Genomic DNA, 72,089 nt, shown 5'->3' with positions numbered 1-72,089 from the left:
CCTTGAGAGGATTGGCGAGGTTACTTATCGTTTAGCCTTACCGCCGCAATTGTCCGGAGTTCATGACGTGTTTCATGTGAGTATGCTTCGGAAGTATGAGCCGGATCCATCGCATGTGTTAGATTGGACCGACTTAGAGGTAGATGAGGATGCCTCGTATGAGGAGAGACCGATTCGGGTCTTGGATAGGCGGGATCAGGTCCTGCATGGCAAGACCATCCATTTGGTAAAGGTTTTGTGGAAATATCACGAAATGGAGGAAGCCACTTGGGAACGTGAGTTGGAGGTCCGCGAGAAATGTCCGGACTTGTTTATTGATGAGTAACCTTGTATTTAGATTTTGTAATGTTGTTGGACTTAAGAGCTTTATATATGTCTTAAGTTGTAAAACATTGGTAATGTTTTGGTTTAATGGAAGTATGTTGTAGAACTTACCTTGATATGGGAGTTGATTATGATATTGCATATGTTGGCTATATTGTAGAATTAGAGTTGTCTCATGTATATTGATTTTGATATGAATTGTGAACCTTGTATGTGGGAAATGGTTGGAAATGGAAGAAAATTGCATGTTGATAATGCATTTGCAATATATGTTGTGTTTTGCCTCTTGAAAAGAGATGGGATTGACCAGTAATGGGTCGGGTTGTTTAATATTATATTGTAATATTGTTGAAAATGGAGAAAACCTATTTTTGAGAAACTCGTGTTTAATTTCGGGGACGAAATTCTTTAAGGAGGGGAGGTTATAGCGATCCCGGTTGTCCCTTTACTGTTCTATTGTATTTCGGACTCGGTTCCGTGATGTTGGTGGTGGTACACCTTGTTGTCATCCTTTAATTCCACTTGATTGAGTTTTATGATGTATGGGGCAGAGTTGTTACAGGTTGGTTAGGCCTTGGTTTCAATTCTTTGTTGCCCAGTTTTTAGGAGGTCCGCTCGAGTGGGTCTTCTTGCGCTCGAGCGGAGATTACGTGCTCCCAGTTTTTCGTGTCCCTGCAAAACTTCTGCAGGTGTGGTTTTTACACTCGAGCGAGTTTGTTTACGCTCGAGTGGTGGCGCTCGAGCGGGTACTTTGGCGCTCGAGCGGGTAGTACCTTTTCGGTGTAAGTTCTGAGAGGGGGAAATCTACGCTTGAGCGGACTGGTTTTCACGCTCGAGCGGATGTGCTTTATTCTTGTGTCTTGGCGCTCGAGCGGGGCTTTTTGCGCTCGAGCGGACCTAGTTTTTGTTCTTGATGCTCGAGCGTTGTGTTTTCCGTTCGAGCGAGAATGTCGTATATCAGTTGGCTGTGGGACAGTTTTAAATCACTTTTCTCATTCTTTCTTTCTCTTACTTTTCCAAAAAAACACCATTGTTGAGCTTCTCACTCTAGAGCTCTACCTTCTCTCTAGGTATTGATCTAGTAGGAGTGATTTCCTCACCTTTGGCCTTTACAAAAAAGTTGTTGATCGTCGAGGACTATCTTTTGATCCGAAAAGTTCGTGGTTTGGAGCATTTTCGTTTCCGTCATCTTCTTGGTTGCGTGTCATTCTTTGAGGTAGGGATAACCTACTCCTCACTATGGGTTTTGTCTTTAAATTTTAGCATTTTGAGATGTTGGGGTTGGTTTGGTAATTTTGTGAAAGTTTGGGACTTTTGTGTAAATTTACAAAAGTTGAGGTTTTAGCTATATAAAAACCTAGATTCATGTTTGGTATGGAAAAGTGAAATTAATGTTAAAACATTAATGAAAATGGAACCTAAGGATTGTGATGTTAATTATAGAAAATGCCCTAATTACATTGGTTAATTAATTCGCATAATTAATTATGAGGAATGAGAAATTGATTTGGAAATGTATGGAATTAAAGGGTATAGTTGGATTATTTATCACTCACCTGGTTGAAATGTTGATTATATATCCATTGTTGCATTTATTTTCTGTATAGAAATAACTGTTTTGGGCTATCGGTAGAGGATAGTTTTGATTGTTGTAGATAATGTATGATGATTAGGCAAACTGAAACTAATCACTGGAATATGTCATTGAGTATGACGGCTGAAAGAATACATTAAATTTATGTATTGTGTGATGATGTGTATAATTATTGTTTATATGCATTGTGTCGTGTTGGAGGAGATAAGGGATGTACTCCACGGTTTAGGGGAAGATAGGGGATGGACCTGTAAACCGGATGTTGTTGGGAGAAGATAGGGGATGGACTCCATAGATAGAGCTCATATGTTTATCTAGTAATGTGTTGACATAGCTCATATGCTTGTCTTTGGAAGTGTGATAGTGCTCTTATGCATATCTATGGAAGTGATGATATTGCTTGTATGCATATCTGTTGATGTGTTGATATAGCTAGTACGCTTATCTAATATGAATTGGGAAGAAGTTTAATATGAGTTACTGTCTCATATAAGTTGTTTGGCCAGGTTCTGAGCCATGATTATAAATTGAGAATTGAAAAGAATTGGAAAATGGATTGTAACATGGACTTGTATGTCATGAAACCGTAAAGTGTGATAAGGGAAAGTATCAGTGTTGGCCATCTATCAACTGCTAATCTTTTAGTCATTGTTCATATTTAGTTTAGTGTATTTCTACTGGGCTGTGGCTCACCCTATATGGGAATATCATTTTCAGGTACAGGTAGCATGCCACCTCCAAGGACGTAGCCTGGGAGGCTAGAGGCGGGCAGACTTTTGTTGTTTAGTTTCTTTGATGTATTACATGTATATTCAAGCCAAGGGCTTAATGTGTAAATGAGTTAGCACTCTTTTGATGTAACCAAGTGTTAACTTGGAAAGCTGTAAGCCTTTAGGGCATTTGCTTTTGTCGTTAACATGTAATACTTTTTTTGGTAATGGAACTCTAATGAATAGAAGAATGTGGAGCTTTTATATATCAATGCATGTCTATATTGATGGGTTTAATATTATTATTTTGAGGACGTTACACGTACTAAGGTATTGGTACCGAGATTGCCACGAGCTCCTCGAGTACGTACCGAGCTACAGTTACTTAGCTCTCCATAAGAGCAAGGTTACCGACTTTCTTTGAGCTCCTTCTTCTCCGCTAGACCCAACTCTACCAGACGTGCCCCTAATCCGATTGATCGAGGAGCAATAGATGGAAAAAAGGAGTCAGATTATGAACTTTATCACCGCCACCTCCACCTCCTCCTCCACTGAGCTACTGAGCATCCCACCGCCTACACCCATTGCTGGTCAAAGTTCTGGGATTGTGATAGCGCTGGCTTTAACTGTTGCACCGAACGCTGAGTCACGCCGGGCTGGCAAAAGGGCCCGCTTGGCCGATTCGTTAGTTGAGCTTGCTGGCGAGCTCAACAGTGAGCATGCGGCTACCGAAGTGGAACCTATTCCTACCTGGTAATCGAAGCTCAAGTCTTAGGGAAGTCTCATCCCAGCTAATGCTTCCGTGAAGGCGGATAAGGAACATCTATTAGCTTTCAATCTTTCAAAGTCCCTACTTTTACCAGAAGACATGGTAGGGACCGAGCACGTTCCAGACACCCAGATGGTTAAGTCTGCAGTGAAATCAATGACTAGGGTAAGAGTGTCAAAATTTTTCTAAGTGTTTGCTTGGTTTATTTCTTGTTTGGGCTAAGCTTCCTTTGTTCTATCGCAGGCCATCCAAAAGACACATCTCGTAATGGACCGCATTACCAACTGACGGTAAAAAGTGATTGAGTTGAACGCTACTGGCAAGAACGTCTCATCTGAGTTGGGTCAGGCTAAGAATTCGCTCGAAATCATGAACATCGATAACGCGAGGCTCCTCGGACAACTCAGCAAGGCCGAGCAAGAGAGAGACTCCTTGAGGGCTGAGCTAGAAGAGGTGAAAAATGCGAGGCAGGAAGACGTGGACGAGGTGAATAACCTCGGCTTCAAGGAGGCCGATGAGAGCTACACTACGCAAGTTGAAGCCATCAAGGATATCTTCTTCAAGTTTGGTTGGAAGGCGACTTGTGAGCGATTTGCTCAAGGATCTGAAACCGAGGTGTTCACCTCCCTTCGCTCTACCTTCCTGCTAGTCTATATGGTGCCATATGCTAACGACGTTTTCAACTCATTGCAAGTGGAGACTGAGGGAGATATCGGGGAAAAAGCCGAGCAAGAAGTCGAGAAAGGAGGCGGTCAGAATGCAACCGGTCAAAAGGAGCGCAGTGAAGTAACCGCTGTGGTTGATTTGGAGGAAATCGGCGCCAGAGTCGGAGACGCCTTTGTTGATCTCTCCCCCCTCCCCTAGTTTATCCTTGAATTTTCTCTTGTTATTCTTTTGAACTTTTTGTAACCGGGCTACTAGCCCCAACTTCTATACTTGTAATCTCCAATCAATAAATTTTTTTTACAACTTTTGTGACTTGCGATTACATTATGTTCCTTCTTTACGACTGTGTAATATTCTTGAACACAACATCTATTCATTTAACCGGGTAAAGCATCTTGACCATAAGTTAAAAGTTGAACTAAACATGAACTCTTTTAGCTTGGAAAAACACCTTTGCTAAAATTTGGAAATGAACAAGTCATCAACTACTTCAACCGGATAAGACACCTCAGTTAAAACTTGGAGTTGATCAAACCATCAATTCCTTTAGCCGGGCAAAACACATCGGCTAAAAATTTGGAGTTGAACAATTCATCGACTCTTTTTGCAGGGCAAAGCACCTCGACTAAACACGTGGAATTGAACAAACCATCAATTCCTTTAGCCGAGCAAAACACCTCGGCTAAGGAATAAGAGTTGAACAATTCATCAACTTTAATGACCGAACAAAATCTCCTCGACTAAGAGACAAGAGTTGAACAATTCATCAACTCTTTCAGTTGGATAACGTCACCTCGGCTTGGAGTTAAATGCCCTTTATGCACTGCAATCTAGTTATATAACAAATTTTATAAGTATAGTAATTCATTTTCATCATATGAAAAATGGTATACAGATTCCACAAATTCTTGAGACAATTGAAAGAATTACATTGGAAAATGAAGGGTTATGTCTGCCCTCCATAAAAAATTATATTAAAGATTACAGCTAAAAATAATGCAACTTCAAATTGGCCGCGTTCCACGGCTGGGGTATTGCTTTGTTGTCCAAGTCCTCTACATAGTATGCCCCTTTGCCTGCCAGACCGGTTATCTTGTAAGGTCCTTCCCAATTTACCTCTAGCTTTCCTTCGCCCGGCACTAGAGTATTGCCCATCACCATCCTCAGAACTCAATCCCCAACCTTGAATTGTCTGGGGTGAACTGCTTTGTTATACTTCTTGGACAGTTCTTATTGGTATGCTGCAATATGGATTAGTGCCTTTTCTCAGTGTTTTTCTGCAAGGTTCAACTTTAGGGCGACGGCTTCAGCGTTTAAGTCTGGCTCAAAATTTTCGTTGCGGATGGTAGGCATGCCAATCTCTAGTGAGATGACTTCCTCCATTCCATGTGCCAAAGCGAAAGGTGTCTCCCTGGTTGAGCGTCTTGGGTAGTTTGGTAGGCCCAGAGGACATTTGGAAGCTCTTCAGTCAATTTTCCTTTGGCATTTTCCAGCATTTTCTTCAATTCATCCAGAATGGTCTTGTTTGACGTCTCCGCTTGACCATTCGATTGAGGGTAGGCCGATGTCGAGTTGTAGAACTCTACTTTCAGCTCATCGCAGAATCCTCTGTACAACTTTCCGTCAAATTGGGTGCTATTGTCGGAGATCAAAGCCTTGGGGACTCCAAACTGCATCATCACATTCTACCAGACAAATTTCTTCACATCCTTTTCTTTGATTGTTGCAAGGGACTGAGCTTTGACCTATTTGGTGAAGTAGTCTGCCAATAAAGAATTTACGATTGCCTGGCGCGGTTGGGAGTGGTCCCACTATGTCAAGTCATCACATTGCGAACGACCAATGACTTATGAGAGAAAGAAGCTCTCTGGCTAGCCGATGAATTTGGTGGGTGAATTTTTGGCACTTCTCGCATTTTCTCACATATTTCTGTGTATCTGCCTGTATGCAGGGCCACCAATATCCTTGTGAAATAGCACGGTAGGCTAGAGATCTTCTGTTGATATGACTCTCACACATCTTTTCATGGATCTCAAAAAGAAAAGCGTCGACTCTATTTGGATGAACGCATTTGAGATATGGACCGGTGAATGACTTCTTATACAAAGCGCTAGATGGAAAGAGCCAAAACCTCTCAGACTTTACCCGAACCTTGTTTGCCTCTTTCTTATTAGTCGGCAGGATTCTTTCTTTCAGGAAAAGGATGATGGGGTCCATCTAAGAAGGACCTAGCTCGGTACAGAGAACTTTCGTCTACACTGAGTCTTCTATGTTGGGTCTTGGGAGGAATTTAATTAGGAGAGGGCTAGGTGTTAATTTGTTTGCCATGGAAGCCAAACCGACCAACTCATCTGCCCAACTATTGTCTTCTCGGCAGATTTGTTGAACTCGTATGGCTTGGAATTTTTTGATCTGCTATCTCATTAGAGTTTGGTATTTGGCCATTCGGTCATCTTTGGCTTCGTATTCCCCAGACACTTGGTTTACGACGAGTTGGGAGTCGATGTAAACCATTAGCTTGGATGCTTGCAGTTGGAGTGCACTTTTTAGTCCGGCTAGTAGGGCTTCATATTCAGCCTCATTGTTCGATACGGGAAACCCCAATGCGATGGAATGTTTGATAGTTAGTCCGTCTGGTGAGATCAACTAAACCTAGCCCGGCTCCATGTCTATTGAAGTGCTGTCGACAAAAAGTTTCTACATTTCACCGATAAAACGCTTCTAACATTCTGCGGGGTTTTGGGCCTTTTGAAGGATCAAGTATTCTTGGTTGCTCGGCTGCTTGGTTATTTCCGCGTCAAGCGCGCCGTTGTTGCATACAACTTGCATGGTTTCATCTCTCCTGGCAATGTGAAGTTGGATCCAACAAGTTGTCATGTTATTCCCAAATCCAGCAGCGCATTGCCAATTTGAGATTGCTCTCCAAGTGATGGATTTGTGCCTTGGTGTGCAATTTCCATATTACCTTCTGTATTTGATTCGTTTGGAGGGTTGGCTTGGATCGGAGTGGGAGTTGGCTGTGCAATTTCCGCGATGCCCATCTTCCTCAGCCCGATTACGTCGGTAAGGTCCACCGGGCAAACTGAGTGAGTTCCCGGTGAAAATTCTGCAACGAAGTCGGCCAAAGCTTGGGCCTTAATGGCGGTCCTTGGTTGAAACTTGATGTCAAACTACCCCAACTCGACCCCACTTCAAGATTTGACCGGAAAAGCCTACTCGCTCGAACAAGGCTTTCAAAGGAAACTCTGTCAGCACTACGATCGTATGTGCAGAAAAGTAATGTGCCAACTTTCTAGAGGCCATTATTAGCGCTAAAGTGAGCTTCACCAACGGCAAGTATCTCGATTCTATTGAGAGTAAGGTCTTGCTCACATAGAAGATCGGTAGATGTTGTATGTCTTCTGCTTGGACAAGCATCGCGCTGACAGCATGTTGAGAAACGGCCAGGAAAAGATAAAGCTTTTTACTTTGCTTTGGTGTGACAAGGAGCAGAGCAGAAGATATATACGTCTTTAGTTCGGCCAATGCCCTCTCACATTCTTCATCCCATGAGAACTTTGATTTCAAGGCTCGAAAGAAAGGGCGGCAACGATCTGATGACTGACTTATAAATCGGTTAAGCACGGCTGCCATCCCGGCAAGATGTTGTACGTCCTTCGCTGAGTTTGGCTGCTTCAAATCTTGTATGCCTTTAATTTAAGAAAGATCCACCTCAATCCCATGGTTAGTGACCAAAAAACCCAAGAACTTTCCCAACCCCACACCGTAGGCGCACTTTGAAACGTTCAAACGTAATTTGTGTTGCTTGGGAATAGAGAACATCTCTGCCAAGTTGACCAAGAGGTCAGTCTCGCATTTTCTCTTCACGACCATGTCATCGATGTAGGCTTCCATCGTTCGGCCGACCAAAGGAGCAAATATCATCGTGACTATCCTCTGAAAGGTTGCTCCAGCATTCTTTAACCTGAAAGGCATAACTTTATAATAGAAAAATCCTCTTGGGGTCATGAAAGAAGTGATTTCTTGGTCGAACTCATGCATGGCAATCTGGTGGTAGCCACGGTAGGTGTCCAGGAAACTGAGCCGGTTATGCCCGGCTACTAGGTCCACTAGTTGGTTAATTCTGCACAAAGGGAAGCTGTCTTTAGGGCAAGCTCGGTTGACCATTTTGTAATCGACACAAACTTGCCATTTTCCATTCTTCTTTGGCACAACGACCGTGTTGGAAATTCACCATGGGTAGTGTACTTCGCGGATAGCCCTCGTTTCAAGCAGGTTTTTCACCTCCTTCGCTACTACCTCAGCGTGATGAAGAACTGATCTTCGTGTTCTTTGAATGATCGGCTGGGCATCCGGAAAGATGTTCAGTTGGTAGCAAATGAAGTTCGGATTGACGCTAGACATATCGTAAGGCGTCCATGCGAACACTTCGATGTTTGCAACCAAAAAATTCACCATGTCTAACTGTTCTTGGGCGGTCAGGCTGGATCCCAACAGAAAGAATTTTTCGGGATCACTCTCCTTGATCCTCACATCTACCAAGTCTTCGACAGTCTTCTCTTCGGCCCTGGTACCCATATCGTCCAGGACACTTTGATCTTCCAGTCCTTCGATCATCTGCACGAAGCCTTTGACAACCCGACTTTCGTTCACGGCCACGAAACACTATTTGGCCATTACTTGATCGCCTTAAACTTCTTTGATTATCTTAACGGCGGAGGAGAACCTCATGACCTGGTAGTAGGTCGATGCCACCGCCTACATGACATGAAGCCATCATTTACCTAAGATCAAGTTATACGTGGAAGGTACCTTCAACACCCAGAATTCCACTTGCTTGACAACGGACCCTGCTTTAACCGGTAGGATGATCTTGCCTACTGGCCACTCTAGATGTGAGTTGAAGCCAACCAATGGTGAGGTTGCCAGGGCCAAGTCCTTGTCGTTGAGCTTGAGTTGTTTGAAGGCATTGTAATACATTATTTCGACTGAGCTTCCTTGGTCGATCAAGATGCGCCTAATGTCGAAGTCTTTCTTGTATAGCGTGACCACTAGCGTATCGTTATGCGGTGTTTGAATGCACTTAAGATCCTTGCTCGAAAAGTTGAGCCCATCTTTTATCTCGGTCTTGCTTTTCTTGACGGTTACTTGGACCAACAAAACTTCTCTCATATGCTCTGCTTTTTTTATCATTCGCTGTAGCTTATATACCTGCGTTGGCTCGACGATCCCATGATCATGTTGATTACGCCCTGGGGGGGTATATTTAAAGTGGCCAAGCCGTTAGGTTCTACTTGGGCATGGGGCGCGGCCTTGGCACCTCTATGAATGTAGCGATCTAGGTGGCCGGCTGCCACTAATTCCTCTAGATACTGCTTCAACGAGATGCAATCTTCTGTGCGGTGACCGCGCTCATCATGATAGGTGCAGCGGTATCTCGGATTGAAACCTCTTTGTGTATCGCCCAACTTAGCCGGGAATCGGACATATGCCATATCGCGGATCTCGTTAAGTATGCAGTATATTGGAATCTTTAAAACCGTGGTGATGCCCGTTCGGGCGTTCAACTTTCTCTTTGCATCTTCGCGGCATCATGGGGTAGTTAGCTTGGTCGTTGCAACTACCTTACCCCGATTGTTGCGGTCAATACCGCGGTTTGATTTTCTTTTGTGGTTGTTCGGACGGTTTGCCTCTGCGTGAACCTTCCCGGCCACCCCCTTGTCTGTCGCTACCAGATTCACCTTCTCGGTAGCCGCGGTTGCATCATTCTTAACTCGGATGTGCTGGTTGATACGTTGCATTAACAACTTCCTGCTAGCCGGCTGACTCATAGTAAGCGAGTCCTGTAGTCTATGTCTGACCAGGAGATCGCGCTTATATTGGGTGATTGCCAAGTTGGTCAGGCAATCGAGAATTTTGTTGAATGTTTCTCAGTACTTGGCATTGTACGGATTGAGTGAGTCGCTTGGTTCCATCTTGATGCCCAGTAAGTGGTCGACTTCTTTGGACGTTTTGGTGTTGGTTTTGAATTGAGTTACAAACACCTCTGCCAATTGTTGCCAACTCTGGATACTTTCCTCTGGCAGGCTCTCGAACCACATCAGGCCTAACTCATCCAAACTTGATAAGAAAATAAGGCACATAAGGGCGTTATTTCGCCTATAGCCAGCCATGACCTATTGGAAGTGGCTTACGTGCATATATGAATTAATTTTTTCATCGTATAGCGTAAATTTGGGTTGGTGGAAGTCCGCAGGGAGCGACGTGGTTTTTTATCTCAAGGGAGAAAGGGGTGGCGGTCAACCTCGCCAGGTCTTTATCCAAAGGGACATGTACAGCTGGGTGTGGTCGCGACATTACTACTTTTTCACTGGCGCGACCTCCATGGGATAGCCGCTGCAATGTTGGCACCCTGTGCGCCTCCCACCTATGCACTCATTCTTCCAAGACGTCCTTCAAGTCCTCCAAATGGGCGGAGTAGGAGTATCTCGACGTTGTCGATGAACGTGAGAGACGGTATCTACTATCTCGCGCACAAGACTTCTCCGCCAGCGGGTCAGAGTCACCAACACCATAGTTTCTTGTGATAGAAAGGGAAGGCGTCCTCTGTTGGCTCTGGTTACCTGAGTGACGGAATAAGGTGCTCTCACTGTGGTTATCTACTCCAGCAACACTCTTCCCTTTGACTTGCCGCTTCAGCGCCTTCATCTTCGCTGTCATCCTCCGAATGATGGCATCTTGGTCTTTCAACTTATGTTCTAGGCGCTGAGAGTGTGACTCTCTTCACCGTCGGTGCCCGTCTGGGCTCTAAGAGTGGTCTGTGCTCCTTGCTTGTACGCTTATCTCGCGCGTCTCTAGAGGAAGTCTCCAAGCCCGCCATGGTCGGAACGGCAGGAGGGCCATCTCTCATTCGGACTGACTCATGGGTGACGCCGTCAACGACGGATTGCGGTGTTTTATCGTTGTGAGCCATGAAGAGTGATCAGACAAGCTTGAAGGACAAGGTTTTGTTTGTCGAAGAATTTCCACAGACGGTGCCAATTGTATGTGGAGGAAATATTCGTCGCTTTCCGAGCTATGCTTAGCGCGGTGTCACGCCTTCATTCTAGGACCGTGCTGATTGTCCGGTCTTGTCGGTAATTCCTGATCGTAGGCTCAACTAAGCTCCACAATCGCGATCGAGCTTCCGCTCGATCGAGTTCGGTCTTCTGAGGACAAATCTCGTCCAACTTAGCAGATCGCACAACCCCACCGGGCTAGTGGTTCAAAGTTGTCCCAACTTGACCAGATTAAATCTTCCATCTGGCGCGCACCCAATGCCTGACCAAGTAAAGACCCTGGACTCGGGCCCAAAGTAGCTCGGCCAATTATTAAGTCATAAATCTCCCTCTCATTTTTGATAAAAGAAAATAATATTTTTATCATTTTATTTCACTATTTATATGTATTCACACAACATTAATTCTTTTTATAAAACAAATAATAAAATCCATCATAACACATAGAAAGCCACAAAATATTGCTAAAAGAAATATTGAAAATGGATGTTTAGGCCTATTTGGAGATACATTATTTTAACTTAAAAATTAAAAATTATTACAAGTTTATCACATTATTTCTTTTTTACATGTTTTTTAATTATAAAACATTTAAAATTTTAAAAATCAACTAAAATAATTAATTATCGTTAAAAAAAACTAAAATGACTAATTCAGGTCTCGTTTATTTTCAGAGGCAGAAAGAAGGAGATTGATAGTGAGGGGATTAGTAAAATTGTGCTTATTTTGTTAGTGAGGGGATTAGTAAAATTGTGTTTATTTTGTTAGTGAGGGGATTGTTAAATTATTTTTTATATAAAATAATAAAATAATGATTTTTACTTAACAAAAAATATAAAAACATTAAACATTAATGTTTACAAAAAAAATGCCCAACAAGTAAAAAAAAAATAAAAAAAAATTAGTTGACCGGTTGATCGGCGGGTTGACCGGCCGGACGTCCCGGCGAACGTCCGGCAACTCATTAAGCCGATAGACTATTTTTGTAATACCACCTCTTCGTTCAGACTATCAATCCGCTTGTCTAAGACCCCTCCTAGTCCGAACGGACTGCCGATTCAAAAGCTACAAACAAAACAAATATCAGTTATATGCACTGTTCTTCCGTCACAATTCATTTCGGACTGTGATGGTGCTCAAACAAACTGACCTCATAAACTTTAGTTGTTGTGGCTCTATGTACAATGTGGTAAATAAATACAATACAAATAAAAATTAAAGAAACAAAAAGTGGGAAAATCAAAAGTTAAGTAGGCACTTGTTGCTTGTTACTTCCGCCTCTGCTGCACATTTTTCATTTTCTGAATAAAAATTTATAAATTTATATTAATGACCACACATATTTGGAGGTTTTTTTTTAATATTCTAAAAATTCAAATTATTTATCTAAGTACTAATTCGCTTGTCAAACTATTTACTAAATTAATCTATTTTTTAAAAAAAACATAAATTAAAAAATATGATTTTATTATGAAATCATATTTAAAATGTAATTTCATAATAAAAATCACATATTAAATATGCAATTTTAGTCTCGTTTAAAAAGTAGGTTGAGACTTTAACCCACTAGAAGATAAAAGTTAAAAAATCAATAAGAGAAAATATCATATTTAAACCGTAATCATTTGACTTTTTCTCGTACAAAATTATAAAAAAAATTCCCAAACAAAAATTTTTGAGAAAATTCGTCTAAAATCCTTTTCCTATTTTTAATAATGAGAGTGGTCCACAATATTATTTTGTAATGTCTTAGGTCCTTTTCTTTCCACAATAACAGACTCGTTCTTTCCTTTCCCTTCTCTTTCCATCTCTCTCTGTCTCTTTCTCTCTCTTTCTCTCTCTTCATTTTTTTTTGCTACATGAAGCTTCTAGAATTACCAGAAAAATGCTCACACCTTTCGCACCGCACTTCTCTCTCTAATCTTCAACATCCATTAGATCTGCTTCGATTCCTTCATCTACACACTTGTCGATTTGGTATGACTTTTCTTTCAATTCATTCAATTTTTTGTTTTTGTTTTTGAAGTTGTGAATTTTGTTTGAACCTTGGCTTATTTTCGTTTTGATTAGGTGGATCGCGATGGCTCCGCCTCCGGGAGAGCAAAATGATGGAGAATCAATTGCCGGCGATGCATCCAGATCTCTTCTAACGCCATTTCTCACCAAAACGTACCAGTTCGTCGATGACAGCACCGTCGATGACGTGAACTCTGCCTCCATCGCCAACAAGGAAGCAGGAGAGTAGTGGTGGGAGGGTGATGAGTGAGTTCACGTATTGATTGTAGGAGTTATAATAGAGAGTTGAGAGAGTAACTGAGATTTGGGAACCAAATAGAAGTCAACCATCAGATATGGATTACAAAGAGGAAATGGGTAAAATCAAAAAAGAGATTGTGAATTTCCATGGTTTTAATAAATTATCGCAATATAAACTACACAGGTACTCCTTGATGTTCAATTCTTCTCAAATTTGTGAAATTTGTTGTGAGATCATATTTGATAGTTTGACCAAAGCAAGTTGATACTGTACTTGTTTGAGAACTGGTTTGATGGATGGAATTAGTTGAAAACACAATTTTCTCTGGTTTGATCAAAATACGGAGAAAATTGTAAGCAAATCAGATAAATTTGTGAACATATCAAAGAAATTTCAAACCAGAGAAATTCTCTAGCCTTCCCAGAATTTCTTTGGAGATAAATTCTCTAGAAAGTCTAGAGAAATTCTGTGAATTGAATTTTCTCCGGGTAAAATCAGAAAAGAGATTGTCAATTTCCATGGTGAAATGGTGCTTTTAATGAACTACAGCAATATAAACTACACATGTACTCATTGATGTTCAATTCTTCCTAAATTTGTGAAATCTGTTGTGAGATCATATTTGATAGTTTGAGCAAAGTAAGTTGATACTGTACTTGTTTAAGAACTGGTTTGATGGATGGCATTAGTGGAAAACACAATTTTCTCTGGGTTGATCAAAACACAGAGAAAATTGAGCAACTTAGAGAAAATTTGAACATATTAGAGAAATTTCAAACCAAAGAAATTCTTTAAATCGATTTTTTTTTTTAGATTGAATTTTCTCTGGAAAGTCCAGAGAAATTCTCTAGATCGAATTTTCTCTAAATTGATTTTTTTCTGTAAAGTTCAGAGAAATTTTCTGAATTGAATTTTCTCTAGATCGATGTTGAGGGACCTTAGGCATTATGAAAATATTAGGTGTCCTTTATGCTATAAAATCTGTTGTGAGATCACATTTGATAGTTTGAGCAAAGTAAGATGGTGTTTGGGAAGTGAGTTTTTATGTAGATTTTAGTAGATGTAGGTTTTTATGAGATAAAAAATTTTTGGTGTTTGGGAAGATAGTTGGGTTTTTATGTGGTTGGATGTAATGTTTGTGAGAGAAAAAGTGAAATGATTATGGGGTTGGATGTGATATTTTGTTTGTATGTGTTTTTTTTGGTTTTGCAAAACTTTTGTCTTTTAGTGGAAAAAATGAGAAAAAAATTTGGGAACTTGCTTCCCAAACACCACCTTAAGTTGATACTGTACTTGTTTAAGAACTGGTTTGATGGATGGAATTAGTGGAAAACAAAATTTTCTCTGGTTTGATCAAAACACAAAGAAAATTGTAAGTAAATCATAAAAAATTGAGCAAACTAGAGAAATTTTGAACATATCAGAGAAATTTCAAATCAGAGAAATTCTCTAAATTGAATTTTCTATAAATTGAATTTTCTCTGGAAAGTCCAAAGAAATTTTCTGGATCGAATTTTCTCTAGATTGAATTTTCTCTAGAAAGTCCAGAGAAATTCTTTGAATTGAATTTTCTCTAGATCGATGTTGAGGGACCTTAGATATTATGAAAATATTAGGTATTTTCTCTATATTTTTTAAGTATATTTATATTAGGTGTGTTTAAAAGTTTTAAAAATTATTTAAAATATTAAAAAAATTCAGTAAAAATAACAAAAAAATTCTAAAAAGTAAATTTTAAAAATTGAAATCAAAGTGAAGGGTTATTTGAGATGATCTAATAAGTATACTTTTTAATTTTTTATGAAATATAGATTAGATATAAGTTAAATTTAAAGTAATGTAATAAAAAAATAATGTGATTTAAATAAAATAATGTAATTTTAAATAAAATAATAACTTTTTAATTTTTTTTTAATTTATGACACCCACACCGGTGACTTGAAAAAACGAATTTCACATTGAACAAAATTTTCAAAACCTTTTAACGCTTCAAAGCTTCAAAACTTCCATTTTGCAAGTTTGTTTTGAGGTTTTTTTTAGGTTGAAATAGTTAAAAAAAAATAAATTTTTTAACTTAATAAGATAAATTTTATATTTAATACATAATTATTTTTAAATAAAATTTTTTAACCTCAGAGTAAAATAAGAAAAAAAAAAATTTTAAAAAGTTAAAAAACAAACACCTCAAAGCCGGTTTTGAAAGTTCAAAACTCACCTTGTATTGCGTCTACACAACAGTCTCACACTAATCATGTCACCTCAAGCACAATAATTTATGCTCTCTCTCTCTCTCTCTCTCTCACTTCTTGTCGCTTTCTCTTTCCATGCCCCTTCTCTTCGACCAACCTCTGTAAATTTCGCTCAGAGAATCGAAACCGGAGCTTCTCTGAATAACCAAATCTCTTTCCTTTATATATATACTTTATCATCTCTCTCTCTCTAGAAATTGCATTTGGGTCTCACACAAAACCTCCGTTGATGGAATCCTCATCACCAATCTCAATCCAACAGACTCTCCACCAAGACCCAAATCCCGAATCCTCCCCAAAACCACTTCCCTACAAGAAAAGCTTCGTCACTTCTCTAATGGAGGCCGCTACACTCCGAACCCCGTCGTTCCGTGAAGACTCTTATTTTGTTTCCCACCTCAAATCCTCCGAACGCAAAGCTCTCCAAGAGCTTAAAGACAAGCTCATGGCTTCTCATGGTCCAGACTCCATGTGGGCCATCTCTCTCCTCTCCAATGACGACAAATCAGATGTGATTCTCCTCAAATTTCTCCGAGCCAGGGACTTCCGAGTCACTGACTCGCTCCAAATGCTTATCAAGTGCCTCCAATGGCGAAAAGACTTCGAAGCTGACACCATTTTAGACGAAGATTTGGGGTTCAAAGAGCTTGAAGGTGTTGTGGCTTATATGCACGGTTTTGACAGAGAAGGACACCCAGTTTGTTACAATGCTTATGGGGTTTTCAAAGATAAGGACATGTATGACAGGATATTTGGGGACGATGAGAAGCTCCAGAAGTTTCTTCGATGGAGGGTTCAAGTTCTTGAAAGAGGGATTAAGCTTCTGCATTTCAAACCTGGTGGGATTAACTCGATTATTCAAGTCACTGATCTTAAAGACATGCCTAAAAGAGAGCTCAGAGTTGCTTCCAATCACATTCTCTCTCTGTTTCAAGATAATTACCCTGAAATGGTCGCTCGTAAGGTAAAAATCACATTTTTAGAAGTGTTTTCTGCGTTTTTCATACTGGGTTTTTGGATTTTGATGGTTTTGTTTTCTGTTTTTTCTTTTTCTTTTTCTTTTTCATTTTTTGTGGGTATGTATTACCATCAAATGGTCGCCCGTAAGGTAAAAATCACATTTTTGAAATTGTTTTGTGTGTTTCCAAAACTGGTTTTTTGAATTTTGATGGTTTTGTTTCTGGGTTTTTGTGTGTGGGTGAGTATTACCATTAAATGGTCGCTTGTAAGGTAAAAATCACAATTTGAAAAGTATTTTCTGTGTTTTGAAACTGGGTTTTTGGATTTTGATGCTTTTATTTTCTGGGTTTGTACAGATATTCATCAATGTACCATGGTACTTCAGTGTGTTGTATTCAATGTTCAGTCCGTTCCTGACTCAACGAACTAAGAGCAAGTTCGTGATCTCTAAGGAAGGGAATGCTGCAGAGACATTATACAAGTTAGTACAGCTCTGTTCCTGATTTGGGTTTTTAATGTGATCTGTTAAATCATAAATGCTCGTATGTTGTTTCATTGTTTGCCTGTTATCTTCTATTTATATTATCAAGTTATGAATGTTTCAATTGCTTCATTACAGAGTTGTTTGTTTGTTACAACTCTTTAGAGATCTGGTCTGTTGACTATTGCCCTTTATGTCTCTTTGGTTGTGTTTTTGTTTTCTGTTTTCATTTTTGAAAACACATTTCCCTTTTTATTTTTGGGGGGTCTGTGCAATTTGTGTATGCTGTTTTTTCTTTCTTTTCTCATATAGGTGTTTGGGATTTTGTTTTTTTTTTTTTGTTTTGTTTTGTTTTGTTTTTCATCAAATTTCATGAAAAACAGAGTAAGAATGGGCAGATGTTCTTATATTCTCTAAATGGTCCATTTGATATGAACACAATTGTTTCTTCGTTATTTTGTTTTTGGGATTTTGTTTTCTTCTTCGGATTGTCAGTTAGTTTAGTTAATTGAATTTGGTTTTGTTCTGCGATCAGGTTTATTAGGCCAGAGGATGTTCCAGTTCAATATGGTGGATTGAGTCGACCCAGTGATTTGCAGAGCGGTCCACCAAAACCAGCCTCCGAGTTCACTGTAAAAGGGGGGGAGAAAGTGAACATACAAATTGAGGGCATTGAGGTTCATTTGCAATTATTTTTTGTTATGAATATCTCTTTTAAAAGTCTAATTACTTTACTTTCCGTTCGTCATCTAACTTGAGCATCTTTGTGTAGAATTCACTCTGACTTGACTTTATAATTACTAGAAGTCGATTGCCTGTGAGAAATAGAAGGTTGTATCTGTCACAGGGAAAAGAAGAAAGAAATTGGACGGAGATGGATTAAGTAGGGGCAATTTACTAGGTGTTAACTCGAATTTGAGCCGGCACCTCACTAGTGTCTAAGTTTGTGCTTTATATAACAGAATAAATGCCAAGTTGTCGAAAATAATTGTTGATTGTATGATGCATTCATGGTTATTTATATGGTGCTACTTAATAGTTAATACCTTGATTTATTTGGGTATTAGTAACTTTTACTATTTAAAACTAGGCCGGGTTCGAACCTTAGTGCAGTAACTTGGTATAAAATGTCGAAGGCTAGGTTTTTATCCAATAGAGCCCTCTCGGTCCCCATCAAATGGGAACTAAAATTAGGTGTAGTTGTAGGGTGTAGGGTTTAGAAAATTGTACAAAAATGATAGTGTTGGGATGTTGAAATGTGTGAATCAAAATTTTATTCTATGACCCACAACACCAAGGTTAAATGGGCATTCAAATTATGCCCATTTTATAAGAAATTCTTTGTAGGTAGCTTTTTTGTTGGTTAGACTTGGACATCGTGTCTTCCCAAAAAATACCTGTTGATCATGTGTTGCATCTAATACGTGTTTAATTATGTAATGTTGCTTAATGTGTTTGCAAATACAATGCTTTATTACGAAATTGGTAAATTCTTACTAGTTTAATTGTTGAAATATATCATTCTTGTCTAATTTGGGGTTGATTAAGTAGGCCGGTGCAACAATAACATGGGACATTGTGGTGGGAGGATGGGATTTGGACTATAGTGCCGAGTTTGTGCCAATTGCCGAAGGGAGCTATACCATTGCTGTTGAGAAGTCTAGGAAGATTGCCGCCACAGAAGAAGCGATTCACAACACATTTACAGCTCGAGAAGCAGGCAAAATGGTGTTTTCTGTTGATAACACTGCCTCCCGGAAAAGAAAAGTTGCTGCCTACCGATATGTAGTCCGGAAATCCACAGCCGCCTTAGCTTAATTAAATGAAGTGACTGTTTTTGCTTTGTTTTTTTTTTTTTTTTACAACTTTTGCTTTGTTGGTCTTTTTGTTGAGGATTTATAGTTCATGTTTGTGGACTTGTTATATCTACTCGATAATAGTACTAGTATTATGTATAAAAATGGTGTTTGCTTAATATAGAAGAAAAGCTGTGTAACTTTGCTTGCACTTTGTTCATACATTTTAGTCTTGTGGTACCACCACAAGACTTTTGCTTTTGTTTGGTAGTCTTTGGTGTTTTATTTTTGAATTTTTTTTCAAAAATTGTTCATTGTTAGTGAGCCCCACGAAGTTATACCTCAAGACACATTGGTGAGCCCCTATGAAAACAATTCCGAATCATAGGAGCTGGGCTAATTTTATTCAATTACATTCGAATCATAAAAATGAGTTGGGCTAATTTTTATTTAAACGCGGTAAGATGTTAGTGGTGTTGGTGTTTTGTGTAAAATTTAATAAATATTTTAAAAAAAAGTAAAATAAGAAAAAAAATTCATTATTTTTTAGTTTTTAGGGGATTTATTTCATTTATTTTTACGTTTTTAAAGAGCCTTGTAGTCTAGAAGTAAGATCTAAAAGTGACTTTTATTTATTTATTTTTATTTCAAATCACTATAAAAAGAAGAAAAGTAAGCCCGTGTGTTTGACAAGTGGGTTTGCAGGTTTTTTTAGTTATTTTAGCCTGTGTTTGGCAAGAGTTTTTTCAGGTTTTTTTGGCTATTTTAACCACAAAAAATAAAATAAGTTATTTTAGTCATAACAAACAAAATATCACATCCAACCTATAATCATTACATTCTTCTCTCACAAAAAAAGTCAAAAAGCTAAAAAGTCCTTCCCAAACCAAGCTTTTTAACCCAGGCTAAAATAGTCAAAAAAGCCAAAAAGCTAATCCACTTCCCAAACGGAGGCTTAGTTATAAAAAATAAAATAAGTTATTTTAGTCATAACAAACAAAATATTACATCTAACTCATAATCATTACATTCTTCTTTCACAAAAAAATTCAAAAAGTCATAAAGCCTTTCTCAAATTAAGCTTTTAAGCCCAGGTTAAAATAGCCAAAAAAGTCAAAAAGTCAAAAAGTCAACCCACTTCCCAAACGGAGGCTAACATAAAAAAAAAGTAATTATCAAATACCAGCTGAAGGCTCCGTTTGGCAAGGAGGTTTAAGGTTATTTTAGTCACAACAGACAAAATAGATTATTTTAACTCTAACAAATAAAATATCATATCTAATTTATAATCATTATACTCTTCTCTTATAAAAAGAAAGTTAAAAAAATCAAAAAGTCAAAAAAATTTTTTAAACAAAGTTTTTTAATCCACGTTAAAATAGTCAAAAAAATCAAAAAGTAAACCCATTTTTTAAACGGAGGCTAATACACTTTGCACGGTTGGTTTGGGAATTGAGTTAATTTTTTTATTTTTTGGTTTTTTTAATTGTTTTAGTCTGGGGATTAAAAAGTCTCGTTTGTGAAGATTTTTTTTTGATTTTTTTAATTTTTTTTTTGTGAGAATATGAATGTAATGATTATGAATTAGATATGATATTTTATCTTATTAAATTAAAAAAAATTATTTTATTTTTTATGATTAAAATAATTTAAAAAAAACTCCGAATTTTTACTTTCCAAACGACGTCGATGCCAGAGAGTATGCATGTTTGCTTTATCCGAGAGAGAGAGAGAGAGAGAGAAAAAGAAGTTTGTGTGTTGTGTCTGGGTGTGAAAGAGAAGAATTGTGGGGAGGTTCATTTCATATTTATCTTTTATCTTTTGTTTGGTTACTCTGATTTTGGGCAACTACTTTTTCGGGGTATGGGAAAACTATGAAAGCGAAAAGTGCGGGAAATTGACTGCTCTCTGAAAGTGGGTTTTCTGGGAAAACTTTGGGATGATAGTTTTTGAAAGGGCAAATTACAAACACCCCCCTCAAAATTTGGTAAAAATACAGATTCCCCCCTGAGGTTTGAGAAATTACAAATTGCCCCCTGAGAGTCAAATTTTCATAACAAATTAGGAGAAATTAGGGGGGAATCTGTATGAAAATAAAAACCTCAGGGGGCAATTTGTTATGAAAATATAAACCTCAGGGGGTGGGATGTAATTTCTCAAACCTCAGGGGGGAATCTGTATTTTCATCAAACCTCAAGGGGGGTGTTTGTAATTTGCCCTTTTTGAAACTAGTCACGGGCCAAAGCGTCCTCTGATAGTGAAATTTTTTTTTTGATATAGATAGCGTGTTGTCAAATGTATGATCTGATCTATTTTGATTTCCTCTGTTTTTTCTCTGTGACCTCTGTTTCTCTGTGTACGGATAAATTAATATTATGCCCTGCTAATCTTAAGATTGTATTGTAGTGAGGTTTATTTTGAAAAGTGGTTTATAATTTATTTTTTAAATTATAATTTTTTTTTTCACAAAAAAATTATCTATAACTGTCTTCTCAAATCTTCAAATAATCATTCAAAATTCAACTTTTGTAATCAGATCATAAAAAATATATTTTTTTTGAATTTTGGTGTAAATGGGCCGTCTTTGACTAGATTAAAAAAAAAAAAAAGTTACTATTCCAACTTTTACAGTTAACAAAAAAAAAAAAATAAAAATTTCATGCTCTGCCATTTTTTTAATTTTTAATTTTTTTTTCTTGGTAGCATTTTTTTTTTACCTAATGCAATTCTTATATTGTAGTGCTTTCTGCTTTCTGTGTTTGCTTGATGATCTGAAAATGGCAGTCAAGTCTGCAAGCAAACTTGTAGTGGCTAAAATAATGCATTGTAGGGGTGAGTAGCGGATATATTGATCTGTTAAAATTGATCGAATCGAACTCATTCGTCGCATTTTGAAAGGATGCGTGTTGACGAGTGGACGGTTGCCAATTGATTTTCTCCAATCTGGTAGACGGATGGCTGATTTGAGATTCTTTTGGCCACAACGAACCGCCAAACCGCGAGCACTCTAGTAACTTATAAGACTGTGTGCTTTCAATTTATTTAAATATTCTGTTTGTATTTTCAATTAAAAAAGAATTTAAATATTTTGTTAAAAAAAATTTCAACTTGAATATGTTTTTGAATTGAAAAAAATAAATGTATTATTTATTTATATTTTTTGATTTTTAAATCTATCTCTAAAAATAATAAATAGAAAATATGATATTTACTGGTTGGTTTTTGTTTTCAAAAACAGATATAGATGTAACAATACAGAGACATGCAATCTCTACTATTGTTTTGTTCATGGTTTTGATGGTTTAAATTGTTTTTTATATTTTAAAAATCACATATTGTAATATTTTATGTGGATGAGGCATGCTGTGATTATAGTATGTGGATGAAGACATGCAGTGATTGCGATATTCTAAAACTTCAAACTTTCTTACTTTGGATGAAACATGCAGTGATTATAATATTTTTTTAAGTCATTGACTGTAAAACTTTCTTCTTCTTTTTTTGAGGAATTGCACAAGTTGAATTATGTTGAAAATTTATAAAATTTTAAACCACCAAACTGATTCGCATTCATCCGCCAAACCGCCAAACCACCAAACCGCTCAATCCACATCCGCCGGATTGGCGGACGGATGCGGATTGATTTTCTCCAATCCGCCAATCTAGCTGACGGATGGCGGATTGGAGGTTACATGGCCGCAACCGACCCGCCCCTACCCCTAATGCATTGGATACAGGCATACTTGGTTTTGGTTGTATTTCAAACTTCAAAACAATATCACCCAAAAAAATATTCTTTATTTTGTTTTGTTTTTTTTATTAATTTTGTTTAAAAAATATTCATCCACAATTTTTTCTCTTAAATTCCCCTAAATGACTTGGTAAGAAAATTTTAAAAAATTGATCAACAATTAAATATTTTTTTAAAACTCTCGTTATATACGTTTTGCTTTGTTATCTCATTACGGAGATTATGAAAGGAATAAATTATGTGAACGTAACACTAGCGTGTTTGATTTGAGTTTTTTAGATTAAATTTTTTAAAAATTGACCTTTTTGATTTTCGTATTTTTTTTGTTTTTATGGAATATTTTTTAAATTTTAAACATTTTTTTTATTTTTTTAGATACACCTTACTTAGATGTATCTAAAAAGTAAAAAATTTGTAAAAAAAATATTTTAAAAAATTAATAAATACATAAAAATATACAAAATGTACTGAATTCTTATATTTTTGGTATTTAGTGAATTTTTAAAAGATTTTTTTTACAGTTTTTTTACTTTTTAAGTGTATTTATGTTAGGTGTGTCTAAAAAGTAAAAAAATTGCTTAAAATATTAAAAAAATTCAGTAAAAATAAAAAAACACAAAAAATAAAAAAGTAGAATTTTCTGAAAAATATTTTTTGAAAAGTGAAAACAAATATTATTTTGGGAGAAGTGAGGGGTTTGACATGACCCAAATAAATATGTTAGAGGTCTCAAAAACATATATTAAATATTTTATATAATATTTAAGTCTCATAGTGCCGTTTTGGGAACTTTCATAAAAAGTCACGTTTTTGATCATTTTCCAAAATGTAAGTGGCCAAAAACGCAATAAAATTGGTTTGGGAAGGACCAAAAACGTAAGTGTAAAATTACAAATTAGGACCTATGACAAAAAAATAAAAAAATAAATTTTTTATGTTGGGCAAGGATATTTTGGTCATTTTAATTTGAATTGACACCATAAATAAATATTAAACTAAAAAGCAAAAAGTCACTTTCCAAAAGGCTAAAAAACTTGATAAAAAGTCAAAAGTTAACTTTCCATCAACTTCCTAAAACAGTGTGAGTTTTATATTTATATGAATATTGTGTAAATTTTTTATTGTTCTATATTTTTTTAGAATTCCTAGCATTACTATAGCTAGAAAACAATTGAAAATAGCTTCAGTTCATTTGGGTCTCGTTTTGATCAGTTAATTTTTTAGAATTTTGTGGGTTCATAATTAAATGAAGGGCAAATTATACTAATAGTCTCTATAGTTTGGTATTTGTATCATTCAGTAATGCTACAGAGCTCGAATATAGAGACTCGAATTTGGCTCGAAATTAGGGGGAAGAAGGAGGAGAAGGAGCAGGAGAAGAAGGAGAAGAAGAACTCGACTGGAGGGGCTAACAAAATCGGGCGAAGGTGGAGGCGGAGGCGGCGGCGGGCGGAGGCAGAGGTGGAGGCGGGGCTGCGATGCTGACGAGGGACGAGGGACGAGTTGCGAGATCGGCCGACGAGCTGGGAGGCCGACGAGCTGCGACGACGACGACCTGAGTTCTCGCTTTCGCCTCTGTGTTCTCTCTCTCGCCTCTGTTCAACTCAACGAAGAAGAAGAAAGAAAAGAAAGAAAAGAAAAGGAAGAAAAAAAAAAAAAAACCAAAAACGATGTCGTTTTGGGTTTTGAGTCAAATTCGAGCCCCTAATTTCGGGCCCTCAAACATTATTCTTATATCATTTTAGTCCTTGACTTTTCAATTATGACACATTTGATCATGAATTTTGAATCTTGTTCCAAATAAGGACAATTGAACATACCATTGCTTAATTTCAAAGACAAAATCGTCAATTTGATAAAATATAAACTAATTTGACAAAAATAAATGTCAAAAAAATATTTTAAAAATTATTTCTACTCACCAAAAATAAAATTATGTAAAATTGATAAAAATTAATTTTACATGATCATCATCCAAATATATAATAAAAATTAATTTGGTAAAAAAAAAAAATGTCTAAAAGATTTATCAATTTTATATAATTTTATCTTTAGTAGCTATATATAATTTTTAAAAATTCAAAATAATTTTTTGACATTTATTTTTGTCAAATTATTTTATATTTTATCAAATTGACGCTCTTGCCCTTGAAAAATCCAATAGTATCTACAATTGTCCTTATTTGGAACAAGATTCAAAATTTAGGGTCAAATATGTCACAATTGAAAAGTCAGAGACCAAAATAACACAAGTTCTAAATTATAGGGACCATTAGTGTAATTTAACCTTAAATGAATGTTGTATTTTTAAATTTATATTTACTTTTTTAAGACAAATATTAAGTGACTGAAAAATCAGATTAATTGATGATTTACATTTGGAATCCTAAGAAATTAACCTATCAGATTATTAAAATAAAAAATAGAATCAGTAATGAGCTCATTGGTCTGGACTGGGCCAGTCCAATCCACATAGCGGACTAGATACAAGCTTAGCCCAACGGAATTTTTACTAAACTCATGTGATTTGTATTTTATTTCTCAAAAATTATGTTGTGTTTGTGAATTCATGTTTTCAACCAAACAGTTATTTCAACTTATATATTGACTTATTTTTTAATTTATATTTATTTTTAATGAATATTTTAATTTGAAGTCTATATAAGCTAGACAATTAAAAAAAAAATTAATTTTAAGTCTAATAAAGAAAAATAAATCAAATTGTATAAAAAAACCTAATAAAGTTAGTGAATTACATATATATTTTTTTGGGTTGAAAATTTCTAGTTTTGGTTTGTTTGGAAATAACTTTTTTAGCCCACTTTTTAATTTTTTAGTTATCTTAGCATGGTTAGAAAAAATTCATTTGGGATGAATTTTTTACTTTTTTATAATTTTGTGAGAGAAAAAATAAAATAGTTATGATTTGAATATGACATTTTATATTATTAATTTTTTAACTTATTTATCTTTTAGTGGCCTAACCATCTTGTGAATCAAAATACATGGTTGGGGATGCAAATGAAGTGAAGCAGATCCCCCGATATCTGAAAAGGAAAAATCAAGGATATGTTTGGTTTAGCTTTCACTACAAAAAAATTTGTTTTTTGCGACGGTACACGGCCGTCGCAAATGCCCCGAAAGCCGTCGCTAATGTCTTTTGCGACGGTAATGTGGCTTTTTGCGACGGTAAGGGGGGGTCGCGACAGACGGGGTTGCAAAAGACCTTTCGCGACGGTAAGTACCGTCGCCATTAGTTTCTGCGACGGTAAGCCAAGTTTTTTGCGACGGCATTTTTCCCGTCGCAAATAATGGTGGGAAAATCACTTTTCGCGACGGCACGTAATTTCCGTCGCTAAAAGTGAGTTTTTGAGACGGGAACATTACCGTCGTTAAAGGCTCTGGCATCTATAAGTATTGGCGACGGCACGGTTTACCGTCGCTAAAGGTGTCCTGTACATTCAATAAGCCAGCTTTTGCGACTGTGTTGGTACCGTCGCAAAAGCCTATTAATGGTTTTTGCGACGGGTTCTTCTCCCGTCTCAAAAAAAAAAAAAAAAAAAAAACCCTGCCGATAAATTATTAAAAAAATTAAAATAACCTGTATTAGATAAAAAATAAGTATAAAAAATTAAAAAATTACAGAATAATATAAATACGTACATAAACTAAAATTGACAAATAATGAAAATTAATAATATTGTTCAATTCATAGCAATACATAAATAAAAATTCAGAACAATAAAAATTATGCCACTACATAACGTCGCATAATACATACATAATGTTGCTCCCAAATTTAAATAACATAAATCAAAATCAAATCAAAATCAAAAGTTTTCGTCTTCATTCGTTCGTGGGTTACAAAAACAAAAATTAGTCATAATCTTGATACGCCCGCATTCCAGAAAAAGCCAACTGCTACTCAGGAAATATCTGAAAAAAACAAGATAAAAATAATTAAAAACCATATAATGTGTTAATATTTTAATTATAGAAAAATATAAAAAAAATTGACTACTAGATAATTAGAAAGATAGTTTAGTAAATAATTTTGACTGGACCGAAATCTGGCTCTAACTCCCAAACCGGGAACCCGATTCGAGCCCCGTCTTCTCCCACAAGTCTCTCGTGCCTAGGCGGACGTGTGTGCCAAGTTTCGTGCTAAACCGACGCCGTTTGGTGATTTTGGGGCGTTAACGCCTCGAATTCAAGTTTCTTAAAGAAGTAGTTTGCCTAAAGTGAAATCCGACTCTAACTCCCAAACCGGGAACCCGATTCGAGCCCCGTCTTCTCCCACAAGTCTCTCGTGCCTAGGCGGTCGTGTGTGCCAAGTTTCGTGCTAAACCGACGCCGTTTGGTGATTTTGGGGCGTTAACTCCTCAAATTCAAGTTTCTTAAGGAAGTTGTTTGCCTAAAGTGAAATCCGACTCTAACTCCCAAACCGGGAACCCGATTCGAGCCCCGTCTTCTCTCACAAGTCTCTCGTGCCTAGGCGGTCGTGTGTGCCAAGTTTCGTGCTAAACCGACGCCGTTTGGTGATTTTGGGGCGTTAACGCCTCGAATTCAAGTTTCTTAAAGAAGTAGTTTGCCTAAAGTGAAATCCGACTCTAACTCCCAAACCGGGAACCCGATTCGAGCCCCGTCTTCTCCCACAAGTCTCTCGTGCCTAGGCGGTCGTGTGTGCCAAGTTTCGTGCTAAACCGACGCCGTTTGGTGATTTTGGGGCGTCAACTCCTCAAATTCAAGTTTCTTAAGGAAGTTGTTTGCCTAAAGTGAAATCCGACTCTAACTCCCAAACCGGGAACCCGATTCGAGCACCGTCTTCTTTCACAAGTCTCTCGTGCCTAGGCGGTCGTGTGTGCCAAGTTTCGTGCTAAACCGACGCCGTTTGGTGATTTTGGGGCGTTAACGCCTCGAATTCAAGTTTCTTAAGGAAGTAGTTTGCCTAAAGTGAAATCCAACTCTAACTCCCAAATCGGGAACCCGATTCGAGCCCCGTCTTCTCCCACAAGTCTCTCGTGCCTAGGCGGTCGTGTGTGCCAAGTTTCGTGCTAAACCGACACCGTTTGGTGATTTTGGGGCGTTAACTCCTCCAATTCAAGTTTCTTAAGGAAGTTGTTTGCCTAAAGTGAAATCCGACTCTAACTCCCAAACCGGGAACCCGATTCGAGCCCCGTCTTCTCCCACAAGTCTCTCGTGCCTAGGCGGTCGTGTGTGCCAAGTTTCGTGCTAAACCGACGCCGTTTGGTGATTTTGGGGCGTTAACGCCTCGAATTCAAGTTTCTTAAAGAAGTAGTTTGCCTAAAGTGAAATCCGACTCTAACTCCCAAACCGGGAACCCGATTCGAGCCCCGTCTTCTCCCACAAGTCTCTCATGCCTAGGCGGTCGTGTGTGCCAAGTTTCGTGCTAAACCGACGCCGTTTGGTGATTTTGGGGCGTTAACTCCTCAAATTCAAGTTTCTTAAGGAAGTTGTTTGCCTAAAGTGAAATCCGACTCTAACTCCCAAACCGGGAATCCGATTCAAGCCCCGTCTTCTCCCACAAGTCTCTCTTGCCTAGGTGGTCGTGTGTGCCAAGTTTCGTGCTAAACCGACGCCGTTTGGTGATTTTGGGGCGTTAACGCCTCGAATTCAAGTTTCTTAAAGAAGTAGTTTGCCTAAAGTGAAATCCGACTCTAACTCCCAAACCGGGAACCCGATTCGAGCCCCGTCTTCTCCCACAAGTCTCTCGTGCCTAGGCGGTCGTGTGTGCCAAGTTTCGTGCTAAACCGACGCCGTTTGGTGATTTTGGGGCGTTAACTCCTCAAATTCAAGTTTCTTAAGGAAGTTGTTTGCCTAAAGTGAAATCCGACTCTAACTCCCAAACCGGGAACCCGATTCGAGCCCCGTCTTCTCCCACAAGTCTCTCGTGCCTAGGCGATCGTGTGTGCCAAGTTTCGTGCTAAACCGACGCCGTTTGGTGATTTTGGGGCGTTTACTCCTCAAATTCAAGTTTCTTAAGGAAGTTGTTTGCCTAAAGTGAAATCCGACTCTAACTCCCAAACCGGGAACCCGATTCGAGCCCCGTCTTCTCCCACAAGTCTCTCGTGCCTAGGCGGTCGTGTGTGCCAAGTTTCATGCTAAACCGACGCCGTTTGGTGATTTTGGGGCGCTAACTCCTCCAATTCAAGTTTCTTAAGGAAGTTGTTTGCCTAAAGTGAAATCCGACTCTAACTCCCAAACCGGGAACCCGATTCGAGCCCCGTCTTCTCCCACAAGTCTCTCGTGCCTAGGCGGTCGTGTGTGCCAAGTTTCGTGCTAAACCGACGCCGTTTGGTGATTTTGGGGCGCTAACTCCTCCAATTCAAGTTTCTTAAGGAAGTTGTTTGCCTAAAGTGAAATCCGACTCTAACTCCCAAACCGGGAACCCGATTCGAGCCCCGTCTTCTCCCACAAGTCTCTCGTGCCTAGGCGGTCGTGTGTGCCAAGTTTCGTGCTAAACCGACGCCGTTTGGTGATTTTGGGGCGTTAACTCCTCAAATTCAAGTTTCTTAAGGAAGTTGTTTGCCTAAAGTGAAATCCGACTCTAACTCCCAAACCGGGAACCCGATTCGAGCCCCGTCTTCTCCCACAAGTCTCTCGTGCCTAGGCGGTCGTGTGTGCCAAGTTTTGTCATAAACCGACGCCGTTTGCTGATTTTGGGGCATTAACGCCTCGAATTCAAGTTTCTTAAGGAAGTTGTTTGCCTAAAGTGAAATCCGACTCTAACTCCCAAACCGGGAACCCGATTCGAGCCCCGTCTTCTCCCACAAGTCTCTCGTGCCTAGGCGGTCGTGTGTGCCAAGTTTTGTCATAAACCGACGCCGTTTGCTGATTTTGGGGCGTTAACGCCTCGAATTCAAGTTTCTTAAACACAAAGATGTATTTTAGCTTAGAATGCAAAGATAAATTTTATACCTGATCTTCTGGTGGTGGTGTATATGGATTCTCGTCTTCTGCAGATTCCCTAAATGCTCGGTGGCCACTCGATGCATCAGGAACCTATGTTAGTCAGTGCATAATGTGTTAATCATATTCGAATTTCATACATAATCTTGAGTGAAAATTGAACTATCAAACAATTGTGATGTTTATATGGAACCTGTCTGTTGGGATCCACACTCGCCCCCTGTGACACAAGGGCCATCATCTCAGCTCTCATCTGCTGCAAATGTGTAGAGAACTCTGCTCGCAGCTCCTCCCTCAACTCATCCCTTAGCTCAGCACGAACCTGCTGCGTGATCTGATCAATAGTCGATGGATGGGGTGTTGACTGTGATGGCCCAGCACCATCCTTATACACCACTCTCCGAGGCACGATTCTCCCGTATGTGCGACAATATCCATGTCTGTCATGACCTATCAACTCATGGAAAATGGCATTCCTAGCCTCCAAAGTCCGACCATCCTCAGGTAGCATAGAGAGTTGACGATTAAACTCATCCTGTATTGAATAAGACACACAAGTATACGCGAAATTAAGATGGTTGACACACAAAAAATAAACTTTAAATACAATCAAAGGTGTTTGGAAACTACCAAGGTCTGGATAACCTCTGGGTCATCTACTCTACGTGTCATAAGCCAAACATTCATCTTATCAGTAGACTCCCCCTTACTGGTCATCTAAATTTTTTTTTAGAAATATGAAAATTAGAATCCAAATAATTTGCAAATATACAATGTTTATTTATATAGAAAAATAAAACAATAAAATGTAAACCTCATGCCGTATCTGAGAGAAAGTAGTACGCCCTGTGGTATGAGCTATGCCGTGAGCTCGCCGATTTTTAGCGTTCCTACTTGCAATTTTCTATAACAAGTTCAACAAATGTAAGTATGTAAATATGATTTGTATGTTTACATATCATAAATATAACGTAATTGTATACCTCAGCATCGGAAGTACGCCAATACTCTACAAGTTGTTCCCACTGGCTTGGCACAACGTTCATAGGAACATCATCCTTCAGATTAGGATCAGAGCTTCTAGGCTTGAAATACTTAGCCTTAAGCTTGTTCTTGTGATCCTTCCATATGCTGTTGCAGTTTTTCATGCAGATTGGCTTGTACTCCTCTGGACATATATTCAAATTGTCCTATAAAACACAAAGTTTAAGGCTAAGTATAATACAAATTTGGAATTCGAATTAGTGGACAAAAATATACTTTTACCTTCACATCCTTCCATATAGCATCAACAATATCATCAGGTACACTGTTCCAGTCAACAAAAGTAAGAGGAACAATGTTACCATTCCGGACAATAATGCCAAGTTGAGTAGTTAACTTGGCCACGTTATCCCCTATTGGGCAGTAATTTCCATCAAATTGTATGTGCAGCTTTTTACCAGTACCCCACTCTTTAATGCCCTTGGCACATCCTCTACCACGCCTAGTCGAGGTCGATGAAGAACTAACATGACCTGCGATATACAATAATAATAAACAATATGCAATGGTAACAACCAAATGCAAATTTAAATAATGTGAATACAAATCATATCAAATAAACCTGATGTGGGCTGTGAAGAAGTCGAAGGGTCTGCAAAATACAATGAGAATAAACAAGTTATATATAATGAGCATAAATAAATGTATGTGTAAATAATTTCCATGCAACTCAAAGCAAATTTAAATACCTGCGGATGGCTCATAAGCTGATGATGATAGCTGCTGTGGTGCCATTGATGGTGGACGCACCGATGGTAGGTGTGGAGGCCGAGTACATGGTAGCTGCTGTGGTGCCACTGATGGTGGTCGATACGGTGGTAATGGCCCCTCAGATGCTGGTGGCACTAATGGCCCCTCCGATGCTGGCCGATGTGATGCCTCCTCTAATGGTGGTGCTACTGATGTCCTGTTATGTAGCACATCAGACATCATGCGCCGGGGATGATCAGGCTTCCTCTTCCTTCCCATAATAATCTTCAAGCAATATAGCATTAATTGACATTAGAAACATAGACAATGGTTTGTCATCAACTATAATATGACATGATTTGAACTAATACAATTACAAAGACAAAGTAAATTAAGAAATTGATGATTAACTACAACCTTGGCCTTAATTGAATTACTAATGTTGATTACATATCAGCCTATTTGAACATCAACTGTTTCCCCTTCTGCGGCTTCCCTCACCCAACCAACTTCTTCATCACGAAGCATTATATTTTCTTCCAATTGTTGGCTCATGTATGGCTCGATTTGTGGATCAGTTGAACTCATATCAAATAAACCTCTTTAAGACATCTTCACCACGACTTGCCAGTCTGGTTGTAACGGGTCTGCAACATACCAAACTTGCTCTGCTTGGGACGCCAAGATGAAAGGTTCATTGGTAATTCGATCATCTCGGTACAACAAATGATTGAAGTTCACCAACGTGAAATTGAAGACATCTTCTTTCTTTCCGTGAATGTTGTCAATCCAATCACACTTAAACAACACATGTTTCTTCTCATTGGAATATCGAATCTCAACAATATCTGTCAATTGTCCATAATAGTACACAGACCCCAGACGAGGATTCTTGTCTTTTCGACTAGCATAACTTATGGTATCTGCCTTCAAAGCTACACCACAATTTTATGTGGCTCGACGATCATCCATGGCCTTTACTCGATACCGAAACCCATTCAGTATATACCCGTTGAACCTCCTTGCCAGGTTATGAGGACCATTTGCCAATAGAATAAGCTCTTCAGAAAGTATGACATCAGTAGTCCTTCGCAAAGTTTGGACCTATTTAACACGAAATGTAAAATTTAAAATGTACATCGACTTAAGTAACTAGAATCTATAGAGTTAAATACATACATGTTCCTTGAACCAAATGTGAAAAGTTTCAAAATGTTCACGCCGAAGTTGATGATCGTCGACACGAGGCATTTTGAGCTTAAGTACTTCAAGGTGTTTGCTGTGTAGATTGAAATTTTAGCCATACAAAAATTTTAGTTGAAAATTCAATAAACATAATAAAATATTGAGTGAGTGACTTAACCTACTTTATGAATGGTTGAATCGCGCTTGTATTGCATAAGATGTACCGATGAGCTTGTACCCAAGAAGTATTATCAAGATAAAAGCTTGTGTTTTCACCAGTAGCATGACCCAAATTATCAGCACCACTATAGTTCCTCACGGGTCGACTAGATTTGGTTTCCACATCACTGAGATATTGTGCACAAAAATTCATGCATTCTTCCATAAGATATCCTTTAGCAATTGATCCTTCAGGACGAGCTCTATTACGCACGTATTGCTTCAAAGTAAGAAGATACCTCTCAATTGGATACATCCATCGAAACTGAATCGCTCCACCCAATAACGCTTCATCAGCTAGATGTATAGGCAAGTGCTCCATTATATCAAAAAAACTCGGAGGAAATATTTTCTCTAGATGACAAAGTGTTACAGCGATACGATCTTTAATATATTGCAAATCTGTCGCACGATTCACTTTCGAACACAATTGTCTAAAGAAATTGCTCAATTCAATCAAGGGTTCAATTACATTCTTCGGTAACGATCTGCGAATAGCCAATGGAATAAGTTGTTGCATCAGAATATGACTATCGTGGCTCTTAAGACCCCCAATGCTTCTATCATGTAAGCGCACACGACGTGATATATTGGATGAATACCCGTCGGGAACTCTTACTTCCTTCAACACTTTCAAGAACAAATCTTTCTCATCCTTGGTCATCGTGAATTGTGCTGGTGGTAAATAGGCTTTATTCGACCCTCTTAACTGCAAATGTAGGGGTTTTCTAATATTCATATCTTGTAAATCACGCCGAGCATTAACACCATCCTTCGATTTTCCTGCAACCCCTAATATTGTCCACAACACATTGTCACAAACATTCTTCTCTATATGCATCACATCGAGGTTGTGTCTTATTAGATTGTGCTCCCAATATGGCAATTCATAAAAGATACTCTTTTTCTTCCAACTATGGGTGCGATGTCCAGCTTTCTCCTTCTCTACCTGTCTCCTATGCCTCTCCTTAAGGTCATCCCTATTGTATTGGGTTAAAATACCCTCAGATTCTAATTGTAGCAACATCTCAGTTCCAGACAACAATTTTGGTTTGAGTCTGACTTCCCGACTACCATCAAATGATACTTTATCCTTCCGGAATTTATGGCCAGTAGGTAAAAATCTGCGATGACCCAAGTATGATTGTTTCCTACTATGCTTCAACCAACACGATGTAGTTTCCTTATTGCAACAAGGACATGCATATTCTCCTTTAGTGCTCCATCCTGACAAGTTTGCGTATGCAGGAAAATCACTAATTGTCCACAGTAAAGCTGCATGCATTTGAAACATTTGATTTGTTGATGCATCAAATGTTGACACACCCTCATTCCATAGTTCTTTCAACTCCTCAATCAACGGTTGCATATAAACATCAATCTTGTCACCAGGTCCTTTCGGGCCGTCAATAAGCACCGATAAAATTAGAAATGGTTGCTTCATGCACATCCATGGCGGCAAGTTGTATGGAATGAGCACAACAGGCCAAGTGCTATGAACTATGTTCATCGTCCTGAATGGGTTAAAACCATCAGATGCTAAGCCAAGCCTTACACTTCGGCAATCATTACTAAAGTCAATATTTCGACGGTCAAAATCTTTCCATGCAAGGGAGTCCGCAGGATGCCTGAAGACACCATCATCAGTTCGTTCCTCTGCATGCCATCTCATTAACTTGGCCGTCTTGGATGACATAAACAACCTCTGCAACCTTGACTTTAAAGGAAAATACCTCATCTGTTTTGTAGCTACTTGTTTGCCACCTGTGTTAGGACCATTTGAACCACCATCACCATTTGATTTCCATCTAGAACTGTTACATATGACACATTTATCAAGATTGGCGTCCTCGTTTCGAAACAACATGCAACTGTTGGGACATGCATCCCACGTCTCATACGTGAAGCCCAAATCTGTTGTGACCTTTTGAGCTTTATAATATGAGTCCGGGAGTTTCACACCCAACGGAAACGCCTCATTCAATAACTCAAGCAACATGTCAACAGACTTGTCCGTCCACTGATTAAGCACCTTCAAATGTAGAAGTCGAACAATGAATGACAAAGATGTGAACTTCTGACAACCCGGATACAATTCACTTTGTGCATCTTGAAGAAGTTTGAAATACTTTGCAGTCTCTGCATTTGGACCGAGCTGGGGTTCAGATGCACGGGGATCAGGCCCCTGTGGTTCATCACCCTCAACACTTGTACCGGCATGTGGATTTCCCATAGCCCCTTGTATCATTCCAATCATATCATCTCCAATGTCTAAATTAGCTAATGTTTCATTCTCTCGATTACTATGCAGAGATATGTAAGATTCCCCATGATTAATCCAATGTTTGTATTTTTTAAAAAAACCATTCAAAATTAGATGCTCCCGTACACCATCTCGTACAAAATAGTATCGATTCTCACACTTCCTACACGGACAACTGATCATCGAACCTTCAATCCTATTGGTGTAGGCAAACACAAGGAATTCATCAATCCCATTAATGTATTCACTCGACATCCTATTTGGCAAATCAATCCAACTCTTATCCATCATCTGTACACATCCACAAGAATATCTCACCAAAGTAACTCTAAATATAATACCTACACATAAATATTCACTCGACATCCTATTTGGCAAATTAACGAAATGTCTAAAATTCCTATTTAAGGTTTAAATTAATTAAACCTTCTTAAATTAACTTTATAATTGAGTTTATAATTGAGTTTGTCTCATGGTTATTTGTAATTGAGTTTGTCTCATGGTTTTTTAATCGTCTCAAATTAACTTTATAATTGAGTTTGTCTCATGGTTATTTGTAATTGAATCTTCTTACACACCAATATAATTTGAGACGATTTAAACAATTAAAGTATTAGTTTAATTTATTTCGTTCTTAAGTTCGTAAACTCAACACAAGTAACTAAAAAATACCAAAAATAATATATTTTTAATGTTTGACTAGCTGAAACTACTAACTGCATTTAATGAGCCAAAACTACGAAAACTAAAATAGCTAACTTGATAGTTATTAGTTCAATGGAGTTGAAATTTAGTGATTTAATCACTGTTTTAATTAAAAAAATAAAAATAACTATTTTGATAGAGATGCTCTAATATAATATGAATAAGAAAATAGTTGTTTGGCCGGATGATGTGGTTGTCTAAATTATAAGATTAAAATTTTTCACATTATGTTAGGTTGCTACTGTTACTGATTTTGACAAACTATTTCTAATTAGAGCATATGATTTGGAAAAAATAAAAAAATAAAAAACTTGAAGGATTGAATGGTAAAATTGATAATTTATGGATGAAATAGAAAAAAAAAATGATAATGGTTGAAGAGATATAAATGAAAACAACCATAAAAATAATTAAAAAAATTAAAAACACTAATTGATAATAATTGATAAATGTTGATAATAATTAAAAAATAAACAGATTTATATATATATATATATATACATATATATAGACAGATTTATTAATAACCATGAGACAAATCTGTTATATATAGACAGATTTCAGATTTATATACATATATATAGACAGATTTATTAATTAAAGTATGTTCTTAATTAAAGTATGTTATTAATAAACAGATTTATATATATATATATAGACAGATTTATATATATATATATATATAGACAGATTTATTAATAACCATGAGACAAATCTGTTATATATAGACAGATTTCAGATTTATATACATATATATAGACAGATTTATTAATTAAAGTATGTTCTTAATTAAAGTATGTTATTAATAAACAGATTTATATATATATATATATATATAGACAGATTTATATATATAGATTTCGGATAAACAGATTTATATATATATATATATATAGACAGATTTCAGATTTATATATATATATATATAGATTTATATACATTGCATATATATATATATACACAGATTTATATATATATACACAGACCGAGAGAGAGAGAGAGAGAGAGAGAGAGAGAGAGAGAGAGAGAGAGAGCATACGCAGAGGGAGAGAGAGTCGTCGCCGGAGCACCACTCTTGTCGCCGGAGCCGTCGCCGCCGCACCACCGATGTCTTCCTCGTAGGCCGTTTGGGGAATTTGGGGGTGAAGTTAGGGATTTGGGAGGAGGATCGAGCGGCAGCCAAGAGGAAAAAGAAGGGGTTTTTTTTTTTGGACTTTTTGCGACGGTATGATGTAGACCGTCGCAAATAGAAGGCAAAATGGCGCCGTTTGAATTAATCATTTTTTGCGACGGCAAATTTCCGTCGCAAATGATATATGCCGTCTCCAAAAAAAGATTTTTTGCGACGGTTTTATTTACCGTCGCTAATACTTCCGCATTTCCGACCCCGCCGCTTGGTTTCATTACCGACGGGTCAGTACCGTCGCTAAAGGGGTATTATTTGCGACAGGTGCAGTTACCGTCGCAAAAAACCGTTTTTTGCGACGGGAGGCGCGGCGTCGCTAAAAATCCGTGTTTTTTGCTATGTTTTCTTGTAGTGTTTGTAGAGTGATTTTGAGAAATTTTTTCTAAAAAACTTATTTGGTTTGTAATTTTTTCAAAACAATTTCTAAAATCATTTTCTCTTTCTTACCCATCAATTAATCACTTTTTCTCTCTCTTTTCTTCTTCTCAATCACTTTTTCTCTCACACACATCTACTCAATTACAACAAAATATCAAATTATTCCAAACTCTCAAACTTCAAAATTACTTTCAAAATACACAACCAAACAAACCAAAAAAATTTCTAAACTCTCTCCCAAAAATAATTTTTAAAAACTATTATCTCAAAACCAAACCAAACATAAATTTTATCCAGAATATCTAAATTACCTTAAAAAATGAATTATTATCACATACTTATTTTTAGGGTAAATTACTAATAAGTTCTAATAGTTAGACTTAATTCCCATCAAGTTCTATTGAAAATAAGTTCTAGTAAAATTGTTACTAAAAATAATTTTTTGTGATGATTTTTTTGCATGTCGCTAAAAATTGACAATTAGTGACTTTTTTTTTGTCACAATTTTTATAAATTGTTGCTAAAACTTACAATTAGTGACGTTTTTTTGTGAGAAATTTCTTAAATTGTCGCTGAAAGTTGGAAATTAATGACATTTTTTTGTGTCTATTTTTTTAAACTATCGCTAAAACTTATAATTAGTGACATTTTTTAAAACATTTCAAGAAGTACTTGCCAATCCTACTAAAACCCTAAGGTGATAGTAGAGGCGCATACATATTCTCTTATAGCACATTACCCCCCCTCATGTGATGAGTGGGCTAGTCAGGTATTTGGGCCCCACCTTCAATAGGAATTTGCCCCCCTTAATCCCAAGGGGGATATTACCCCAGTGAGACTTGAACCCCTGTCCAGAATTGGCTCTGATACCATTTCAAGAAGTACTTGCCAATCCTACTAAAACCCTAAGGTGATAGTAGAGGCTCATACATATTCTCTTATAGCACATTACCTCCCTCATGATTTGTTGATTGAAATTTGACATAAACAGATCGGACTGATTTGACTGGGTTAGGAGGGTAATTTGATGAAATTGTATGAATTGTGCACGGCGAGTAGTTTTGCAAGTTGTCTTAAGACAAGCAATACGGTAAGCAGTTATCTTAAGCAGAAACTCAATCATTTATCCATGTTTATAAACAATTACCTTACTAATTATCCTGATTATACTCAACCTGAAATTGTAATTTTAATTACTACTAGATTTACTGGTATACTCAAATCTTGGTGGGATAAATATATCACTTCTGATCAACGAGAATCTGTTCAACATGATGTTCACTAAGACCATCTATATTCCATTCATATAATTTTTTAGCAGAAATAAAAAATTGATTGCTAATATTGGTTTCTTCAAGTTAGAGATCGGGAGGTGTAGGTTTAGTGTACCAATTTTTGGTAAGAGTTGTAGGGTTAACTTTAGGGTATCTGATTCTATTAAGATGAGAATGTTGAAATTGTTGTGCTAACTCAGTGATTTCATTATCGCTAGACGTATCAGAATGACTAGGAAATTCTAGTGGAAGTTGTTGTGTTATGACAATAATTCCTTTGCTTGTAGTAGATGTAGACATTTTATTAAATAATTTTTCAATGGCTTCAATTGTAGTATTATTTTGAGTAGCTAAGTTTAATCGCTTTCTAGTACTAGGAAGATTAATAAGAGATTTATCTAACGATTTACTTGTAGAAGTATGACTAGTGGAGTAATCCTTAAAAGTAGTTTCGAGTTTATCTAGTTGTTTACCAATAGTTTTTAAACATTGATTAGTATAATTATTTTGTTCAATGAATTTTTTAATTTCAGATTCTTCACCAGGGAGTTTAAAAGGAGAAGCATGAACAATGGTGCCTTTATGTTTAATCAGAATGGTTTCTAAAGGAGGGTGACTAGATGAAACAGAAGAGGTAGGGGAAGTTTTCCATTTAGTTTTTGTAATAACGTTTACTTTTTTATAATAATTTTCTAAATAATCAAAGAAATTAATTTCAATATTGATTTCTATTATAAATTTATACAATTTCTTGGTAATTTTAGATTAATGTTTTGTATCATAAATATTCTTATATGTGTGTCTTTTTGACTTATTTGCCGTAGATTTGAATTCATCATGAAGTTTATTAAGGTCTGGAGTAAAAGGTTTATTAAAGTTAACAATTGTGGGTTGACAAGAGGAACAACTTCAAAATTAGTTTGAGTAGGTGAATCTTGAGATATTGTATCTTCTTCTTGAAGATATGCGTGAGTATAGTAAACTGGTTTACTAATTTGAGCAGTACAAGAATTATCAATTCCTTTTAATTTACTATGTGTATGCTGGGTTTGTGAAAAAGGCTCACAAAGGTGTAATTTTTTATCTCTTCTAGTAAACAAAGGGGTATTAAAGATTTCATCTTCATCAGTTTCAGTAGGTAAACTAGAGGTACTATGACGAGAGGGTTGACTATAGGGTTGGCTATAGGGTCTATTAAATTTAATATGAACAGAACCATCATTAAATTGTTGAATATTTTGAATATCATGACTGGTAAAAGATTGTTGATTTTGGGAGTAATTTTCATTTACTGTAATCCAATTATCAGGAAGATTAATATCTTTCCAGCAAATCATTTTTGAAACATAAATATTAGTTTCAGTAGTGCTACCTTGGATTAATAGGGTTTTTTCTTTTGGGACTTTTAGTTAAAGCTTGAACATTCAAATTAGTTTCAATACACTTGTAATAAATTCGATAGATTGAAGCAATGTTATGACTACTTTCTAACATATGAGTATATTCATCAGATAATTGAATATTTAGTGTTAAAACTTTTAATATATGGGGATCTCGTGAACTTAAAGTAAAATTTGGAAAACATTTAAAATGGACTGGACCTTTATACAGGCCAAATTCCATCATTCCCATAATACTAGCACGATAATTAATAAAACGAGCATCACATAAACATAAAAGGACAGAAGTATTTGTACCTTGTTGCGTTAATGGGTTGATTCCCACTTGGATTAATCTTAAATGGATAAAATTATAACCAGCTTTGAGATATTTTCTAATTGACTCTTTGGATAATAATTGACAAGTTTCTCTAATTTTTGTTAAAGCATAAACTTATTCAACAGTTTTAACTTGTGAATCAACATTAAAGGTGGATTGTAAAAAACTAGTTTGTAAATTTTTTTAGTTTTGACTTTAGGAATATTCTAACTTGAATCAATTTTAACATCTTGATATTTATGTTATTCTCCATTAATTAGTACATCCGTACTAGGGATAGGAGCTAGAGTTGTAGATCTAGAGCTAAATGAAGAGTTATTTCTAAATAATCGACTCATTTTAATTATATAAGATTAAATTCAATTTTCCGAAACTCGTTTATAACTTATCATGTTTTCTCATACTGTGTGTTCACGCATACCCTTTCTGGAAACCCTTATATCCTTTGGCTGCCTAAACCTAAGGACTTACACTAGATTGGGACGAAAGGTGGGTGGCTACTGACAAAGTGGAATACAAAGATAAGTTAAGCAAGAATGAGGAGACTGGAGTTTAATTAAATAGAGATGAAATGAGAAATTTAAACAGAAAGAATTACTCAACAATAACGAACTTGGCTCTGATACAAAAGAGACGGAAACAACACATATCACAAAGAGACGACGGAAGCAGCACATATCAAAGAGACGGAAGCAACATAAACTAAATAAGTTAAATAAACATAAATTAAAACAAACAAGTTGATATTTAAAACAAACAAGTTAAATAAACTAAACAAAATATTTTTAAATAAGAACAGATAAGTAAATTAAATTCACAATATTAACTTACAATTGGTTATTGGAAGTAATCGAAAAATACAGAATTGTTTACTGGAAGTAACTGGAAAATACAGCTTCTACTTGCATCTTTAGAAACTGAATTTGAAAACAAACTTAAAATTTTACAGAGACTGAGAGAAACTGCGAAAGAAAATTGTGAACTCATTCTTTTTTCTCTTGCCTTGGTCTTGACTGAGAAGCCTCTTTTATAGGCAAAGTGGATAACCGTTGAGCTTGTGAAACTTGGAACTGTGAGGCCCGTGATTGTAGTTGTGAGGCTTGTGACTTCAAAAGTTGGAAAATACTATGAAACTTGTGACTTCTGAAAAGCTTGAAAATAAGAGGTACATAGGTGCAGAGAACATCTTTCTGTGACTGAGAACGTTTTTACTATTTTTTTTATTTTTTATTTTTTTACTTGCAGTGAGGGAACGTGACTGCACAGTTGATTGATGGGGAATCAATACATATATATATCAATAGCTTTTCTCAAAGTAAGAGTAGTGACTGAAGCTGATTTATACATATATAGAATCCAATGACTAACTGTTTAAGCATATGAGTCCTGAGCATCTTGAAACTGGGGCACATAAGGATTATTATTGGTTGAAGCCTCAGAGGAATTAGATTCTTCAGAGGCTTCATCTCCAACCTGTGACTTGGCTTAGGCCATCAATAACTTGGCCATTTGGATCAATTCATCACTTGATGACTTGGTCTTAGCTTTGGGCTTTGACTGAGTTGACTTGGATTTGGATGATTTTGGCTTGGAATAGCTGGTTGTTGGGCTTTCAAGTCTGACTGGTGAAATTGGGCTTCCTTGAGTTCCTTGGGTGACTGAAGCAGTTGGGTTCTGCTGAGCTTTGACCATTGCAGGTGTTGGTATATGGAGATTGACTGAAAATTCTTCTTGAACTTGATCAATTATGCGTTGGGGTTTAAAATTATCTCACCATTTAACAAAGTGTTGGCAAATAACCATGTTATCAGAAATAACATATTGCCATTTAAATATTAAAAAAATGTCATTAATTATTTTAAGACCTATTAAATAATAAGTCTATTTATTAAAACCTATACGTAAGTCTCCTTATTTTTATTATCAAATTCTGATAAAATATTATAAGTAAATAGAATAGAATTACCCTATTTACAGTATTACTTTATAATTCTCCAATCTCTTTTCTCTCTCACTTTTTAGTTTTGACTAATAATTCTACTTATCCAAAGTTACAAAGCAACCACCTGAATAGAATAATGATATACAAATACTTTGTATAAAAATTAATACAAAATGTGACATGACAGATATGAATTCACACATTTCGAATGAAAAATCTGTCATTGTTATAAGATTTTTTATTTTTTTATTTTTATATAAATCTTTTTTGTGTGATATATAGGTGTAACAGTTCATATTATGGTCATCCAACCACAGACTTGGTTTGAGACTTTCAGAGTTCTCGTTGGCCCATCCAACCAAAGCCTTGGATCTAGCCCAATCACCGGTCGGAACCATAAAGGTTTCTTTTGAAAAAGTTAAATTTTGATTTTTAATCTATTTTAAATTATATCATTCTTATTTTTTTATAAATTTTTTCAAAAACAAATAAAAAAAGTTAAAAAAATTAATTTTTAATCAACGAGCAATCCAGACTGTGATTGCAAAGGCACAAACACGTGGCCATAGAAACACGTGGCCGCCTTAATCACCTTCAACGTGTCCGACATGCAGCAAATCCACGCATCTTCTCATCATTATGTTTGTGTATACAAAAATAAATTATATATATATATATACTAGCGGCCGGGCACACGCGATGCGTGTGCAAACTCATTTAGAAACTCAATTAATAAAAAATTTAATACATCCTCATTCAAATTTTTTTTTTTAAATTTATATATTCAATTGCATAATTTTTTTTTTGAATTTAATATGATATATATACACACATTCCCAGAACCAAGCAATTCAAGCCCTTACCTTCTTCGAGACAATGCCGCTCGAATCTCTCACCTTTCTCCGTCGAATTAAAACGATATGTATTGGTATTAGCAACATAGTCATATCATATTTCGGCCAAAATATTGGTAAAAGTTAGTATCGAAAGTAAAATCTGAATATGTATTTGTTGATATTTGAAACGCTAATTAAATCTAATATAGAAGTAAACGGAAAGTTGATAGATCCCTATCAATAGATGACAAAACCAACTAAACATGTCACATGGGTATCCAAAGTCTAAAATCTCAATTAAGTACTTCAACAATCTAATATAGAAGTAAATGGAAAGTTGATCCCTATCAATAGATGATAAAACTAACTAAAAATATGAGTAGAGTAAGATTATGCTAAGAAAAGAAGAACAATTCATAGAAAAATTCAATAGATAATTGACAACAGCAACATGAAAAATACTCAGCACTCTTGGAAAAAAAAACACACGCACACAGACAATAAATTCAACAAAACCAAACAGGTCTACAAATTCGAATTCATATAAAGAACGACAGAGAACAAAGAGAATAAACAGAATATATCTAAAACCCTGCCTAAAACATCACAGAATTATACCTCTAAAAAAAATTATAATCTTTACGGATGAACAAAGAAAAACGAAACCAAACTCAATTCAAATAAGAAAAATTAAACCAAACCCAATTCAAAAAAAGAAGTGATTATGGAGACAGAAAAACTGATTAGAACAATACCCAGAAATGTTAAACAGATACAGGAAAATAAATGTTGAATTGGGGGAGTTGTAGAGTTGTGGAGTATGTACCAAAATTTTTGATTGCTTGAGAGTAAAGAAAATTACAAAGATGAGGGAAGAGAATGAGGACACGCAGGTGTATCTGAGAGAGATAATAATCGCAATTACTTACTTTCTTTTGTTTAATTTTTCCTGAGAAAATGGGGTGTTCAAAATGGCGCAAATCTCTGTGCAGTTTGAAAGCCCTTCTCTCTTACCATTGTTGAAACTGATTTAGAATTGCTGTGGCCTGCCTAAAACATCACAGAATTATACCCAACAAAAAAAATTATAATCTTTACGGGTGAACAAAGAAAAACGAAACCAAACCCAATTCAAATAAGAAAAATCAAACCAAACCCAATTAAAAAAAGAAGTGATTATGGAGACAAAAAAACTGATTAGAACAATACCCAGAAATGTTAAACAAATACAGGAAAATAAATGTTGAATTGGGGGAGTTGTAGACTTGTGGAGTATACCAAATTTTTTGATTGCTTGAGAGTAAAGAAAATTACAAAGATGAGGGAAGAGAATGAGGAAACGCAGGTGTATCTGAGAGAGATAATAATCGCAATTACTTACTTTCTTTTGTTTAATTTTTCCTAAGAAAATGGGGTGTTCAAAATGGCGCAAACCTCTGTGCAGTTTGAAAGCCCTTATCTCTTACCATTGCTGAAACTGATTAAGAACTGCTGTGCAGTTTGAAAACGTGGGGTTTGGAATTGGTTGGTTTGAATTTATCATGTTATCCTTAATTACAAATTGATATTAGAGTAAAATTAATGTAATTATTTAAGAAGTTATGGTTATTTTAGGGAAAATGGGAAAAAAAATTCTAGGCAAGGCTTCAGGACACCAAAATTCCTATTGCCTTTTAATAATAGTATAGATATACATTAGGGGTGGAGACACGCGATGCGTATACTATTTAAATAAATAAAAATAAAATAAAAAATTTATTATATATTATGTGTTAGTCAAGTGGTAAGAGTGTTATTTATTTGTTATAAGTTTAAGGTTCAAATTTCCTCTACGTATCTATTTAATTTTTTTTTAAAATTTTAAATTAAAAAAATACACACTTGATAGCATAAGAAACAAAATTTCAAAATATTATAGGAGATGTCCACTTTATAATAATATAGATAGATAGATATATCTATATCTAACCTAGAATGGTTGATAAATAATCTACTGTGTATCGGAGAGAGAGAGAGAGAGAGAGAGAGATGGCTCAGGCTACGATTACACCGCAAGAGGAAAGAGAAGAGAAGTTCAGGCTGTTGAGTGGGCACACAATACCAGCCGTTGGATTGGGGACATGGAGATCTGGTTCGCAAGCTACCAATTCTGTCTTCACTGCCATTGTTGAGGTTCTACCATTTAATTCCCCCATATATTTCATTTCAATTCATAGGTTAAAACTAGTATACGTATCCGTCTGATGGCCTGCCTAACCTATCTAGTACAATCTAATATTTTTAGAGTGAATTATAAATACATTTTTTAAGATTTGGTTAAAATATAAATTATTTTTTATGATTTAAAAAATTACAATTATCTCTTGTTAAATTTTTTTATTTAACAAAATTAATGAAAAAAATAAAATTCATAATTATTTTTTTATATAATAATAAAATTACCTTAATTGAAACATACTTTTAACATCATTAAAAACTAAGGGTGAGCAGTGGATATGCCGATCCGTCTAAACCGATCAAACTGAACCGATCTACCGTATTTTGGACGGATACTTGATGACGAGCGGACGGTTGCAGATTAATTTTTTCATTCCGTCTAGTTTTGGATGAATGACGAATTTGAAATTCTTTTAGTCGCAACCGAATCGTCAAATCACAAGCATCCTCAGTAATTTGTAAAATTTTGTATTTTCAATTTGTTTAGATATTTTGTTTGTATTTTTAATTGAAAAATAGTTTAAATATTCGATTAAATATATTTTGTTGAAAAATAATTTTCAACTTGAATATATTTTTTAAATTGAAAAAAATAAATAGATTATTTATCTATATTTTTTGATTTTTAAATCAAACTCTAAAAATAATAAATAAAAAAGATGATATATGCTGGTTGATTTTTGTTTTCAAAAACAGGTATAAATGTAATAATACAGAGCTATACAATCTCTACTACTACTTTGTTCATGGTTTTGGTGGTTTGAATTGTTTTTATATTTTAAGAACCACAGATTGTAATACATTATATGGATAAGGCATGCTGTGATTGTAATACTTTTTTAAGTCATTGACTATGATACTTTTTATTTTTATTTTTATTTAGGAAGTGTACAAGTTGAATTATATTGAAAATTTATAAAATTTTAAACTGTCAAACCGATTATTATCTATCCGCCAATTCGCTCAATCCATATCAGCCTGATTGGTGGACTGATGTGAATTGATTTTCTCCAATCTGGTGGATGGATGAGAGATTGGAGGTTTCGTGGTCGTAACCGACCCTTATTAAAAACTGTTAATTAATTTGATGATTTATTAATAAATGAGCGATTTGTTATGAAATTATAACCTCAGAGAGTGAAATGTAATTTTGAAAATCATAGAGAGCGATTTGTATTTTAATTAAATCTCAGGAGGTATATTTATAATTTATCCATATTTTTAAATTAAAAAAAAAATTATTCCGCTTATAAAGTTAGACTGAGTTGTGATTTTGTACTAATTTAATATCTGAAATAAGTTTGAGATAACACATATCATTTTATTATATGATGTAAATTCAGCTCGAAGTTGGCCTGATTCTAATTTGTCTACTTTAAAAACAATGATCTATAATAACTATCAAGCCCTTGTTTAAGAATATGTTAGTAATTTTTAAATTTTTAGGTTAAAATATGAGATAACAAAAATTAGTAAGTTTGACATATTTTTTAGTTTTTAACTCAAAAAAAAAAAAGTGAAAAAATGTTTAACTTTTTGTATAATTTGTTATTTATTTATTTTTTGTATTTTTTTGAACTTTTAAATTAAAATTAGATGGTTTTTTTTTTAATTAATAATTAGTTGTTAGATTAGTAGTTTAGGAAAACTTACACTTATATACACTTTGTAGGAAAATTTTATTCTCTTATGAATCGAACCCAATACCTACTCATAAAAAAGATATAAAAAAAACTTGATAGTCAAAAGGTTAACCAATTGCACGAGAGCCATTGATAACTAAAGTTAAACGTTGCCAGCCCAAGTCATTATAAATTTCAATTTTTTAAAAATAATTTAAAATAAAAATTTGTTTATATGAATTTTTCACAACCATTTGTTCTGGTCGAATCCGAAATGTTAATTCCGCAATGTAAATGTTTTACCATGGCTATGCAGGCTGGTTACAGACACGTGGATACCGCTTCGGAGTATGGACTTCAAGAAGAGGTTGACCCTTACTCTCTCTATTTGCACTTTTAATTCTTCAAAAGGGCAAAATATATTGCAGCACCCCCTCAAACTTTAACTCTCCACGCACACGTGGTGGGTGGTGATTAGAGGAAAAGAGAAAAAGAAAAAGTGACCAATCAAAAAAGAAACGGGGTCAAAGGGAGTGGGGGAAAAGAGGTCCCAATCTTTATTCAATATATTGATAGCCTCTATATTTTGACTCTTGTATTATTTTAATTTTTATAATTCTAATAAATTCAATTTTAACTATGAATTTATAATTTTATTCGGTGTTATCAATTAGATCAAATTAATACATAAATTCTAAAATTAAAGATTCAAATAAAGCTAATTATAGGGAGCAAATCAAGCTAAAATGACAAGGAGCAAAATATTTTTGCCCTTCTCCAAATTAATTACATAATACATATAAGCAAGCGTTTTTAGTGAAGTTTCAAGTGATGTATAACAATCCTAGTAGATTTTAATAAAAGAATTGAAGAATGAATTACAGATTAGTCCATATGATTGACTAAAATATCTATAAGTCTTATAAACTTTTTGTAATGCATCAATAAGTTTTAAAATGTTTATTTTCACCCAACATTTTTTTAGTAATATTGATAGGTAAAAAATGAGCAAAATTTATGAGTAAATAAATTTGTCTTGTTAGTCCTCAAGCTAAAATAGATACAAATGGTAAAAATATTGACGAATCCATATTGCCGTGTTTCAGGTTGGGGATGGGATTAAGGCAGCCATCCATGCAGGAGTGGAAAGGAGGGACCTCTTCATCACATCTAAGCTATGGTAAGAATATTTACACAAAATCCAATTCTTTACATATATACAAAGTCTAGCATAGAGCATCACTTTTACACATTTGTGGTGGTTATGAAATATTTTATAGGTGTACTGAATTGTCCCTGGAGAGAGTTCGCCTGGCATTGATGAATACCCTTCAAGAACTACAACTTGGCTACCTTGATCTCTATCTAGTTATATACCTTGCCTTTTATTTATTTTTTCAAAAAATTTATAATAGTATTTATTTTGTTATAGAGTAAAACATTGTGTATGTGTATTTTGTGCTAAAGATCCGCTGGCCGTTTGGTTTTTAAAAGACGGGGCTAGTAGGCCTCCCAAGGCAGGGGATGTTTTGGACTTCGACATGGAAGGGGTTTGGAGAGAAATGGAGAAGCTTGTGAAGGATCAACTTGTTAGAGACATTGGTGTTTGCAATTTTACTACGATGAAGCTCAATAAGTTACTCGGTATTGCGCAAACAATGCCTTCTGTGTGCCAAGTGAGTGTGATTGAATGTGTTGCTTGTTAATATTTTCAGAACATAAAACCTTATGCTATGGATCACCTATCATGTGTATCATCAAGAAATTAAGACAAACATGCGTACCCAAATCCATTGTTATAGTTGAACGGAAGCGTGATTGTCAATACATCCTTTGATATTGCCTTTGTTATTGCCTTCCAATCCTTTCCTTATTAGTGCCTTAAGTTTCTCCTTGAGAGGATATAGAAGAAATTGGCAGTTCTTCCTATCAGGCAGGATTAGGGACCATAACAACTTAAGGTTAAATAGGTTTTCAAAAACAAAAACCGTGTGGCAGTTTCTTAAGAGAATGAAAACCAACTTAACCAATTTTGTTTTAATTTTTATTTCTGCCTCTCATAGAAATAGAAATTTCTCAACTAGTATTTACACATTAGGTCCATGACACATATACCCTCAAGCCTATTAACTAAATTGAATCACTTAAATTGTAGGCTTCTTATAAATGATAACACCACATTTAAAATATGTGGTCTCATTGAGACATTATCTAACATTGCTTAGTCTTCTTCTGTGTGTGTGTATCTCCATAGAACAAGTAGTGAACTTTTACAATCTTGTGTTTTGATCTCAGATGGAGATGCATCCAGGATGGAGGAATGATAAAATGCTGGATTTTTGCAAAAAGAATGGCATCCACGTAACTGTAAGATCATAAAACCTCGCTTCTCGCTCTAATAAGGTTAAGGGAAAAGACAGATGTCCCTAAATTACCAAATTTTATTTTACCAATTACACATATGGGGGCCTACACCCATGTGTGTGGTTTGGTAAAAAAATGGGTAGAAAATAGGACTTTGTAGCAAAGTTGTAATGTCAAGGATGAGCCTTAGGTGTCACATTAGATAGTAGCCAAATATGGTTACCGTAGCATTATTTAAATTGGGACTCGGAGTAAAACCCAGAGTCTAGTTTTTCTGAGCTTATGGTAGTTCATACTTCATAGTTTTCTTGTAGCAATATTTTAGTGATTTTGGATGAATATTTCAGGCATACTCACCGTTGGGCTCGCAAGACGGTGGTCACGATCTCATCCAACAGTAGAGAGGGTAGCAAAGAAGCTGAACAGGACCCCAGGGCAGGTGCTTGTGAGGTGGGCTATTCAGAGAGGTACTAGTGTCATTCCCAAATCGAGCCACCCCGATAGGATCAAAGAGAACATTAATGTCTTCAGCTGGGAAATTCCAGAGCAAGACTAGTTCTTTGTAGCATTCCAGAACAGGTTTATATATCTATCGTACTTGTATTGAATGTATCGATCTAACACATTAACGGTTTGTTTACCATGAGTACATATTTTTGTTAAAATTGTTGTTATGATTGCAGAAACGAGTTTTGGATGGTGAAAATCTGTTTGTGAACAAGAATGATGGGCCTTTTAAGAGCGTGGCAGACCTGTGGGATCACGAAGACTAATTGTTCAACAGTGATAGCAGAGGTGGCTGTACTTACTCTTCAATTATGTCGGTTTGTTGTGCAATTGATTTCCTAAAAACCAAAGCTATTTGGAATGGATTCAGATAATAGAAATCGTTCGTGTGATCGTATCTCATACTTGCTAGCTTGATTTTGTGTTTGTTGGTCTAGACAATCCGAAGGAAGAAATGTATTTATCTTTTATCTTCAAATTATCTTCTAATGTGACCTATTTCTGTTACACAAACTCTGATCCAAAGATGAAAGTACTTTCTTCCATTGTACTAATGTCAATACTAGCTTTTCTTTTCACTCTTTTTACAAGTTTGGCATCTTCAAATCTCTCCATGAAGAATGTAAAAATAGTTACAATTTACAAATGCCAATCAGTTTGGCAAAACACCCCCTAGGGTTTCAGTGAATTTACAGTACATTTAACACATTTTCTTCTATTTGACATCATGCACTCGTCTCCGGCGGCTAAGACCGTGCTGACTCACCGACCGAGAAAGCATCATTACAGAATCGCCTCGTGGGAGTTCGCAGTTTATTACAGTGTCGAGCCCGTCATCATTCTTTACCTTTTTGGAGTAAGGAGGAAGTTCAAAATCTGAATAATTCTTACTGAACCGGCTTGCTTCTGACACAGATTTGGTTAAGAGCGGTCGGTTTTTGAGAAACAAGCATATGACTGCACAATCGTCGACCTTGGAAGTTGGATACTGATGCCTCCATGCTCGAACGGCTCGGTCTACCAAGAGTCTAGCCGCCAGGGAACGCTTTTTTGCCGAAGTAACAATTTTTACGACTTCATTGTTCGACAGCACATCCCATATCTGAAATCAAGAAAAAATATAGCTTCATTTTGAGAAGGGCCCATTTGATTAAAGTGAAAAAGATTATATAAAGTGAATTGAAAAGAAAAAATTATTTTCCAAGTATATGTTTGGCTAAGATGAATTTTTTGTGTGAAAGTTACAAAAGTTGGGATTAGTAATCTTTTTCAGAATTCGAATGGATTTGGTATTATACACGAGGAATGTTATTGAAAAGGAAGAATGGTTTCTTTCCTTCTTCACTTAGGAGTTGTGTGAGATGAAAATCTCATGCATGGTTTTGAATGAGAGAATGAAGTGTGGCCTGTTAAACAAACTAAGTTACTTGAGTTTGACTCGTGTTTGGCTTGTTAAAAGCTCATTTGAGATCGGTTTATTATGTAAACAAGACAAGTTTGAACACATTCTAAAGTTCGTTAAGATTTCAAGCCAACTTGAACGATTTATTACTTGGCTCGGCTCGACTCAAGCTATTTCATGATTGGCAAGGTTAAATCTCATTTGAGATCAACTCAAAAGATAAACAAGCCAAGCTTAAAAACATTTTGAGACTTGTTAAGTTTTCAACCTAAACTATTTACTACTCGGCTTGTTTACAGTCCCAATTGTGGCTCTACTTTCATAAGGAAAAAAGAGAGGAAAAAAAAAAAAAAAAGTGTGATTTGCAAGAAATTGGAAGTCAATTTACAATGTTGATATGAATTGTACGAAAAAATGAACTTTCTTGCACTTTCTATCATGTTAAACAAAGACACGAATTTATTTTTTTTTCTCTTTTTTGAATTTCCACCCAAACTCACCCACAGATATTCAAGATCATGCTCATACCTTCATTTCACAACTTCTAAAAAAATTATGAAGTTTTTCAACCCTAAAAAAGAAGAGTATATTGAGATTAAACACTTGGCTTGAGAATTCTTACCCCATCAGTTGCTAAAACCACAAATTCATCTTGGTCTGTAAGCTTCCTATAAAAAACTTCAGGCGTTGAGATTAGTCCAAAATCTTTTAAGCAAAAATCTCCAAAAGCCCTTGCCATTGCTAGCCCAGGGCAATCTCGCTCAGGCATCCATACCCGAAACACTGCTGGTTCTTCCTCCAATGCAAAAACTCTTCCCTCACTATTCTTAATTCTCTCTGCTTCATCTGAATAATATTAGGAGAAGGAAAAAGGGAAAAAGAAAAAGAGTCAAATGACACAACATTTTAATCTTTTATTGAAGAGGTATTGAAAGATATCGCAACCTACTTGGAAGATTCGGTTTCAAATCGACTGTGAGTTGGACAGAAACAAGTTGATCTTTCTTGCCTCTCGTACAAAGAACTGCGCGAGAATCCCCCAAATTTGCAATCACCAAGTGTTCGCCCTGAAAATTTGAACGATCATTGATCAATAATCAATTATCATCACCTTATTATCAACTAGCATGCAAATTTGTGTATTGAACAATACCTGTCTGAGTACTGCTACTGATGTTGAGCCACTGCAGTATGTATCAATAGTAACATTGTGACAGAGATCTTCATCCATCTCCGCAAATGATTTGATTAAAGTCTTCTTCCATGAAGAGAAAAATGGATTTTTAGAAACTTCTTCTTCTTCTTCTTCTTCTTCTTCTTCTTCTTCTTCTTCTTCTTCTTTGTTGTTGTTGTTTTTCTCATCATCAACATCATTGTTGCCATTAATTTGTGAGTGCTTGAAGTATGAGCATAGCTTTGACGGTAATGTGTCGCGTACTTGTTGTGACACTTTGTGACCAGATGGACCATGCCCATCGAACACGGCGCAGAAGTAGGCATCTTTTTCACCATTGAAGTTCTGAAGATAGAAATATGATATTCATTAGTAATTTCACTGGTTTTAATTATTTAATTCATATGGATGATGCTTCAATGAATGCTAAAAAACTTCACCATTCACAAGTTCTTTGTTATATATCTATTTTATATTACATAAAACCTACAAGCCAGTGGAGCTTTGTCACAATTTTTGCATTCCCAAATGGCCCAGCAACTGCCTTACTTTTTTTTTATTTTAAATTTTAAAATTTCACAACTTCTTCAATTTTCATTTTTTCTTTGTCTACATTATTTTTTTGTCAATTAATAAAAGATCAATATAGGAGTACTGATTTTCATAGCACACCCATCGGTTTGCACACCTTCTAGTTTATATAAAGTATGGATATCTCAAGGATGACATGGTAACAAGACAAATTTATTTGCAATTATATAATAAAAATAATAGAATTTTTCTAAAAACACATGAGACCACTTTTTCTGAAAATGCATAAACAAATAAAACAATGTCAACCCATATATTCTACATGAGCTATGCACAACAAAATGAGCATTGCATAAAGAAATTTAAACAATCTCAACATATCAGCGTACACACATTATTCATTTACACCAATACACAAACACATACAAGTCAATAGGGAATACATAAAAAAAAGATTGAATTATTTTTAATACCTCCCAAACAGTCATGGAATCTTGATTAACCCCTTTTCTCCCTTGTTGGGAAAACATTGATACAAGCTTAGATGACCCTTCTAATCTCACACGTCCCCCGATACAATCTGCATTTGGTATATGATCATCATCATCAATACAATCTTTATTTGGTATATTATGATTATCATCCCTTTTAGCCCCAATTTCCCTCTTCTTGTGCCCCTCTTCCACTATGAACCCATTAAACCTCTCATCCCTACTACAACATGCGCCCATTTTTCCAAGATTTCCAAGAAAAACAGAGCAAACCCAGAAAATTTGGGACAAAACTCAAAAATTTTCCCGGAAAATGAAGCGGGAATGTGAGGGGAAAAAAGGGATTTTCTTGGTGACCCAGGTGTCAGTGGTATGTAATGGGGACAAAGGAGGTGAATAGGAAGGGAATGGTGTTGGTTTATAGAGATGGGTAATGAACAAACCGACAAAAGACAAAAAGGGGACCAATGATGGATTAGATTACAACGTGAATTTGGATCGAAACGTGTTTAGAATTTTGGGTTATGACCAACGGCGGTGTTGTCCTTGTTGGTTTCTCTGTCTCTTTGATGTTTGCATCATTGTCACAAGAGATCAATGTCATCACCAATCTCATCTCTCAACCACATATAAAAGTCAAAAAAGTGCTATTTTTGCTGAAAATGTGCTATTAATCCAACTCACCTGTATACCCCCATTTTGACTGATGTTAATTTATTTTTATCCTATTTCAAAAATAATAGTAATAAATAAATAAATAAAAATCTACATGCACAGAAAACTCTGAATACTAGTTGTGATGAGCACAAATTATTTAGGCTCCGTTTGACAAGTGTTAAATGGAATTTTTTTGGCTATTTTAGTCACAAAAGACAAAATAGGCTATTTCAGCCACAAAAAACAAAAATATTACATCTAACTCATAATCATTACATTCTTCTCTCACAAAAAAAGTCAAAAAAGTCAAAAAGCCAAAAAACCCTTCCCAAACCAAACTTTTTAGCCCAGGCTAAAATAGCCAAAAAAGTTAAAAAGTCAAAAAGCTAACCTACTTCCCAAACAGAGGCTTAATAGGTATTATTTATATTCTACGTGTGTGTCTTTATAATTGTATAAACTTATGTAACCATGGGTTGTTTTGGCAACATAGTTTTTAGTCACTTTTTTTGGTTAGTAGTAAAAGTTAAAAGTTGGTTTTTTTTGTCTTTTTTTTTTTCATTTGGAAAGTTGGTTTTTAGCCAACGGTGAAATTACAATTTTATCCCTCATGGGTCAAAATATATTACATAGGTAAAGTTGTAAATATTTTAAATAAATGGGGGTAGTTTGTTCATTTTATTATGATTTGACATCATAAACAAACATTAATAAAAAAAGTCAAAAGTTACTTTTTATCAACTTTCCAAATCATTTGTCTAAAAAAGCAAAAAACTTGGTTAAAAGTCAAAAAGTCACTTTTTACTACCTTCCCAAAACAACCCTATATTTTTCATTTTTTCTTCTATATTTTAGCCAAAGTGTGTGTACTAACTGTGGGTATTAATTTTTGACCACACAACCAAACGGAGAACTCAGTCGGAGAGCACCGGCAGAATAGATTAAGCCTGAACAACTTGTCACTGAAAGATAAAAATCCGGTGGTGGTTCGTCCACCCGGAGGCACTCCGATACCTAAGTCAGTAATCAAATATCTCTCAAAGATAACTAATTGTGCTTCAATCACAAGAAAGAACTTATTGTTTGCAGTATATCACACCTCTTTGAGACCCACGAGGGTGTCTTGCCTTTATAGCCAACACTGACCTGATCCCTGTAGAAGCCTCACTTCAGTGGACTCAAGCTCAATGCTCATTCTGGACTTTTAGCTAGATAGGGATGAACTCTATAAGAGCTTTATCTTTATCCAGACTGAAATCCTCCTATATTCTAGAACTCTTGTCCCTTATCCGTTTATCTCGGATTCCGGTATCTCCGCAGATAATCTCAGCCTAGCCGAGATCACCTCAGCATCAAGACTAAGCCACGTGGCACCTCGGCTGACACTTCGGCGTCACCTTGGCCACGTGCTATCATTCAAAATATGTCTCTACAACTGCCTCCTAAGTTCTATTACCTCGGCAATCTGAGGCGATGGAATCTACATTGTCTATTCATATATTATGTCGGTTAAAATTCATTTTTTCCTTCAAGAACTCAACTGAGATCGTGACTCATCGGTTTCAAGTACCCAGGACTCAACTGTCCATCTTTATTAATGACCAAGAACCTAGAACCAAATTTTTTGAGTTCCTTAACCGAGATCATTCCTCTAGCTGAGGTTTTTGCTTCATTAAATCAAGAACTCCAAGAGTTTTATCTGTACATGAGCTGTCACGTAAGGTTTTCTCAACTATTTCCTCCACGCGTCCCTTTCTCATTGGTTCGTACCTAACACACGCTATCAGGTCACGTCGCTTCTGCGCATGCTGCTTGACAAGCACGTCATCCAAGGCATTATGGTTTGCCACATTTTTTATTTTTAACAAAACTTCTTCATTCTCTCTCTTTATCTCTTCACTTTTCACTTTTTCGTTTTCTCTCTACCCATATTTTCTCTCTTTACAACATTCACCATTTTCATACATTTGAAGCTCTGCAACCGTGCTCTATTCCACTTTTTCAGTGCATTTTTCACTGTTCCACTCCAGCGTTTACCACTGTCTAACTCCGGCGAGTATTACTTTGGCTTCGTTTTTCAGCCTTATTTGGTAAATTCTCAATTTCTGTCTTTTCAAATTTCAGTCTTCCACTGTTTTGAATACTCCTCTGTTTGGTTACATGTTTTGTATGTTGCATTCATTGTTTGTTAAATCTCGTATTCATAGTTGTATCATGAATCGATTTCTTGAATCTGCTCTATATTTTGAAGTTTGTCACTGTGTCTCTTGATTATCAATCACCTTTGTTTGTGATCTGTGCACATTGCCCTCACATACTCACTCAGTGTTTTGTGGATTTGGGATTTTATATCTGTGTTTCTTTCTTCTTCCTGTGATTTTTGAATTTTGCCTTTGAATCCTTTTTGGCCCTAAACTTCGTTCCGTTTCTGTTTGGTTTGTCTGTTTTTCAGATTCTTGCTCATGTTTTTTGTTTCTGTAGTTCTAGGTTTGGGATTTGCCATAGAACCCACATTCCTAAGAAAAACTGAAACAAATTTCCCTTAAGATCTTCAAAATCCTCACCCTAGTGCCTTTTTTAGGATCTAGCCGAGGTTTTTAACCCTTGTTAAGCTATTTTATCAAAATCTTGTTTACCGAACTCACTCTAGCCGAGATTATGGGCATGTTCAGGTGGAAAGTAGATAGCCCGACCAAACTAGAGTACTTCCGGCAAGAGTTTTCCATCCCGGCCGATGTTCATCTGAGGTTGGCTGAGAATGACGACTCAATTATACTTGATCAGGATTATATACCATTCCCAATCGTCTCTATTGTTGAAGGAGGAGTTAGGTTTCCCCCTAGATATCCTCTTTAGGGAAGTCCTCCACCATTATAAACTCAATCCTATGCAGCTGGCCGTTAACTCTTTTAGGATTATCAATGGCATTGCCGAACTGGCACGTCGGTAGAATGCCAGAATCACCCTCACTGATATCTAGTATTACTACACCATGTGTAGCTTAAAAAGCCCCAAAGGCTACACTTACAACCTCAAGGCGAGATTTATTCAATATAAGCTGATAGCCGATATACCAGATTCTAATAAAGGCGCGACAGACAACTACCTAATTGTCTTGGGCAATTGGGAGTTTGCGCTAGATGATTAACTCCACATTTTCCTCCTACGTTGCGAAGTTTTTAGGGATGACAAGGGTAAGGACCTAGTCCCCTCCCAAAGTCCCTTTCTCTGTTGCCTTACTTAACTATCTTTCTGTTTCTAATGTTCGCTTTGTGTTTTTGCAGTCTTCCTCAGCCCGAAAGGATTTTCGTCAATACTACGTGCCAAACAAGAATTTGGTGTGTCTTCTTGGCTTGCCCATTGAAGTGCACAAGGATTTAGTCCTCCTTAACTTCATCCCTACGTTTAATAGTCCTCTGCCCAATGTCTTGAGAAAGAGCAAATCTCTTTCATCTACTACCACTCCTCCAGCTGCCTTATCTTCAAGGCCAGATTAGGCCTGTATCTCTGATCTTGCAGACCAACCATCAATTTCTGCCCCCTAGCTAATTCCTCCATCATAGCGCCAACGCCAACGCCAACGCCGACGCCGAGCTCCAGTTTCTGCTCCTGTTGGCAAAATTCGCAGTCGTTGCCACTAACGCCGAGAATTGGAAGCATCGGCTCACTATGTTGCTAACCCATCCATAGCCCTTCCGGTAATCCGTTTTGGTACCAAGGTCACTGTTGCTGCTACCATCAAATAAATGGGCCGAGTTAAAATCATTCCGGACGACCTTCTTGCCGACATTCCTGGTGTGGTATCGGTTCATTCCTCATCTCCTTCTCAATTTCAGCCAAAACTCATGGTCAAAAGGGTTAAAAGGGCTAAGGCCAAACCCAGCACCACCGAGGTAGAATCAGAGGACATAGTGCCAATTTCCAAATTGGCTGAAATAGAGAAGTCTGCCTCTGCCGAGAAAAGGCCTACTGAGGCTGAAGGGTCTGATCAATCGCAATCCAAAAGGCCGAGGTCTGGTGAGGATCCTCAGCCCGACGTTTTCCATGTCGACGAGGTTTGGACTCCATAAGTCAAGGTTGGAGACCAAACTCTTCTAACTGGGGATAGCGCACTCGATAGCGTAGAAGTCGGCGCTGTAGTCTCTACTGCCGTTCTTTTTTTGGCCAATATCAATCAGATGGCTGAGCTCTCGGAGTACAAAAACTACACCTTGATGATGTAACACTGTGTCTTGGTATAGTTTCAACACTTGTAACTTTTTGTTTAATTTTAACTCTGGTTTTTATACTTAACGAATTTGTCTTCCTTTTTTTCCCAAACTATCCAGCAGGGCCACTGCTTCGCAGTTAAAATCGAGGAATTTAAAAAGAAATTGATAAACAAGACAAATGAGGCAGCTAAGCTTTTATCTTCTCTAAATAAGGCCGAGGCCCGCATCTAAAATTTGCAATACCACGCAAAAACTGCCCAATTGGTCCAGAGCAAAGCCGAGGATTACACTGAAGCTATTGAGAATGTGGTCAAAATCGTTAAGGTCGAGGTTAAAGAAGCCAAAGAAAAGGAGTCTCAGGCCTAGACTGAGCTCCAAGCGGCATTGGCTACCAAAGCGGCAGAAATCAAGGCGGCCGGTAAGAAGGCCTATGCCGAAGCGGTAGCCAACGTGCGAGATGCTTACAAAAAGCGTGCAACAAGGAGTACAACAAGGAGTACACCCTAGGCTGGATGGCTGCTTTGAACGAGTTGGCCATCCTTGATGACTCGCCTCTTCGGGATACAAGTCGACTTATTATGCCCTTTCCTTCTACTCTATGCCAATCTGAGGACGAGGCTAAGGTTGACGCTGAAGAAGTTGCAACTGTTGGGGCCAAGTCCCCAACTCTGAATGAGCAAGTCCTAGACTTGGCTCAAGATGACGAGGACGAGGTTCAAAAAATTACTTTCGAAGTTGGGATCGAGACTGCCAATAAAAGCCTGGATGACACTCTTTGTGAGATCGACGTTGAGGTCCAAGTCGAAAGGTCTGCCCAGCTGCCTGCCGAGGCTGACACAACGCCAATTGCCGAAGCAGGGCAGACTGCAAAAGATGTCGGAGATACATGAACTGAGGATTTTTCCCCTTTTGTACTTTTTCTTCTTACTTTTGAGCAGTTGTAACATTTTGCCATCTGAGTTATTTTACTTTTCTTTTGGCCGATGTTCTTGTTTGTAATACGAACAAATAGTTTCCTTGGCCAGGCCAAAGTGCCTTTTTGTCTTTGAAATAGTTTCCTTTATGAATGCATGTTTTCTTTTGGCTAAATGTTGAATGTTTTTTTCATATATGTTTACTGCTTTTCTCTTTATGCCTTACATGTTTGTATGTTTCTCCATACTTAGAATATTTTTCTACTTCTTCAAAGTCTATAAATCACTTCGAGGTAGAACATATCGAATAAGTATTACCTCAGAGTTATCCTTAGCTAACCACCTCGATTTTAAACCTTGACTGTTTTTCTCGGCCAACAGTTAAAAATATTTTATTAAAATATTTCTATAAGTGTGTTGTTTCTTTATTCAATCAAGTATTTATTTACTTTCACTTGCTGTCTTCTATCAAGACTTCACCTTTTCAAACCCTTCCAAGCTTGACAACTTGGTTGGTTATCTCGGGTAATATGTACCTCGGATACTTCTTTCCTTATTGCTTCGGCTGACTTCAACTTGTAAATTGTTATGAAATTTCAACAAGTGTCAAGCCCATTCTAACTTGTAAATTTTTCCTAAAAATTTCAACAATTGCCTAAGCTCTCAAGCTTATTTATCATTTTTGCTCCCTACCCTCTAATGTGAACCTAAGTTCCCCTTAAGTTCACATTATGCATTTTTGGCCTTTCGCCGAAGTCTGATTCAAACAAAAACTAGCCGAGGTGTTTGACCTTGGTTTCTCTGTTAATTTGACTAAAGCGGAGTTAGTTCCATTCAAGGTTTAACTTTGTCAACATGGCAAGTCTATGTTAACTCAACTTAGTTCAACTTTATTATATGCAAATATAATTCAACTCTGCCATATAATAAGTCTAAGTTACTCGTCATGTTTCATTCAGAAACATGGCCAACTTAGTTTAACTCTATTATATGCAAGTATAATTCAACTTTGTCATATAATAAGTCTAAGTTATTCGTCATGTTTCACTTAGAAACATCGCCAACTCTGTTCAACTTTATTATATGCAAGTATAATTCAACTCTGCCATTTAATAAGTCTAAGTTATTCGTCATGTTTGACTTAGAAACATTGTCAACTTAGTTCAACTCTATTATATGCAAGTATAATTCAACTCTACTATATAATAAGTCTAAGTTATTCGTTATGTTTCATTTAGAAACATCGTTATAGGACTGGTCAGTCCTATTGCACAAATTTCAAATTTATAAAAATCAAACTAGCATTTTATTATTATTTCGGCTAATAAAATTATGACATAAACTTCGAAAAACAAAAGACTAATGATAAAAAAACTTCAAATTGCAAGTGTTCTAGGGTCTTGGCAACTTTTTGCCATCAGTGTCTTCAAGCTGGTATGCCCTATTGCCGGCAACCGAGATAATTCTATAAGGCCCCTCCCAGTTTGAGCCAAGCTTGCCCTCCCTAGGATCCTTCTTGTTGCCGACAATTTTCCTTAGGACGAGGTCCCCAACTTTGAACTTTCTTGGGTTGACTTTCTTGTTGTAAGCCCTAACAAGTTGCTGGTATGCCCCTAGCCAAATTGTTTCTCTCTCACTTCTTTCTTCCAATGAGTCTAGATCTCGGGCCAGGAATGCCTTATTAGTCTCATTCTCTACTCCTTGGGTTCTGATCTTAGGGATGCCGACTTCCAGTAGGATAACTGCTTCAGTACAATTAGCCACGGCAAAAGGAGACTCCCCAGCTGATCTTCTCGACATAGTCCAATATGCCCAAAGCACATTGGGCAACTCTTTCACCCACTTCCCTTTTGTTACTTCTAGCCTCTTCTTGATCCCATCCAAGATAGTCTTATTAGATGCTTCTGCCTGACCATTGCTCTAAGTGAAACTTGGAGTAGAGTAGTAGTTCTTGATTTTGTACTTTGCACAGAAACTTTTGATTAGCTTACTGTCAAACTGTGTACCATTATCTGCAATTATTGTCCTTGGGATCTCAAACCTGGTGATGATATTCTTCCATATGAAGTTCTTCACATCAATATCTCGAGTCTTCACAAGGGGTTTAGTCTCTACCTACTTCGTAAAGTAGTCAGTTGTTACCAGCAGAAACTTCCTTTGCCTAGTTGCTTGGGCAGTTGTCTAACAAGATCCATGTCCCACTGGGCAAATGGTCAAGGGCTGGATACTAAGTTCAAATCAGTTGCTGGTTGATGTATCAAAGGTGCAAACCTTTGACACTTCTCGCACTTTCTGAGGTAGGCTTTAATATCCTTCTGCATATAGGGCCACGAATACTCTTGAGTGATATGAACAAGTGATCTGCCCCCAGCATGGCTTCCACAGACTCCTTCATGAATCTCATACAAAAAGTCCTTAACTTGAGAGGGATGTACACATCTCAATAGGGGTCCAATGAAGGATCTCCTGTAAAGATGGCCGTTTTCTATTACGCTGAACTTGGCCGACTTTAATCTGGTCTTGTGTGCCTCTTTTCGGTCGTCTGGCAGCTTGCCAGCCTTAAGGAACATCGCTATTGCATCCATCAAACTTGGACCCATCTTTACACACATTGCCTCATATTCTGTTATTAGAGGTTCCACACTTGGTCCTGTCAAGTAATCAATCATAATTGTCCTTAGCTCCCCTAACTTTATTGTACTAGCTAGGTTGGCCAAGGCGTCGACGTGACTGTTGTCAACTCGGCTAACTTGCTGTAGCCGGCAATCTTGGAACAAGGAAAGCAATCTGATAACCTTTTTAACATAGGCTATCATTCGTTCATCTCTAGCTACATACTCGTCTGTTGCCTAATTCACAATAAGTTAGGAGTCACAGAAGACTAGCACCTCATCGGCCTCCATTGCTGCTGTCAACTTCAACCCTGCAAGCAGTGCCTCATACTATGTTTCATTATTTAAGGCCTTGAACCCCAGACAAATAGACTGCTTTATCATTCGTCCATCTGGCGAAAGTAACATTACTCCTGCCCCCGTTCCTTGACGGTTTGAGCTTTCGTCAACAAATAGGAGGAAGGAATCGCCGATGTAAATGTCGCAGGGCTTTGATTTTTCTTTTTTCTTATATTTTACTATAGTAGGGTTCTTGGGCCCTAGTTGGGTTTCTTCCTACTCTCCTGGACATCCCAAGTCGCGGCACACCAGAGTCCGATGCAGGAGAGCACCGAGGGTGAACTCGGCCACGAAGTTAGCCAGAACTTGACCTTTAATTGTTGTTATGGGCCTAAACTTCAAGTCGTATTAGCCCAATACTACTACCCATCTGGCTACTCTGCTTGTCAGATCTCCTTGCTGCAACAGGGACTTCAAAAAATGCTCAGTCAGTACCATAATTTTGTGGGCTTGAAAATATAGATTCAGTTTTTTCGAAGCCATCACTAGGGCCAGTGTCAATTTTTCCAAGGGTAAGTATCTGGTCTCTGCACTTGCTAAGGTTTTACTCACATAGTATACTGCCATTTCTTCTCTCTTCTCTTCTCTGATTACCACTGCACTTACTGCGTGCTCTGAAACTGTTAAGTATAGGAGCAATTCTTCTCTAAGCACTGGGTTTGACAAAACTGGAGCTGTTATCACGTACTTTTTCAAGTTGGCCAAGGCAACTTCGCACTCTTCTGTCCACAAAAAATCTGTGGCCTTCTTTAACAAACTAAAAAATGATTTACACTTATTCGAACTTCTGCTCATAAACCTATTCAGGGCTGCAGCCCTTCCAGTCAACATCTGTATTTGTTTTGCCGATGTCAGGCTCTTTAAGTCAAGGATGGCCTTGATTTGATATGGGCTTGCCTTAATGCCCCTTTTGGTGACCAAGTACCCTAGGAACTTATCGGACCCAACTCCGAATGCACATTTCGAAATATTGAGTCAGAGCAGATATGTTCTTAGGATGTTGAAGACTGCCATCAAGTCGGCCAAGTGATTCTCAAGTTCTTTGGTCTTCATGACCATGTCATCAATGTACACTTTCACTGTTTTGCCAATCAGATGTCTGAACATCTTGGTCACCAACCTCTGGTAGGTTACTCCTACATTTTTCAACTCGAAAAGGCATCACTCTGTAGCAGTACAGCCTTTACAGGGTGATAAATGCAGTTTTCTCCTTGTCAGGGGCATACGTCGCTATCTGGTGGTATCCCCTATAAGCATCTAGGAAGCTCATCATTTCATGCCTTGAAGTGGCATCTACCAGCTGATCAATTTTAGGTAGAGGAAAGCTATCTTTAGGGCAAGCCTCACTCAGGCAGGTGAAGTCCACGCAGACCCAAAACTTGTCGTTCTTCTTTTTCACTACCATAGTGTTGGATAGCCAAGTAGGGTAGTTCACCACCCGAATGGCTTTGGCTTCTAGCAGTTTGTCCACTTGCTCCTCTATTGCCTCCACATGAACCAACGTCGGCCTCCTTGCCAGCTGAATGACAGGTTTAGTCGACCTGTCTACATTAAGTCTATGGCAAGTGACTTCGAGGTTAATGCCAGACATCTCGTATAGCATCTAGGCAAACATTTCCATGTTTGCTCGCAAGAATGCCTCCAACTCCCTTTCCTCATTCTCGGCCAAGCCTGAGCTGAGAAGAAAGAAGCGGTCTTCATCCTCTAGTTGGACCAGAATTTTCTTTAAGGCTTCCTCGCTCTTCTTGATTCATGTCCTCATCTTCGATTTCTACTGTTTCTGCCTCTCGCACGTTGCAAGTGGGTTTCATTGCTACTATGAAGCAATTCTTTGCCTGCACCTGATCTCCTCTGACCTCCTCAACTCCATACTCAGTTAGGAACCACAACAGTTGATGCAATGTTGAGCGAATAACCCCCGTTGCGTACAATCATGGCCTTCCCAATATAATATTATAAGGTGAGGGGGTGTCAATTACTGTAAACTCTGTGCTTACCTTCCTGATGCCTGCTTGCACCTCCAAATTTATTGCTCCCAAGGGCCATGTCGGCATTCCATTAAACTCGACCATTGGGCTGTTGGACTGCTCCAAATCATTTCGGTGAAGGCTAAGCTCCTTGTAACATTTGACATACATGATGTCACAATAACTGCCTTGGTCGATCAGAATGTGCTTTACTCAGTATTCTCCTATCTTGAGGGTCACTACCAGAGCGTTGTTGTGTGGATGTTGCATTATATCTAGGTCTGCCTTTATAAAGGACATTATTGGTCCCTAGTACTTGTTTATCCTGGGCCTCTTTTGCTGGATCTGACACACATGCTGTAAGTGCCTCTCCTTTTGAGTCCCCCCACACATCTTGTTCTCATCGACCCTCCAGTGAATCACATTGATCACTCGAGGTCCATCTGCTTGCTGTTGTGGTGCCGGTGGAAGTAGTGCTACCGGTGCCTAGGGTAGCCTCGCTTGCTCTTCCCTCGTCCTGGCCTTATCTACCAGGTTCCTTAAGTGACCTTGTTTGATCAGGTCTTCTAAATGCGTCTTCAAGGCTCTACACTCTTGAGTCAGGTGCCTATCCTCATTGTGGTAAGCACGGTGCTTCCCAAGGCTTCTCCCCATAAATTCGCTAGGAATCTTCTCTAGCGCTCTATAATACGGCTGGTTCGTGGTCCTTTCTAGAACTTTATAAACCGGGATCCGGAACACAGTGATGACTGCTTGTGCAGCCTTTAACCCTGTTTCCTACCTATTAAAACTTGTATTACCTCGGCATTGCTTTGGTGAGCCGTTTCTCTTCTCCTAGTTCGGTGCCCTCATTCCCGGCATATCCTCTTCTGCTTTGGCATATTTCTCGATCCTTGCCACGAGCTCCTCCATACTCTTCGGTAGAGTCTTTTCCAGTGACTTCCGAAGCATGCAATCATCCTCCAGGCCATTCTTAAAAGACACGATCGCCAACTCCTGATTGCATCCCAGTATTCAGTTAAACATCTCAAAATACCTTTTAGCATAAGCGCTGAGGCTTTCACCCTTGCCAATTTTCAGAGCCATTAGGGAGTCTACCCTTAGTGGCTGTAACTTGTTTGAAACAAACCTGGCCACAAACATCTCGGCCAAGCCTTTCCAACTCTTTACAGTTCCTTTTGGCAACTTGTGAAACCAATTCGAAACGATTTCCCAAAGGACGAGGGGAACACCTTACATAGCAATGGTTCGTTCCCAGTATACAAAGCCATCGAATTTAGATATAAGCCGACGTGAAAGTTCAGATCGGACTTACCGTCATAAATTTGGAACCTTGACATATGGAACCTTTTTAGGGCCTCAAACCTATCCAACTCAACTGAGAATGACATTCTTGGCTTGACTGGGGATGTGACCTCCGCATTCTGCCATTTCCTCTAGAGGTAATCCCTCAAATCCTCCTTAGTCCGACTAGGAGCTCGGCTATCGACGGATTTTAGCCTTTTTGGGGCGCTACTTCCAATGTCGATATGTGTCCTCTTGGACTTCTCTTCATTCACCGTATCAAAACACATGCCCTTCCGTTGGATATTCTGGGGCTCTTTGACATACGTCCCCCTGGTTTGAGGTGTCCTCTGTGAGTCACCCCTGATCGACTATCCTTGCCTGACATCCCGTGAAGGCCGATGTGAGGGCTCCTTTTTCCTTCCATGCTGTGGGACTATTGGGATTGTTTTCTATCGTTCTTTCTGGGCGTTAGTTTTAGCCCCTGGCATCGGCGTGTCCTGCACGAAAACGGTGGTTGCATGACGTTGTTCTGTATCATAAAGTTGACAACCGACTATAGATCTGCCAACTTGTTGGCCATTCCCTTCATCTCGCCGTCCCTCCTTAGGCATCTATCTTTCCATACCTAGAGATTGCTTTCGTTATAATACTTATCTCGACTTGATTTCTTTGGGGGTCTGCTTTCTTGCTGACGTCCTTATCCATGGGATTCTGATCCCGTGCTCCTTCATTATGGTTTTGTTCCTTGGTGTTAGGATTGGCATGTTTACCACTCCCACATGGGACGTCGTCCCCAATCTTTTCTTTTAGATGTTGATTTTTGACCACACAACCAAACGGGGAACTCAGTTGGAGAGCACTAGTAGAATAGATTAAGCTCGAACAACCTGTCACAGAAAAATAAGAATCCGATGGTGGTTCGTCCACCGGGGGCACTCCAATGCCTAAGTCAATAATCAAATATCTCTCAAAGATAGCTAATTGTGCTTAACTCACAAGAAAGAACTTACTGTTTACAGTATATCACACCTCTCTAAGACCCACGGGAGTGTCTTGCCTTTATAGCCAGCACTTACCTGATCCCTGTAGAAGTCTTACTTTAGTGGACTTAGGCTCAATGCTCATCCTGGACTCTTAGCTAGATAAGGATAAATTCCATAAAAGCTTTATCTTTATCCAGACTAAAATTCTCCCGTATTCTAAGACTCTTGTCCCTAATCCGTTTATCTCGGATTCCGGTATCTCCGTGAATAACGCCCAGGTCACCTTGACATCAAGATCAGGTCACGTGGTACCTCAGCTGACACTTTGGTATCACCTTAACCATGTGCTGTCATTCAAAATATGTCCCCACACTAACGTGACAAATTGAACCTTGTGATATGAAATAAAATGTTCGCATGAATAAATTCAATGACTTACACGTGTCTACGTTTGTAAAAAAAATTTATGTGTAAATATAGAATGTTAGCGTTCAAGGAAGCTAATAGTAGGAGAATAAATTATTACTTTATTTCTTTTTTTTTTCAAATAAGATGATGATTAGTTTTTATTATTGAATAGATACATAACCACATGATAAACTTGAAATGATAATTTTCTAATATATTAAGGTCTTGTTTGTTAATAAATTATTTTAATCAGAAAGTCAAAAAATACTACAAATTGTCACAACATTCACTTTATTTTTCTTTATATCTTTTCACAAAATGACTAAAATAGACAATTTTCAAATGAATCTTACAATTTTATTTTTTTAATATGAAAAGTTCAAATAGATTAATTTATTAGGGCCTGTTTGGTAACGTTTATGTTTTCAGTTTATATTTATAAAAAATTTATAAACTGATTTTTGTTTATTTTTTGTTTATTTTTAGAAAAACATAAACTACAAATGCGTTTGGTTTAGACAGAATGTTTAGAAAATTTTAAAAATACAAAAAAGAGTGAGAAATGACAAGTGGTGGTGGGTGGTGGGTGGTGACGAGTGGTGGCGGCGGAAGACGGTGGTGGAAAATGATGGCGGGTGGTGGTAGCGGAAGACGGTGGTGGAATATGGTAGTAGGTGGTGGGTGATTTTGGCAGAAGACGGTGGTGGAAAGTGGTGGCAAGTGGTGGGTGGGTGGGTGGTGGTGGCGAAAGACGGTGGTGAAAAGTGGTAGCAAGTGGCAGGTGGTGGAAAGCGGTGACGGGTGGGTGGATGGTGGTGGCAGGTGGGTGGTGGATGACGGGTGATGGTGGTGGCGGGTGGGTGGGTGACGGTGGGGGGTGGTGGGTAGTGACGAGTGAGTAGTGGTGGGTAGTGGGTGGCAGGTGGGTAGTGGGTGGTGGCGGTGGTGGTGGCGGGGGGTGGGTGGTGGTGGCAAGTAGGTGGCAGGTGGGTAGTGGGTGATGGTAGTGGTGGTGGTGACGGGGGGTAGGTGGTGGTGGTGGTGGGTGGTAGTGACAGGTGGGTGGTGAGTGGTGGTGGCAGGTGGTGGGTGGTGGCGGCGGAAGACGGTGGTGGAAAATAGTGGCGGGTGGTGGCTAGTGTTGGGTGCTAAAAAAAAAAAATTCAAAATTCAAAACGTAAACTCATTTTTTGAGTTTACATTTTTTGGTCAAATTTATAACCTGAGACCACTGATTTATAAATCAAAAATTTACCATATAAGTTTTTATTTGAATTTTTTAAAATTTTTGTAAATATAAATAGAAAACTGAAAACATAAGTGTTACCGACGGCACCTTAGTGTCACCCAAAAGAACCAAAAATAAATGAAATGGACATGTTTCCTATTACGGAATGGCTCTTTTCCATACCATTATTCTTCATATTTTATCAGAGCTCCATTCTAGGTTGATAGCAATAATTCAAATAAAATATGATTAAACTTAAATAATTCATTTTACAAAATAAAATATGATTTGTTCATCTATTTATTGATATCCGATTAAACTGGATGATTTTTACTATAAAATTTATAAAAATAAATTATTTATATTGTCATTGTAAACTTAAAATGAAACACAAAATATAATATGATCAAATATAGAGGGTAGTGGTATATGAAGAAATCAGCCATTCATAGTAGGTGTTTGGGAAGTTGTAATTTTAGTAGGTTATTTTAGGTTGCGTTTGGTAGAGTTTTGTAAATATGATTTGAGAGTATGAGTTGTATTTTGAGTTTGTGAGTTGTGAAATTATAATTTGAGTGTAAAAAATTTGTTTGGTTATGGTTTTTGAATAGAGTGTTGAATTGAGTTTTGAATTGTATGTGGAATTGAGTTTTGAAAGTTTGATGTGACATGTGAAATAAGAAAATTTGTTTGGTGATGAGTTTTCAAAACTTAATTCAACCTATAATTGATAATCAAACATACAACTCATAACTCGATATCCATATTTTTGATCAACAGTTATAACCAAACTATTTTTAAAATACTCAAATAAAAAAATGATTTTTTTTTCAATTAATTGTTTTTAGGGCAAATTACATATACCTCCCTCGAGGTTTAGCTAAATTACAGATACTCTCCTGAGGTTTTAGAAATTACAAATACGCCCCTGAGGTTTATATTTTCATAACAAATTTCCCCATGAGATTTATATTTTCATAACAATTTGCCCCCTAATTTGTTATACAAATAGTACCTTCAGGGGAGTATCTGTAATTTCTCAAACCTCAAGGGAGTCTCGAGGGGGGTATATGTAATTTGCCCTTGTTTTTAAGTAATTTTTTTGAATAATTTTTTTTTTCAAATAATTTTTTTTTTCAAATAACTTCTATGCCAATTATTTTAGGTCAATTAATTTTTCTGTCAATTCATTTTTTAGGCCTGTATAAACATTAAAAATATTTTAAATATTTTAAAATTATTTAGAAAATTAAAATATTAAAAATATTTCAAAAAATAAAATATTAAAAATATTCCGAAAATCAAAATATTTACAATTAAAATATCAAAATATTAAAATTAAAATATTAAAATACTTTTATGAAAATTAAAATATTAAAAATATTCCTATAAAATAAAAAAAATAAAAAAATATTTAAAATAAAAATTAAATTGTTTTTGAGTTTTGAAAAGAGTTTTGAGTTGTGTGTTTGGTTATAAGTTTTGAAAAGTAATGATTATAGTTTGAAATGAGTTTTGAGAAATGGGTGCAGAATTATGATTTGAAAGCTGCAACCAAACACCACACTTAAATCAGTAGTGGAACTATGTTTTGAAATCTAAACCAAACAGAGCCTTAGTTTTTATCTATTGTAGTAGGTTAAAATTTTTATATTTGGAAATATGATTTTTTTTATAATTAAATGTGATGTTTGGGAGAAAAAATAAAATTATTATGAGTTTGATGTGATATTTTATTTTATTAATTATTTTAGCCTACAAAAATGCTTGAGACCTCTAATTAGAAGTGCCACAAGTTATGTGGAAGTGGGTACCACTGCCACTATCAGTGCTGTGTCTGTTTTTTTTTTTTTTTTTTTCCATCTCATTAGAGGTGTATTTAAAACCTCTAAATTAGAAGTATCTAGTATTACTGTTTTAGTCTATTTTATCTTTTATAAAAAAAAATTTTTTAAAAAAACACTAAAATTCACTTGCCAAACAAGATCATAATTGATTGTCCATCCATCTTCACATGGCTCACGCAATAACTAGGAATGGCAACGGGGCGGGGCGGGGCCGGGGATCGCCCTCCCCGTCCCCGATCCCCGACGGTGAAATTTCCCCCATCCCCGACCCCGATCCCCGACGGGGAACCTGTCACCACCCCCGCCCCCGCCCCCTAATGGGGATCGGGTTTCCCCGACCCCGAAGAGTCCCCGGCAAAAAAAAAAAAAAAAAAAGAACTTCAATAACAAAACAACAATGGATTTAACAACAGATTCAACAAAAATTCAACAAATTGAGGAGTGATTTAATAATAGAAATTCAAAAAATTCAACAACAGATCAACAAAAATTCAACAAATTCAACAAAACAACACTAAGATTTAATAACAGATTCAACAAATTCATCAACAGATCTTCAACAAACTGATTTAATAACAGATCTGATTTAATAACAGATAAATAACAGATCTGATTTAATAACAGATTCAACAAACTCACATTCAACAACACACCCAGATCTGATCAACAACACACCCCGTGAGCGAGGAGTGACGCCGTGAGGGAGAGAGGAGGAGCGACCGACGCCATCGCCGACGCCGTGAGCATCGCAGCAGAGAGAGAGAGAGAGGGCGAGAGAAGAGAGGAAGGAGTGACGCCGTGAGGGAGAGAGGAGGAGCGGCCGACGCCGACGCCGATGCCATCGCCATCGCCATCGCCTTGAGCATGGCAGATTCGCAGCAGAGAGAAGGAGAGAGAGGCCTAGAGATGAGAGAGTGTGAGTGGGAGAGAGGAGTGAAATGAGTCCTAAATAACCTACCTAAACACATATATGCGGTATATATATTCGGGGATATATACGGGGAGTAGTCGGGCCGGGGTGGGAAAATCTATCCCCGTCCCCGGCCCGAAAATGATCGGGGGTTTATTTTTTAATACCATCCCCGGCCCGTGGGAATTTTTTTTCGAGAAAAAACCATCTCATTCGGGGTCGGGGGGTCGGGTCCCCGTCGGACAGGTTTCAAATTGCCATCCCTAGCAATAAGTGGGGTTATCACCAATCAAACAGTCCATGGATAAGAAGATGACGTTAAATTTCTATTTTTAAAATTTTTGTCAGCTGTGTTAGCCGCCATTTGTAAATGACGTCGTTCTCAATTACTCAAAGAATTCAAAATTAAAAACAAAGAATTCAAAATTAAAAACAGTTTTAAAGGGAAAAAAAAAATGCTAAACACAAGCTATAAAACTATGCCTATGTTTGGGGAGTGGGTTAGCTTTTTGACTTTTTTAACCTGAGTTAAAAAATTTAGTTTGGGAAGAACTTTTTGACTTTTTTGACTTTTTTTGTGAGAGAAGAATGTAATGATTATGGGTTAGATGTAATATTTATTTTTTGTGGCTAAAATAGCCTATTTTGTCTTTTGTGCCTAAAATAGCTAAAAAGGCCCCGTTTAACTCTTGTCAAACAGAACCTATCACCCCGTTTGTTTTGGGGGATAAGAGGGGTATTGGGATTAGATTAACTGTGGGTCCCACTTAATACCCTGTTTGTTTACAGAGATGAGGGCCGGATTGATAAGCCGAACGGCTTCATAGAGGCCTTACAGAGGGGATTCACAGTCCGCCCCTGATGTTGGTATTCAAAGCTAGTCCGTTGGTATTAGGAGTGTGATTACTTCTTTACCCATTTGTTGCCCTAACCCTAACTCATCAAAGCAGCAGCAGCAGCAAAAGGGAGAGGGAAGAGAAGCTCTTCTTCTTCTTTAGATTTTCAATCTCGTACAACAATTGAAGTTTCTGGCAAAATTGCAGATCATTTTTTCAGATTTCAGAAAAGAGCTTCTCTTCAGATTTACGATTTCTTTCTCAATTTCAGAAGCTCTTCTTCTCTTCAGATTTTTGCAGATCATTCTTCTTCAGATTTTCAATATCGTACAGCTCTTCAAATGACTATTCTCTCTCTTTTTCTCTCATTTTATATTTTATTTAATTTTATTTTTCTTAAAATATGGTTGCAGATGATGATACTCTTCCACCGCATGTATATGAAATTCCATCGGATTTATTTGATAGCTTGCTGACATTTTTACCTCCACTGGCCTTGCAAAAGATGCAAGAACAAATGTCAGTTTAAAAAACTCACTCTAATTTCCTCACTTAATTACATATACTAGTTTTTGTAAAGATAAAATTGATTCATT

At 37.0% G+C, this 72,089-nt stretch overlaps 4 protein-coding genes and 1 pseudogene across 5 annotated transcripts; 2 read left to right on the top strand and 3 right to left on the bottom strand.

The window, feature by feature from the left end:
- Positions 1-15,569: 15,569 nt before the first annotated feature.
- Positions 15,570-19,084, top strand: LOC114281645 (patellin-6). Its single transcript, XM_028224195.2, has 4 exons — positions 15,570-16,591; positions 16,944-17,068; positions 17,604-17,745; positions 18,620-19,084. The coding sequence occupies exons 1-4, from the start codon at positions 15,857-15,859 to the stop codon at positions 18,884-18,886; spliced, it is 1,269 nt and encodes a 422-aa protein (XP_028079996.2). The 5' UTR covers positions 15,570-15,856; the 3' UTR covers positions 18,887-19,084.
- Positions 19,085-26,415: 7,331 nt separating this feature from the next.
- LOC145801589 (uncharacterized) lies at positions 26,416-30,729 on the bottom strand. Its single transcript, XM_082893347.1, has 6 exons — positions 30,529-30,729; positions 30,360-30,449; positions 30,176-30,262; positions 29,739-30,080; positions 29,555-29,638; positions 26,416-26,551 (listed from the first exon to the last, which is right to left on the bottom strand). The coding sequence occupies exons 1-6, from the start codon at positions 30,691-30,693 to the stop codon at positions 26,537-26,539; spliced, it is 783 nt and encodes a 260-aa protein (XP_082749473.1). The 5' UTR covers positions 30,694-30,729; the 3' UTR covers positions 26,416-26,536.
- Positions 30,730-32,237: 1,508 nt separating this feature from the next.
- On the bottom strand, positions 32,238-33,524 carry LOC145800257 (uncharacterized). The gene is made up of 2 exons (XM_082889919.1): positions 32,459-33,524; positions 32,238-32,383 (listed from the first exon to the last, which is right to left on the bottom strand). The coding sequence occupies exon 1, from the start codon at positions 33,522-33,524 to the stop codon at positions 32,643-32,645; it is 882 nt and encodes a 293-aa protein (XP_082746045.1). The 3' UTR covers positions 32,238-32,383; positions 32,459-32,642.
- An 11,471-nt stretch (positions 33,525-44,995) lies between these two features.
- Positions 44,996-50,016, top strand: LOC114281647 (aldose reductase-like; annotated as a pseudogene). The gene is made up of 8 exons (XR_014341878.1): positions 44,996-45,158; positions 47,142-47,192; positions 47,932-48,005; positions 48,106-48,193; positions 48,293-48,501; positions 49,121-49,192; positions 49,537-49,768; positions 49,873-50,016. The product of XR_014341878.1 is annotated as an aldose reductase-like (transcript).
- Positions 50,017-50,212: 196 nt separating this feature from the next.
- On the bottom strand, positions 50,213-53,915 carry LOC114281646 (putative protein phosphatase 2C 65). Its single transcript, XM_028224196.2, has 5 exons — positions 53,277-53,915; positions 52,252-52,617; positions 52,048-52,165; positions 51,721-51,944; positions 50,213-50,798 (listed from the first exon to the last, which is right to left on the bottom strand). The coding sequence occupies exons 1-5, from the start codon at positions 53,532-53,534 to the stop codon at positions 50,412-50,414; spliced, it is 1,353 nt and encodes a 450-aa protein (XP_028079997.2). The 5' UTR covers positions 53,535-53,915; the 3' UTR covers positions 50,213-50,411.
- Between the last annotated feature and the right edge of the window lie 18,174 nt (positions 53,916-72,089).

The sequence above is a fragment of the Camellia sinensis genome, chromosome 10 (assembly GCF_055761805.1).
Source record: "Camellia sinensis isolate YWXY chromosome 10, ASM5576180v1, whole genome shotgun sequence".
Taxonomy (NCBI): domain Eukaryota; kingdom Viridiplantae; phylum Streptophyta; class Magnoliopsida; order Ericales; family Theaceae; genus Camellia; species Camellia sinensis.
This window is presented reverse-complemented; position numbering and strand designations above follow the sequence as displayed.

Coding starts and splice junctions, on each gene's coding strand:
- LOC114281645 (XM_028224195.2), top strand. CDS start 15,857: ATGGAATCCTCATCACCAATCTCAATCCAACAGACTCTCCACCAAGAC. Junction 16,592..16,943: donor CTGAAATGGTCGCTCGTAAG/GTAAAAATCACA, acceptor GGGTTTGTACAG/ATATTCATCAATGTACCATG. Junction 17,069..17,603: donor GCTGCAGAGACATTATACAA/GTTAGTACAGCT, acceptor TTCTGCGATCAG/GTTTATTAGGCCAGAGGATG.
- LOC145801589 (XM_082893347.1), bottom strand. CDS start 30,693: ATGAAAAACTGCAACAGCATATGGAAGGATCACAAGAACAAGCTTAAG. Junction 30,081..30,175: donor CAGAGGTTATCCAGACCTTG/GTAGTTTCCAAA, acceptor TATTCAATACAG/GATGAGTTTAATCGTCAACT. Junction 29,639..29,738: donor GTGTGGATCCCAACAGACAG/GTTCCATATAAA, acceptor TGACTAACATAG/GTTCCTGATGCATCGAGTGG.
- LOC145800257 (XM_082889919.1), bottom strand. CDS start 33,524: ATGCATATAGAGAAGAATGTTTGTGACAATGTGTTGTGGACAATATTA.
- LOC114281646 (XM_028224196.2), bottom strand. CDS start 53,534: ATGGGCGCATGTTGTAGTAGGGATGAGAGGTTTAATGGGTTCATAGTG. Junction 51,945..52,047: donor TTTGAAACCGAATCTTCCAA/GTAGGTTGCGAT, acceptor AATATTATTCAG/ATGAAGCAGAGAGAATTAAG. Junction 50,799..51,720: donor TGGTTTTAGCAACTGATGGG/GTAAGAATTCTC, acceptor TCTTGATTTCAG/ATATGGGATGTGCTGTCGAA.